Source organism: Pituophis catenifer, unplaced genomic scaffold (genome assembly GCF_029215685.1).
Source record: "Pituophis catenifer annectens isolate HBS135680 unplaced genomic scaffold, rPitCat1.0.hap2 SCAF_2, whole genome shotgun sequence".
Taxonomy (NCBI): domain Eukaryota; kingdom Metazoa; phylum Chordata; class Lepidosauria; order Squamata; family Colubridae; genus Pituophis; species Pituophis catenifer.
In genome coordinates this window covers 260,797,729-260,858,676 of record NW_027256882.1, presented here as the reverse complement: position 1 = coordinate 260,858,676, position 60,948 = coordinate 260,797,729, and the positions used below count along the sequence as shown (strand labels likewise).

The following is a 60,948-nucleotide window of genomic DNA, read 5'->3' as shown; positions in this document are numbered from 1 at the left end:
GGTTAGGGATTGTCTGTGCAAGATCTAGCACTGAAAGGAAATGCCCACGAAATACTCATATTCAGAGCAGGCCTCTTTTCTGTTGTCTTCAAGGCACTTAAAATAATTAGCCTTTGCCATTGTCTTGCTTGGGACTTTGTTTTTCCTGTGTAATAACCATAAAGAAAAACTGAAATCTTAAAATTACGTCCAAAAATAATGCAAAAAGTGAATACTCAGTGATTTCCATCATTTCTACAGCAGTTGTTTTAAAATGTGTTTCCCGAATGTGTATCATAGGATTTTTGTTCTTATTGCTTAGTAAAATGATCAACAGTGATGCACATTGCATAAATCAGTCTTTAGAGACAACTGCTGCTGTTTTAAATCTGACATTTTGATAGCTTGTTTTATGGATACACAGGGAACTGGAGAAAACTACTGTATAACTCTTGTCTCCTGCCCTATTTATTTTCTTTAATACTAATGCTCTTAGTCACCATTTCTGTGGCAGTTGATGTAAAGACTAAGAGATGTATTTAATTTTTTTTTTTTGTTTGAAATTCTAGAAGATAAAGAGTTCACGATTAGTGGGAGAAATAAATTCTACCCTTCCTGTGTAGATAAAGAAGTGTACAGATACAGAAGAGTAGTGCATTCACTCATCTTCTTTCAATATATATATATATTCCTTTAACCTATCAGTTGATTTTTAGATATTTTTAACTTGAAAAGCACACTGTAGATACAACCCTTTCTGCACTGCACTCAGTATTCCGTTCAAATTTTAGATTCATTTCTCTGTAAAAGATACTATACCGAAAACCATGGTTATCATTTATATCATGCTTCTATTTCGCTAGATTCATCTGTTGTCTATTGCTACCCATATCCCATCTGTACAATGCTCTGCCAATTGCCGATCTATTAAACCTTAATAACCTTCCATACGTTTTCATATATCCTGCTACAATTTCCTGTTTAAATTATTCTGATTTCCTTTTACTTAATTGCATCTTTTATTAAGCAAACTAAGAACAAGATTAATAGACATTCCTAGCTCAGATACTTTTTTTTTGATATAGCAAACTTTCAAAATCAGTAATCACATGTCACATATTTAAAAGCCAGCAGAAATCAAGAATGTAGACAAGCATAGAATTAACAGAATAAAAACAACTGGTCTGCTGATACAAAACTTTTAATGTTCAGTATAAGTACATCATAAATATTTTAAAATATTTTTCTATTGCTGTATATATTTTCTATGTCTTCGCACTATTAGCTTTTGTAGCTTGAAACAATATAAAGATCCAAAAACATCTGATATACTAAGTGGTTATTATTTTTATTTGCATTTGTGCATCTCTAGTAATTTTTTCATTTGTAAATAAGTTACAAATGAGAAGATGTGCTTTTATATATCCACTGATTCCCATCTACATGGGTTTTGCAAACTAGACTTCATATTATCCCAATATTCCTGGATGTATGCCTGTTTCAGATTCCATTCCTCTCACCACCCATTAAAAAGATTTAGCCTTATATATCCCAATTTCTAAATAACATCTATTCATCAACCAAGACCATTGGGTCTTGTAAGGACTATTATTTAAGGTACTCTGGATTTTTTTTGGTATTGATTAAAGTATTCAGGAAAGGCATGTTACAGATCTGGTCTATTAAAGAGGGCTATCTGGCAGGACCCAGGTTGCATACACTCTTTGGAACATCATTCCTCCTGATCCTAGATTAGCTCTGACCCTTTTGACTTTAGGAACCCACTGAAGACAAGGCTCTGCCATTGTTCTTGGGGGTCAGGCAATGGTGGAGTTTTTGCAATGGCTATGCTGAATTTGACACAAAGATGATAAGAGCCTTGGTGGCGCAGCAGACTAAAGCACTGTTAAGTAACACCAGCTGCCTGCAATTACTGCAAGTTCAAATCTCACCAGGCTCAAGGTTGACTCAGCCTTCCATCCTTTCGAGGTAGGTAAAATGAGGACCCGGTTTGTGGGGGCAATAAGCTGATTTTGTATAAAAAAGAACACCGCTTTGGGGGGGGGGAAAGCCCTACTAAGCAGGTATATACAAAAGTATGAAGGCTATTGCTTAACGCATTGTAAGCTGCCCTGAGTCTCCGGAAAAGGGCGGCATATAAATGGAACCAATAAACAAACAAACAATAAATACTTTGCCACTGATCATAGTTATTTTAGTTTTAAAGTAATATTGAAGGTTTTACAATTATTTTTTTCTTGTTTTTAACTGCTGTGAACCACTCTAGTTACTTAGGTGGGATGGATGGCCGTACAAATTGAATAAATAAAAAATTAAATTACTACTGCAGTGTATTTTGTATATTTATGAAAGTGGGCTAGGAACACTTAACAGTTTGATAATCAATATTGCCGATGTATTTCTCAGATTCAAACCCAGATGCTAGCTTGGATCTATGCAGCTCTAACATGACTTGGATTGTGTTTCTTTAGGAAGTGCCAAAATGGATATGCAATCTGTGAAGAGCACTTTATAAATTCCAATTTATTACAAAGCCAGACCAGCTAATTCGAGAAATGGAACCTTTTTTGAAATGCCTTTAGAGATCTGTGGAAAGCCAAACTTTGGACATTCTCTCCCTTCTTTTATAACTCAGAATTTTTTAAATTTATATATTTTTTTATTTAAGACAATAAATGTGCAATTCGTCCTTAGTTATCCTAAAGCTTTTATTTTTGCAAGTGTCATTAAATTCAACTATGTTAAAAACCCAGTGAATAGATTTTCTTGAAGTCACTTATCATCCAACAAATGTCTTGATGCCAGATATTAATCATGGCAACATTTCTGTTACAAATATAAATAAAATATATTAATGTAATAATTTAATATTCAGTTGGAAAATAACTGTTCTATCCTAAAATAGAAATTAAATTCATATTAAACTGGGTAAAAGAGGCACATCTCAAAATCTAGTTATTTTGTCTATGTGCTGCTATAGCCAAAGAAAAAAAATATATATTTTTAAATACCGGTATATAAACAGTGATTCTATGTTAATTAAATCTACATGTTTTTTCCTGTTGCCAATAATATCTTCCCAAATATCAAGACAAACTGGAAGCTACATAAATGAATATTCAATTAAAACAAATCAGTTTTCAATGGCTCCTTCTCTTTTCATTAAGAATCAGAGTGCAGCATCTATTTAAACAAATTTTATTAACATAGTCAAGCAGTGATTAACATTCACATCTATTATCACATCATACAAATGTAAATACAAAATTACTACATTACAATATATATTCTCTGCATGATCCAAAATATTTGGTGGCCCCAAAAGTTCTTTAGAATTCAGCAGCTTATCAAAAATTGAAACCATATTGTGTTTAAAATGAAGCTTTGTTGGCAGAGGCAGACAAGAAAAATCAACTTAATGAAGTTTGAGAAGTTGCTGAAGGATATGTTTGAAGGGAATATTCTAACACATATGGAAAACACATCCAATTTAATGCTTTCAAGCAAACTCGTACAACCTAAGTTGTCAGCAGAAAGATCTGACTACTTTATTATTTAATTATTGTTAGTAATCCAATTCAAATAAACAACCTTATGGCAAAGTTGATTAGGAGAAAAAGTGTAGTATCTTTAGGGGAAAGAAGACAAAAATGTGCCATCTAAAATGTTTTAATTGTACATACAAAAGTAGTACTGATTCTAAAATGAACTGTCACAGAAGAATCAAGTTATTAGGTGGGGAAAGTTAAGGAAATACTATATCATCAATGCTACAATTAATTTGAAGTTTAACTATCTTGTTTAAAAGTGCATCTATCCAGCAAAATAAGATCAAATAATTACTTTAATATAACCATTAAAGTTTCTCTATTACGCTTTCACTCAAGTCTTTTAGTGATGAAACTGCACTGTATATGCCCATATTAAAATTTCAGTCAGGACAGCCTAAACACTGATTTGATTTGACAAGCAAGTATAAAGAGTATAACTTTAAATTGCAGACATTTTAAATTAAGAACATCAGAAATTTCCGTGCAGTATTAAACTGTATTAAAATGTCAAGTTGTTAATCTATTTATCACCTCAAAATCAAAATATCCTAAAGAGCCAAATGCTTACCACAGTACATCATTCACATACAAACAGCAATGTTAATTTAAGAGATTACTGCTTGGCATATAGTAGTTTATATCAGAAAAAAGGATAATTTTCATGTTTATTCTCTAGGCATTCATTATTCCAAAAAAGCCTAGGCTACTTAGCTATGAACATATTCCACGTCATAATCTCTTCTGTTTTACATCGGGAACATAACTTTGCACTGCACAATATAAAGTCTCTTTTACTGTGATTATTGGGTACTATTCATACAGATGCATTCATCTCTTAAAAAGAATGTTATACATCCTTATTAATACATTCAATATGAATAAAATAAGTAATTGCTGTCCCATAGTACCTCAATTTAGATATGAAAGTTTAAGACATTAGGCAGTTCTATATGAACAACAAACTGGTACTCTTATGAAATAAGCCTCTATCTAAACAAAAGGGTACAAGATTATTTACCTGAGATAAAACTAGTATGAATATTTCTTATCTAAATAACAGAAATTTCAGCTTTGGAAATCCTCTTACAATAGTATAAATCTAAATTACACAGTATTTATGTAGCTTAAATACTTCAATGCCAATGCTAAAGAAAAAGAAGTATCACAGTGTCAATGTTGTTTATTACAAAAGTAACATTACTTTAAAAAAATCTATTGGCTATGTATTTTATGAAAGTTACCACAATTTCATCTTCAGCATGGCAATAAACCAAGACTACAGTCCTAAGCATACTTACTTGGAAATGTGTCCTCTGAAATGTATAGTACTTCAAATTAAATACCATTAAATACTGAAATCTAGATCAAAGACCTGATTTCTACATACCAGCTTAGAAAAAAATAAGATAAAAATCTTACAAAATGTTATCCATTCCCCTTCAATTTAAAGAAATGCAACAAAGATGTTAGGTAAGACTTTTTCCCTTAATAGTCACAAATTCAACCATCAAAAACTCTTTCTATATTAGCCAAGTTGAACTGCAAAGGAGACATTTTTATTTATATATATTTTTAAATATACTTTCTGTTACCAACTTAGGTTGATCAGCAGCTTTGTTCATTGTTAGAATCCTTCAAAAAGCAAAGGGGCCTTCAACACGAAAACAAAGCCATATATAAAACAGTAAACACTGACCTCCTGAGGTTCCTACAACAAAAATATTCAAGTAGAAAATCTACATCACTTAGCAGCGGCTATTTCTGTAGTTTAGCACACTAAGCACTTAATTCACTGTGTAAGGAGCAGATTTAGTAAGCCGTGCCTGTAGCATGCCAAGAGGCAGAGAACACTGGAATGTAACAAAGACAAACATACAATTCTACAGAACAACATTCAATCAACATTCAAAACTGTCAATACACAAAAAGAATTAAGATGTTTTATATATCCCATGATGCAATATATTTGATTTACAACTTAGTGTTGTATTAGAATTCTCCTTACCTCAAATTCTATACCAAGCAGCTTCTGCAAGTATACTGTAATTTTATTCATTATGAATAGTTTGCTATGAAGCCTTAATTTGTTAATTCTAACTGCAGTATTGCTTTGTTACCTTTCTGTGAGATCAGCTAAATTACAATAAAAGTCACGTCCCTTTATATTAACCCATGTAATAAAATTATCTCTCTATATAAGTAGCTTCTATGCGCTAATCTTTAATGTTATCGCCAACTATCAAATTCAACAACAGAAGGGCCAAAATAAATAAAGTTTTGTCTTTTAGAATTCCATATAGAAATGTAAACTCTTGCCAAAAGGCAAGTTCTGGCTTTAATAAATGTTAAGATTTACTTTCTTTGGAATTCATATCTACTTCCTTGATTGAAAAAGCTAGAGCAAAGATCAGCTGAAAATTCTGGCTTCCAATACAACAAGTTAGTTGAAAGTAGATCACTATATGCAATTTTATTCCAGTGGTTTTAATGGCATAGTAGCATAAACCTGTTCATAAGACGTTTATACAGGACATTTTGTAATAAATCATTTTCAAACATATTTGACCCCAATGAAATTTACAAAGGAAAAAAAGGAATGTATAGGACTTGTGCATGCTCCCATGCATTAAAAAAAAAGCCTGAAATAAGATTTCATAAATTCACACATACAAGGTTGATTTTCAGTGCAATGGCTAAATCATACAATAGACCTTAAAAAGAATCAAAATCATACACTCATTCCCTACAAAATGGTTATCCAGTATGGTTTTTTCAATGCAAAGATGAGAAGCTAAAATGTAAGGCGGTTGTTATGGCTTTTCTTTTCTTTTTTTTGCACAGATTAATTTTGCAGCACTTAAGGGAAAATGGAAAAGTGTGGCTTTATCTCTGACCAGCAGAGTTATTGTCTTTCCATTTTTCCTTTATCATCATGGGATACTCTTTATGCAGTCTAAATTAATCACACTTTCACTTTTATAGTAACACAAAATCAAGTGTACCAGTTAGATTTTCACATTCACAGTACATAAGAAAATACACATGGAAAGAAAAGTAAAAGGTAAACTTAACAAGGATTTATTCACAGAAATACAAGCAAATAGAAAAGGGAAGCAGAAAAGCTAAACAAATGAAATGAAAAGGATCCAAACGAACATTCACTCTGTAGCTTTTAACCTGCACCCTTTTGTGGTCTCTCTAGGACACAATGGGTCCCCAACATGCGCCGACAGTGTAGATACCCTGCTTTACATATACTAACTTATGCATCTCTTCAGATCATGCTTTGTGGAGGAGAGAATAATAAAATATGTTGGGTGTGAATAAACACTGAAATGTAGCAATCATGTCATCAATTTTCTATAATTGTCTTTTAGGCATCAACTAACATTTATGTAACCTTTAACAGGTCTTACCTTATAACTCGTTTTAGAAGATTTGATAAAAATCACTAATAGTATAACCATGCAGAAAGCACATCACACTGACAGCACAGAGGCAATACTTTGCACAGCTATATCTGCTTTCCACATTGTGCAGGTTACAAATTACAATATCAATCATATTCCTAAGAGATCCTAAAAATTATTTTGAGGCCTAATCGTCACTACAGTATTTTATACTTATATCTTAATAAAAATAAAATCCACAGAATTTTAAAGGAATTTTAAATGCAGGGTTATACTGCACGAATTGGTAAACTGCAACACAAAACTGGCGCAAGGTAAGTAATGTTTACCACTCTCACTCCTTGATGCAAGCATGCTAACTTTCCCACTAAAAATATGCTTGATCACTATGACCCAAAATGCATGCCTGAACCTTAAACTGCACATTAAGAATTATGCCTTACTCTAGAAATTAAATCTAATGAAGCACAACCATCAAATCATATCTACTACCCTTTAAATGGAAAATTAAAAAGATTAATCTTTCTTCTGAAATGCCCGTTTTCCCCCCCCCCACTAAAAATGAAAAGGAGTGACTCATTTGGCATCTTGCAGGTTGCTTCATTTGTTTGCTTTAGCCTTTATTACTTCATTATGGGGTTATTTAAATTTGTATACTGCAAGTGCTTACTCCTAATACAGGGAGCAAGCTTCACCTTAACTGTACTAACTTCATTTGTTTAGTTCTTCATCAACATGCAATACTTAGGAATCCCATCAAGATGAAACAATGCAGAAACCCCTTGTTATACCATTAACTGTCTGTAATTGCCATTCTTCTGTTTCCTTTATCACATGAACACAATGTATTTTCTCTTTACATATCCCCTATAGATCTATTTTATAATTTCATTTTGGTACAATTCCCCATAATATTGCAGAATGTGCTGTTGTGAACAAACTTTTTTTGCGCATCTTCACATCCAGTGCAGAATTGTAACAGGAGACAGATTTCCACCCACAAAAGCTCCAGATGTTAAAACATTTCCCAACATCGGCTTAATACAGTGACGGCAACACCTCCCTCCCGCCCCTCCCAGTAGGCTTGGGATTGTACTGTATTCCCTACTGGTTTACCCTTCCCCCCAGTAAAGGGTAACATTTTTCCCTGGGTGCAGAGGCTTCCTCCCAGTCTTCCAGACTGAAGGACCTGAAAGAAACAAATACGAGTTTTTATTTAAAAGCAAATTGTTTAATATTATGATTAATATACGCTTAACATAGGACATACAAATTAATGTTGCTCTGTAGTATGCCGCAAAACAAAGCACCAGTATAGTATTTTCAGAGTGAAGTTAATTGCTATTTCTTGAATTTTTTTGTAATAAATCTTCATCAACAGACCTCATAATATTTCTAGTTCCATTTATACCTGAAATAGTAATTTCAATTAAATCTTACAAATCACTAATGTCTAGGGACAACACTGTGTGGGTAGTTGCATCAACTCTGCTACTGTTTTAAGTTAGTGTTAATTTGAGGAGTTCCAACTGTGATAGTTTATTATTTTTATTTATTTTTTTATTATTTTTATTTTTATTAATCATATTTCTATGCCGCCCACTCTGCAAGGACTCTGGGCAGTTTACAACAATCGACAGTATACTAAATAGCATTGCCCCCAACAATCTGGGTCCTCATTTTACCCACCTCGGAAGGATGGAAGGCTGAGTCAATCTTGAGCCAGTGAGATTTGATCTGCTGAACTAGCAGTCAGCTGAAGTAGCTGCAGTACTGCACTCTAACCACTGCACCACCTCGGCTCATTAAAAGCTTATGTAACATGCACAAAAATTACAATTCAAATATCATTTTTTTATCTCCCAAATTCAGTTCTAGAGAACTACCAGTAATAAAGTACACACAGGGCTGGTTTACATTATGCATGTTCTTTTTTTAAGTGAGAGTGCAAAAATTTGCAGATGTCTTCATAACTGGACTGAAAATAATTGATTTTTTAAAAAGAAAAACTAAGTGTGAAAAAAATAAAAAATGATAGATTATCTGTTTTACTGATTTATTTATTGTTCAGTGTTGAGTACTTAGACACCATTGCATTGATAGATGAAAAGGAATCACATACTAGAACCCAAATCTTAGCATATTCGGGCTGCTTCAATTCAATGTGTACAATGCTTTGCTGTACTGCAGATGGGAGAACCAAAAGCCATTTGGTTAGTCCACTAAATTTCACAGGCGCTGGCAAAGTTCCATGAACAGAAAGGACTGGGTCGGAACAAAAGACTAAGCTACTTAGCTTGTATTTTTGAATATTGTGAGAATCTAATGTTGATTCAGTATGCTGTGTGAAACAAACATTGCATTAAACCATAACAAGGCCTACTGTATAACACATTAGGTACACGTAGTGATTTGAATCTGTTAAAACTAGTTTGAAATTTTATCAGGTTGTCTAAGTAACTAAATGAGGATGTGTCACTGACTCTTAAAAAACAATTGCTGAAGAAACTAGTGCTCACTTGTAGTAGAAAATCCATACAGGTAGTCCTTGACCTACAACCATAATTAGGATTGAAATCTTGGTCACTGAGTGAAGTGGTCGTTAAGTGAAACATCACATGACTGTTTCACTCAACAACTGTTACCCTGACACTTCCAGTTTTGGTTGTTAAATGATATTGTGGTTGTTAAGCAAATAGGTAAGGACAGTAGGGATGCCCCAGTGGGGCAAGAGAGAGGCCCTGGAAGCCTAGCGCAGGCTGTTTGACATCTTTTAGTTCAGGAGCTGATAATCTTCTCTGCCAAAATCCAAGCAGATATTCAGCCTCTCAGCAGAAATATACTTATGTGTGGTCTGCTGTAGGCCCCATCCCCACCCCACCTCTGAGACACCCTGCACTCCATACCTTACTGCACTACCCTCTGCACTGCAGGCTACTTCAGCTGACTGCTAGCTGCAGTTCAAATCTCACCAGCTCAAGGTTGACTCAGCCTTCAATCCTTCAATGAGGACCCAGATTGTTGGGGGCAATATGCTGACTCTAAACTGCTTAGAGAGGGCTGTAAAAGCACTATGAAGCGGTATATAAGTCTAAGTGCTATTGCTATCCTGCACTCCTTTCTTTACTGCGTGCATCTACGGTCAAGAGGCTGAAAATCTTACTTGAGTTTCAACTCCCTCTCAACTCTTGGGGCTGGCTGAAAGAGCTGTGTGCCAAAGGATTTCAATTCTGTGCCCGCGTGGATTTTAACAGGGAACTCTTTCAGCCAGTAACCAGACACGAGTAGGAGTCCTCTTGGCAGGCAGCAGCAGTTTGCAACATTTCTTGCCAGCTCCCCCACTGACTTTTTACGGAGGCTGATAGTGAAGATTGCAAATGGTGATCCCGTTTGCAGGGGACTTGGCAACTGATCATAAATGCGAATGGTTGTCAAAAACCCAAATCACAAACACATGACCACAGGTTGCAATGTTTTGTGACAGTTTAAAAAAGTGTTTTACAGGCCATAAAATATTATTTCTGAGGCCACCATTATTTCAAACCATCATTAAACAAAACAGTTGTAAGTTGAGGACTACCTGTAGTTAAACAGAGTGCCCACTAAAAAGACAACAGAACAATTCATGTATTGGAAAAGTTCTACAGGCAAGCTCATAGATAGTTGAAAGATAAATGATTTACCTCTTATGGTACTGCAGCTTGAATATTTGAGATTAAACTCCATAATAAGCTGCAAGGCGCTCTTTTAGAGGAACAGGAAACTGGTCGGAGAAACGCCTCCAATTTTCATCTCCCACTTGATTTTTAAATCCATGAAGGATCTGAAAATTAAATGAAAGTTAACTTTTTTTCAAAGAGATATTTGCAAAATAGATATTTAATTAGATATGAAATAAAGGCAGAAGTGCCCAAATATTAGGGTCTTGTTAATCTTGGAAGATATATTTTAGAATGCATGATACATTTTAAAGCATAAAATTATTTTTGCAGAACTGCTATAGCTGTTTGGAAGCTGCTCCTAGTTATCCCTGCATATATATGTGAGAGACTTTCTGGACCATCATAAGCCATGACTGTCCCTTAGAAAGAAGAAAGGAAAGGAAAAGACAAGTTGTAAGGAAAAAAATGAAGAGGAATGGAGACAAAAAGTAAACAGTAAAATTTCTCCAAAAGCTCTTACCAAAACTGTTAGCACCAAGGACCTAGTGGGAAATATTGTTTGTTGCCGCCTAGAGCTACAAGAGAAACATTCTTTGGTCCTGCCTACTGGTGCAAGGGGAAAAGTAAGCCAACTGAAGAAATATTTTAGCAACAGGAGGAAAAATGGAACCATCTTTAATTATAGATCCACATTAGAAATGATGTACAGTATTTGCACATTACCAAAATACAGTGGTTTGATACCATACAAAGCACTCTTTACCTCACATTTTAAAAAAATAATATACTCCTTTGAAAAAATTATTACCTTACAGAACATGTCTCGGAGATCATCCTTTGGGCTAATCCATGATGCAACAGCATCACAAAAAAATATAAAGTCCTGCAAATGTTTATAGAAATTGTAAATTAGAAATGTCCATTAACAGAAATGCAATAAATTATTTAAAAAATAAGACTCTTTTCTGCTCCACAATGTCAAATATCAGAAATACATTCCAAATAAATTGCAATTATCTTTCGTATTGATATCTTACATACTTAGCACATTCCCCTTTCAAAACATTAGTCAGCTTATATATATTTATTTCTTTGTTAATCACTCATATTTGATTATTCAAATATTTAAATTCAATTCAATTCCCTTTTTTTCTCCCAAGACCAAAGGAAGACTTACTTGGACTACTCCACTAGGGTTGACGGTAATCATGGTACAAATCCCACGGAATGCTGAATCCTTTTCCTCATTGTCCCTTATGTTTCGTAGAGAGGTGCACCTAATGCAATAAAGAACCTAAGTTTTAGATTTTTGTTTTTAATTTAATTTTAAAATTAAATTTTTAATTTTAATAGTATTTGATGGAATAAGTGTCACAGCTAAAAGACCTTGAAGACTAAGTCACACAAACATCATTAATCTTACATACATTCTACATTCTTTTTTTGTATATTAAGCCCTATTTAATTCTCCAAGGGTTGTCAATATTAAATCAGCTGCTGTTCCACAGCTGATAATGAATGTGACCTGTATTCCATTAAATACTTCTGTTAATATAAATACACACACATATATATTTATATATTTATGTATAGAAATGTCCATCAATAAAAGCAGTATATACTGCAACAATATAAAATTTATGATGTATCATAACATAACATCTTTAACTTGTTACAGCAGCAAGCAAGCAATTTGGTACAAATCTAGAAACATGTATCTCAAACAGCAAGTCAAATTGCAAATGATTTGAAATAATGTAATGCGGTGTTTCATGTTTTATGCTATTTGCATGCATATTATCATTCTGGTGGATTTTAAATGCTTTTAATAATCAAGCTTTGACACATCAAGCATGTGACAATCTTATCCCATGCATCAATTAGTTGTTAGCCACAACATGAAATATATACACAACAGTACTGCTAAAAAACCTCACAAACCTGATAGGACAAGATTAGTCACATGGTTGGCAATGATTAAGAATAGTGATATTTGTAACCAACTGAAAAGTATATCTAGAAGTGAGAATAGAGGAAAGAAAGGAAGAAAGAAAGAAGAAAGTGAAGAAAAATGAATTAAAAAAAGATTGAATAATACACACCAGGGTCTTATAAACTGCTGTAGCATGGGGGCCACCTCTTGAGGACAAACGTAACCAAGACGACCAATTGTTATTGCTAAGGTAACGCAATCACGGTTATACACCACCAAACGCCAACCAAGACATGAGCAAATGAGGGGGGAAGGAGAAAAATAAAGAAAAAACAACAAATAACTCAGAAACAGAAACCAACAGAACCTGTGTATGATAATAAACATAAGATTTCACCAGTGCTGTTCATTACCACCCCTAAAAATAAGGGGCAGCAATATGTGGCATACTATTTGGCGGAGGGCAGGGAAATAAAGGAAAAAGGAATAAAGTGAATGAGAGAACACCAAAATTATGATTAAAATCAAATGAATAGTTTCACTCAATATCTTAATACTGTTTAATTGCAACAGCTATTTCTATTTAGGGAATTTTAAACATTTATTAACATATTAGTATTTTTGTGTAATATTTCAAATTAACATTTAATGGGATAAATATTCATTTGAAAATCCAAACAGAATGATATCTAACGTGATTAGTCATTTCCTAGGGCTATTTTATTATACAAAACTAAATTTAATAGGAAAGAGGATAATATGCACATAGTTCCTCACAATAAAATGTGTTTTATTAGGTTATTGTAGATATTAAGTATTAATAATAATGTAAATAATACATTATTTCTCTCTGTGAAGTGTTTCAAAGCTAAAGATATGACAAACTATAATAAAAGAAACTTGCTTTATCTGAACATTTTCTTGGCTTTAGTATGAACATTTGCCTTGAAAGTGGCCATAAACATGTTTTAATGGTGTTCTCTCAGCTCACATAGCAATTCTTCAGAAAAGGGAAAGTGTGGGTATGTTTAAGGATTATTTGAAGCAAACTACATGAATACTAAAATCCAGCAGATTTGTATGAAGCAGAGAAGCCTATGCTTAAAAGACATTATGCAACACTCCAAAACAGGCATTTGTGTGAACAAATTTCATGAACACATGCAGTAAAGCTGATGATGCTCTTTTTCACTGTAAGGTTTGGTGTAGGATATACCAACATTATAAAAAATGAATTTTCCTATAAGACTATATGGATTAAATTAAATATTCAGCTTTATTTTTAAATCACGCTGATCATGAAACCTTGGTATCAGTAATCAAATTGCTTTTTTATTCAAAAAACCAAACTGGATAAACTTCTTTACAGTAACATTGGTCAAAATTTTTATACTGGCTGAGAAGAAGTATGTACCACTTATATTTAGCAGGTATTTTTACTTTGTGTAATACTGTACTGTGCCAGGATAATTAAGCCTATAAATTCTGAATTGTGATTTCAGGTATTATATTACTTTAGCAGAATATCCCACAACAAATCTAATGTGCAATACATTCAACATTTATTTATAGTATATAGTATGTCTGGGGTATCCATTTTAGAAAATTTAAATTGTAATTTTCAGGAAATTTAATTTCTGCATAGAGAAACTTAGTGCAGCAGTAATGATTTAAAAAGTGTATAGTCTTCATTTCCTGTAATGATTTGGGATTTCTTTCATTGAAAGGGATCATTCCAAGAGATAAAATTATTGACAAGCTCTTCCTGAATACTGCAATGCTGGTATGGTGCCAAATCACAGGTATAATTCATTTCCATTACAGAAATAAATGTACTGCTATACTGCATTTTAACAAACATGCATAGAATGAAACTTGACCTACATCCTTAAAAGTCAGCCAAAATTGGTTTAAACTGAAATTCTGATAACCAGTCATTTCCATAACAGACTATAATTTTAAATATACATTTAGAGTGCCAGTTTGGTTTGGTCCTTAGCCATGAAAGCCAGCTGGGTGACTTTGGGCCACTCATTCTCTCTAGCCCATTCCACCTCACAGGGGTTATGTTGCAGGGAAGCTAGGAGAAGGAAGGTGTATTCTATATGTTCACCACTTTGAGTTAATTATTAAGTTTAAAAAGTGAGGGATAATCTAATAAAAATAAACAAATAAGCAGCTAGAAAGGTAACCAGAATTTTCTAGAAAACTGGAAAGTTTATTAAAAACATGTTCCACAGGGTACAGGACAAGATTCAATTGTAGAGCCTCCTTCAATTCTAATACCATTTTATAGATCAACCAAATTGTATATGTTTGCACAATGTATACTGTCCAGCCACTTAAATTTGTTTGGTTTCATCATGTTGTTGATTACAATTATGAAGACTTCAAGTAAGCTACATACAAAGAACTGATAATTTGTATCATATAAAAAGAAGTCAACTGGATTATTTTAACTATAAATATAATCAAATTTTAATAATTTAGCTAAACATTTTGAGGTCTTATGCACTGTTACAAAACAACCCTACTAGAAATTTTTGGGGAAAAGTATTGATAATTTCATGGCAGCAAGACAAAGAAAAAACAATTTGCTCTTTCTTAACACAAAAATTCCTTCCCATTAGTCTCAATTGTGGGGAATTAATTACCCTAGCTCCAAATTTGCCACAAACCTAATACTCTTTTGGGAGTGCTCTTGAAAAATTATTCATTAATGGAAGATCCCTCTCCTACCAACACAGCTTCAGAATATCTCATTTGCTCAATGATAGAATCCCAACATCAGAGAAGCAAAGGCAACTGAAGCTAATTCATTAATTTGGCAGGAGCTGTTTATAAGGTTGTTGTCAACTTACAACCATAATTGAGCCCAAAATTTCTATTGTTCAGGAACATAGTTATTAAGTGAATTTTGCCCCATTTTATGTTCTTTCTGTCCATAGTTGTTAAGTGAATCACTACAGATGTTAACTTAGTAACAGGTTTGTTATGTTAATCTGGCTTCCTCATTGACTTTGCTTGTCAGAAGATTGCAAAAGATGATCACATGATCTTGGGTCACTGCAACCATAATAAACACAAGCCAGTAGCCAAGCTACCAAATTTTGATCATGTGACCATGGGGATACTGCAATGGTTGTAAGATTGAAAAAAGGTGATAAGTAACTTTTTTCAGTGCCGTTGTAACTTCAAATAGTTGTAAATTGAGGACTACCTTTATTAAACTAACTGGATTGACAAGCATCTAAAATTCATCTTGTTTTTAACACTGATGGAGTTTTTCTACAATTTTGTGTAATACATTTTAAAAATCACTGCAAACAGATCAGTTGTAGGGTACCTGTGTTTTCTAACAAAGTCTTTGGTGTGTTGGGTCTGTTAATGATTTCTACAAGCTGGTGCAAAACCATTGGGACGTAAGGCTGCATCTCTATACCTAGAAAAAAACAATACACAAGCAATATATTAAAAATCACTTTTCATTATAGGCACATTAACACAGCTGACAAAATTTATAAGTGGTTACAACACCAAAGAAAAATCTACACAATTGAAAATTCAAACTAGCATTTAAAAAAAAAAAAAAACAATCTCACCCATCTGAATAGAAATTTCTCCAATTGCCCATGTGGCATTGTTACACACAGAAATGAACTCGGGGTTTAGGTTTGTTCCTAAAATTGGCATGAAATCAGCTGAAAAATAAATAAATAAAATTTATGTCATTAAAATTTATCCTTTGCTAGAATAATAGCATAAAACTTCAGCGTAATATAATTTTAGCAGAAAATTCTTTGACATTTTAACCCCCCAATATTTCTAAAACCATTCCAACAAAAAAGTTCAGATTCCAAATAGGAAAGTCCATTATAAACATACCAATGTATTAATCTCTCTTCCAGATAAGATGCATATGGATACATTTGTCATAGGAACCTGTTTTTTTTGTTTTTGTTTTAAATATGCAATAGCCGTTTCTGAAGTGGAGCAAGCATAGTATTTATTAGGATCCAGCCAGAAGATAGTAGATGAAAATTCTAAATCTGATCAAACAGGCATTTACAATCTACTACACAGCAATCCAAAATACGTGTATGGAAATAAGAGAACAGGGTAAAAATTGAGATTTAAATATTAGTCACTAATGGCAATAAGATATTTTCTTTAAAATCTGAACAGGAGAAGGCAAAATGGGGCTTACAACAGAGAATCATTTTCTAAAATGGACAGAAGGTATCTTGGAAACTGAGCTGCTCCTCCCATTTGTCCAATAGGCAGGACTAACAAAATTTTGTAACAATACCTAGAGCGACAGAGAAAAAGTTTCTCCGTTGGGTAAAGATGTATTGGAAAATGACACCAATATAAAGAAAACCAGTGAGAGAGAGTCCTGCTAGTGACTGGATCCTTGGTGGCAGAGAACAGATCATTTGGTTGTTAAGGATTCCTGTGATTACAAGAAGAGAGAACTAACACTCAGAATGTTCGCACCAGCTGGAACTCTTGCCATCAGCTGCAGCCTTCCCTCCCCTTCACAACTGACTGTTTTCTCCTTCCATTTAAAATCTCAAAATACAAAGGAAAAAAAGCTTAATCTTCTCAAGGTCCTTGTGACAAGATGTGCTGTCCAATTATGACAGTATTGTAATTTGTCTGAAGATGGAGTTTTGTCTTTTTGCCAAATGCACTAGAAGTGCCCTGTAGATGTTTAGGACATTCTTGGTGTAATTGGAATACCTGTGAGTAATCACATCTAACTTGAGGTGGAGCAAGATTTCTATGAAGGGATTGTCAAGGAAAGCAGATTTTTAAAAATACTTTCTGCTGTGTGATTCTGAATCAACTGGGGGTATGATACATGCTTTCAAGAAACAGGGTGGCTGCAGTTACCAAGAAAGAAAGGAGGATCACTAGAGGGGAAGAAACAGAATTGATGATCCAACTGATGCATACAGAATCAGGAAGGAAGAATTGCAGAGCACACTAGTTGGTAAAAAAAATTGAGCAACAGAGAAAAGAAGCTAGCATGACTATAGCAAGTGTGGCTTTCCAAGAAGGCTTGGCAAAGAGTTATTTTTGTCTCTTCCTCACCTCTCCTCTAATTTAGGAAAGATTAGAAACTGGGGAAAAAATTAAAGCAAACTATTTAGAGGAATTAACATAACAAAGTTCAGTGATCAGGTCTCAAAACTGTGTAGATAAGGGATGGATCAAGTGAAAGTTATGTGATTACTATAAAGAAAACATTAAAATAAATAAACAAAATTGTATGTTGTTCTTTAAACCAGGGGTGAAGTTTAGCAGGTTCTGGAGAACCAGTAGCGGAAATTTTGAGTAGTTCGGAGAACTGGCAAATACTACCTCTGGCTGGCCACAGAGTGGGGTGGGAATGGAGATTTTGCAATATCCTTCCCCCAGGAGTGGGGAGGGAATGGGGATTTTGGGGTATCCTTCCCCTGGAGTGCGGTGGGAATGGAGATTTTGCAGTATCCTTCCCCTGCCATGCCCACCAAGCCACACCCACAGAACAGGTAGTAAAAGAATTTGAATTTCATCACTGATCCACACCCATTAAAGAGATAACAGGACAGTAAACTGGAATTATAAGTACTAATTATTTATTTTGTTTTGTGCAATAAACAACACTACATATGGAAGAAGTACACTGTGTTTATGTTTGGATTTATTCCTATTCTTTTCTCAGTATTCAGCAGTCCTGGGCATTGGAACGTGGCAGAAATTTAACTGGAAGGAGAAGTTGGTTCTATCTCATTTATCAACTGTTACCATCTCTTACTAATACCTACTAGAACAAGTAAGAGAAGCAACTCTGCTTTTAGGATACCTTCCTCCATTGAAAGAAAAAATTAACTGTTGAACTAAATGACGTGAAGTTCTCAGTTAAACTATCTAACATGTGACAATTCACATAGCCCATGCTTCACTCTTCTACTGCCAAGAAATAACTGTTACCAAAATGATACTCCATCTCTATCAGAAATCTCTCTGAAAACAACCCATATACAGTTGTAACAGAAAGCTGGTGGACCCTTAAAAACTAGTTATAAACATGCATGTAATCCTTAAGAACTGTGTGTAATCCTGCTTGTAATCAGTATTGTGACCTGCACTGCACCAAGACGTAAGAGATTTTGATTAACATACAACCATACAAAATAATACCATGCCTTTATTGAACACACTGAGCTAATATTCATCGTTTACATGGAGAAAAAGATGTGAAATCCCATTAAGTAAATTGAGTTGTATGTACAAGTCAATCAGATGATAATCCAGGTCTCCTCATTAAATACACACATATTGAATTCCACTACTGGAACCTGCTCGTCACAACGCATTTTAGCCCAGTAAGAGAGAACTCTGTGGTGTCAAAATATACAACACTATGAGAGATTCCCACCCCAAATCCCAGGATTATCGCAAAGGACCGGCAGACCAATTTTGTATTGTCAGATGTCAGACTTTATGTCAACTGTTCATAAATGCTAGGGAAACACTGAATAAAAGTTGTGTGACTGGGAATATATCTGGGAGGAAAGAATATTCTCTAGAAAACTGTCACTTACAGTATCTCAGCCAATTTATACCTGGATTATCTAATAGGTTACTGGAACAATAATTTATGAATAGATGAGAAAGGTAGATGAGATAGATATTCAAAATGGAATATTTGGACATGAATGGTGAAATTATGTCTGGAGAAAATGAAACAGTGTTACACTGAAATGGTCTCATCTCAATCACATAATAGTATGCTAGAAATGTGATAGTTTGGGGCTGCTTTGTAGCCTCATAATCCAAATGGCTCATGAAGACTGAAGGGACAATGGATTCTGGATTGTACCAACAAATACTACAAGAGCACATCAGGATATGTCTATGAATTGAAGTTTAAATGAATGGGAGTGATACAATAAAAGAGTGATTCTATATACAAAAATAAACCAGAATACTAAAGGCAGAAGAAAGATTACATTTGAAAATATCCAAGCAAATGCATCAACCACATCCCAATTACAACATTGTAGCAAATTCAAAAGCAAGCAGTTCATTCAAGGCTGGCTTTAGACTTGGGTTGAGGGTGCACTGTCCTAGGGGTCAAAACTTAAGGCACGTACACTGAGCTAGTTTGGTGTAGTAGTTAAGGTGCTAGCCTAGAAATCAGTAGACTGTGAGTCCTACTCCTACTTTAGCATGAAAGCCAGCTGGGTAACTTTGTAGCAGTTACTCTCATTCAGCCCAGCCCATGTCACAGGGTTATTTTGGGGAAAATAGGACAAGGAAGGAGTATTACCACCTTGTTCACCAGCTTGCATTATTTATAAGAAAAACAAATAAAGATAGGAAATAAATAAATCTTTGAATTAGCTCTGAATTTATGCAAGGCAACCTAAAACAGCAATGAGTGAAAGAAGTTTTTAAAAAGAAAAAGAAGAGCGTGTAAAGCATCCAGCCCATGGGCCGGGAGTTTGACAGCCCTGCCCTAATCCATATGATGATTGTCCATCCTGCAGTACTGTGGCTTACAGTGTGATATGAGGTTCATCTGCATCCTGCTAACAAATAAATTCTGATAAAACAAATAATACACAAGGTGTTCTATATGTGTGTGTTTATTGAATATGTAATATTCACTATCTTTGTTAGAAAACCTTTGTGAAGTTTTAGTTTATTAACCGGATTGCCTCCTTTAGCAGCAGTGATTTCAGCCAAATGTTTTCTATACATTACCTGTTGAGCACTCTCACACATTGGCCTCATGGTATTCAGCCAAACTCCTTGAACTCGCGAGAAAGTTTTTTCTACAACGTGTCTCCCTGGACAGAAAGGCGAGGAACGTGATGGTGCTGGAAAGGTAAGTCGCACAACTTGGGGCCCAATGCGTCCCACCCCAATGGCAACAGCAGCCTGGATGCTTCCCTTCCCCACCATCTCTTTATTGAGAGGGGTGGCAGGTAGGGCGGGGGAGAAGCGAGACACTTCTCACCCACCCCAGCTGCCACCCCCCAAATTGCATCCTAAGGGGGGTGGGTGGGGGCGGGTGGCTAAGCAAGGGGCAGGAGCCCTGTCACGCCCGGCGGGGGGAGTGGGGCATGTAGTGGGGGGGGCTTATTTTGCGGGGGTGTCTTATATTATCACATGTCCTGAAAAGCCCGATTAGCCTTATTTTCAGGATATGTCTTATTTTCGGGAAAACACAGTAGATTTCTTTAAGCCAAGAAAGACTGAAGCAAACGAATAGGAACCAAGCACCTCTTTCCCATCATTCTAGATAAGAAATTATTAATTGAAATAATCCACAAAATATTTCTCCCCAACATGGCATATTGGTAATAAAAGCTCTATAAACAGGTCCAAGCCATAAATGTATACATATATTTATGGCAATTTTCTATTACTACAGCCATCATTATCAATTTATAGTATAAAGGACTTTTAATATCAAATTAAAAAACACAATGAGTATGAGTTGGCAGTTCAAAATATACATGATAACAGCTTGTGGTATTAAGTTACCTACCAATACAGGGCTTCACATGCTGAAAACATGCCTTGGTCAAATCCCCTAGCAAGGCAAAAGAACTCTGTCGTACCTCAGGCATTTTATCCTAAGAGAAAAGAAATAAGCTTTTGTTTTTAATTAGAAAATAAAAACAGCACCAAGGCAAAAGAATGTGATTATTTATCTCACCTGCATACACTGGTACATCAGTGTCAGAATATTGCTCCGAGCCACTAGTTGTTCAATGTTGCCTCCAAGTCCTTCAGCTAAACCACTTAGTAAATCAAGAGCCACAATCATGAAATCTTTATCTGGAGCTTCATACTGATCTGGTTGAGCATTATGCAACTAAGAAAAAAACAATTGTTGTTTAAAAGATTTAAGTATGCAATATTACAGTGTATAATTTTCATTACTTTTTATTCCCAAATTGATCAAAGAATTTTATAAACAATCAGGGAGTTTAAATTCCACTGACGCTACATTTTCTAATGCTATGAAAACAGGTAACAGAAAATACCATGGCTTGTGCAAGAGTCTTTTGTACCAGATTCACACAGCGCTGGTAGACAGGTTCACAGTATGGAAGGAAGCCAGATTGCAAGGCAGTGGCAACCGAAGACAGGCACTGAAATACAGGAACATGTGTACCAATTACATAGTATGTTAAAGATATTTACTACATTAATTCTGTTTAAAAGGGAAACTTTTGAAAGATAAAATAAATTCATGTATTCAGATTAAGAAATGGTACGATCATAATGCTTGAACACACAAGACCAGATGAACTCTCCATTGATTCTTTGCAGTTTAATCCTATAATTCCTTCTATAACACATTCTTACAAGTTCCCAGAAAGCTAATTCCTAGAAAATCCTCAGAACTGCCACATTATGGTGCAATCATATCAGATCTTGTCCAAAGATCTTCATGAAGCTAATGGGGCTTAGTCCTAATTATATGGATGCAGAATTAGGATACCTCAATTCCCCCGTTAAAAGCTGGCATCATAAGGAAGAAAATGTAAACAGTGATGATTTATAAAGGTCAAAGAACTATTTATAACAACAGCATGAATTACCTCTAATAAAGGGAAAAGATCTTTATCTTCATCCTTTAACATGTTCCATTTTTGGATTAATGGAGGCATAAGCATCTGGATGTATTCCTGCAGATGATGAAAATTTCACAGAATTTATGCTCTACAAAACTTTATTTAGTTTTTTTAAGCATTTATGTAAATTCCCTTGAATTAACAGCAGTTGAGTGCCCACTCCCCAACAATATTGTTAGCAATTTAGACTGTAGAATTCTTCTTCCACTCCCAAATTAACATATAGTTGACAGTCACTTGTTGGCCCTGGGCAGGAAAGGTATGTTTACAAAATGGTCCTATCTATTCCAGGAATGACTGGAACAGGAGTCACCAGGAATCACTGGTTCCTGCCTTGCTGCTTTCTTTCTTGTAGTTATGACAAAATAATGGAGATATTATCATTGAAGGATTTCAACAATTATAAGGAAAACATCTAGGCATACATTTTAAAGCTTTAGGTATGTAGCATTTTATTCATGAATGTTCAAGTCAGATTTTATAATGTTTCTTAAGAGCCTAATATAAAGCAAAAAAATTGGAATATTCATAAATAAAGCAGTGAATAACTTGGGCACAAAATCTCCAAAAACACTTATCTAGAATGAATGCTTGATAAAGAAATGAATAAAAAGTCAAGTTTTTTTGAAGAATAGAGAGATACAATTTATTTATTTATAACATTTATAGGATGCCCATCTTACCTCAAGGTAACTCTGGGCGATACTTACTGGTTTGTTTAGATGATGGCCTACAGAATCTGCTAAAGTTCCTATGGCATCATAAAGAATGAGCAGATTCTTATGTTGGTATTTACTAAATGCAAATACCAAAGTATCAAGTATATAAGCAAGATAAGGAACAAGCTCTGTACAAGCCTCCTCTTCTAGAGTAGCAAAGGCACTAAAAGGCAAAAGAAAACATTAGTCTACAGAATGAAGGAATGTACTTTCCCTCTTACATAAAATAATAAATCCCTTAAAAAATCTATTAACGGTATATAGGGAATCGAAAGTTTTATATTTAACAAAAACAAAGTTATAATTTCCTTAGAAAACAAATATAACATAGCTGTTACAAGCAAATATAATTGCAGGAGAATGGCTAAAAATGGTCTCAAATGGCTTTTCCAGTCAACTAGAAAGGAGCTACTCAACAAAAATAAATAAAACAATACTGTAGACTACAGAATTTACCTTGAGAGCCATGGCTACCATTACTGTGACCTACCTGCAGGCAGCTTCTTGTACTCTCTTGTTACTATCAAGGATACGCTTTAGCAACTCAGTCATTAATGGCTTCAAGTATGTGTCTGGGGGCTGACTGACTACCCAATGTGCATAGCGACTAAGAGTCCAGCAAGTAATGGAGCGCACAAGAGCCTTTTTATCAGACAGGCACTGAATAAGGTGAGGAATTAGCTCGGGAAGATATGGAATCATACCCTGCATACAACCTGTAGCAATATGAAACGAAATAAGAAAGAAATAAGAAATAGTTTATCAATCTGGTAATTATATAGTGTTGCTATTACTACTAATATTATAGGTAGTCCTTGATATACCAACTTAGTACAATTGCTGCACATCTCACTGCAAGGCAGCTCTGGGAAGCTTATAACATTAAAATATATAATGAAATGTATTATTATAAAATGTATTAAACATTATCAAATGTATTGATATTAAACCAAAACAGATTAGTAAAATAACAAGTTTGTATATTATTAAGTACCTCAATACCAATTTCATACTTCAAACATATGACACATACTATTTTGAATTATATTTCATTGTGAATAACAAATGTCAAAAATCAACAGATAAAGATGACAAATTTAATACGATTCTGAACAGATCAAGATACAATTTTTTGTAGTAACTGAAGCCCATAGTAATTCACATAATAGAAATGCAAGAAGTCCATATTTAAAAATTTGTTTCAAAATTTCAATTCAATCAGATCAGATGCCTCTTCGGCATCCAACAATCCTACCAATGCTGATTTAAGTTATTCTGAATGTATATCCAGAATGTCAGTTAGTAATCTAAATAGAGCTGGCTAGGGAATAAAAGATAATTGTCTGTAAGGGGTCACTGTTCACATTTTTGCATCATCAGTTAGAAAGTAAGTTGGTTGTTAGCTTGCAGAGTTGCAAATTCTAATCCCAGTTTAAGAACAAAAACCAGCTGGGTAATCTTAGCCTAGTCATTTTCTCTCAGCCCTAGGAAAGGAGCAATGATAAATCACTTCTGAAAAAGCCTGCCAAGAAAATTGCAGGGACCTGTCCATGCTGTGTCTGAGAATCAGACATGACTGAACAGAATGAAAAAAATATATTAACCCATATTAATCCATTACAATTATATTTATTAATACCTTCAACAAAGGATCAAGATACTGAAAAATAACCTAGTTGAAAACAATTCTGATGTGGAATTGGAAAGAAACAAAATTACTTCCCCTATTTTTTTCCTGCTTCTAGACTTTAGAATGCACACAGTATTTAGAGAAATGAGTCTTAACTTCTCTTGCTAGATTAAACTAAGTGGGGACTCATCTTTTGACTAAGGTGGGTACACAAGGGACCATGGAGAACATCATTATTAAAGAGCCCTTCCTTGTCAGGAAGAGCTGGCAATAAGCAGTCTGGAGGAGGCCTATATTATTTCTCGAGTTTTTTTGCACATTCCTGAGCAAAAGATAAGGACAGGAACACCAGTACTGATGAGGAAAATGCCAAAACCATCCTTTTTCTCTCTCATCGTAACTCATTCCCTTCTCACTTACACATCACTTTGCACATTCACTCAAATCTAAATAAACACGCATGTATCAATTCAACCATCAGAGAATTTGCCTCCTTCTCTTTTGTACTCAACTGGCAGCAAACAAAAGCAGCCAAACTGCAGCCAAGAGCCACAATAACCCAGGTATATTTGGTTGTCCTTCTCCAACACTTATTGTTTTCACCAAGGTATCTGGGATGGAGGCAATGGCGCATGTGCGTAGGGGAGTGTAATTTAAAATACATTCCATGTACCTAAGAAGCTCTATAACTGTACAAACTGGTATTTTAGAATGAGTCTAGTCATCCACAATAACTTTTTCAAATTTCTTCCAGGTAGATTTAGAATTATCTCTCTAGTATCTCACTAAAGTGTTATTAAATTTTATGTATTACATATAAATGAAGCCATCACATCACTTATTCTTGCAGGTCTCATTCTCATATTTCTTGCAGCAGGAATATGTTCTGTGTGATGCATCATGTTTAGATTTATCATAGTTTCTTTCACACTATGAATAGTAACGAAGTACAACATGAACCTCAAACATCATTTACCTTCAGCAATTGCTCCTAGAACAAGGATGCCTGATTCTTTCACCACCCATTCTGGATGAAAAAGCAATTCTTTTAGAAGGGGCAAAATATGTGGCAGCAGGTCATCGCGGAATACATTGGCAAGAACATCAAGGGCAGCAGCTGAACATTTCCCTAAAGAAAAGTAACATATATTTTTGTATGATCTATTAATGCTTTCAAAACCTCCCTCCACTTCATTTTGCAGTATTAGCAAATTTGCTATTTGTTGAAAATTATGAAGAAATTGTAACAAAGAATAAAATACGAAGGACTTAAAATCAATCTACTATTCTAAACACTGTATGAGGAAGTATGTTTGTCTATGCTGGCAAAACATTCAGAAGGAGTCTGGTAGCCCATTTTCAAACTACCACATTTTATTAAATGACAAGAAAAAAGTGCATAAGCACATGTCTTTTAAATATTGTAGTTGGGAAAAGTGCTCCAGATTTTTTTGTTAAGAGAGTTTAAACCCTTATAACTTTGCAATCAATATTTTGTTTATTTATCGATCAGTTACCGATCTCACTAATATAAATCTAGGCAGTATATAATGCAAGCAACAATTACAACTCTGTAATCCCTTAATTCGGGGAAGAGTCGGGGCATTAAATATAAACAAAATCATGGCACCCAAATCTCATATACAATGCAACCATGTAACATAGTTAACTTCTGAACAATTCTTAATATGATACACAGATATATTCATAAGTTTTACATTATTTCAGCTGGAAAAGTGGCATACTTAAATTCCAGTCAGAAATAGTGTCATCATCATCAAGCTCATCTTCCTCGTCTTCCTCTTCTTCAATACCATCTTCTTCATGTTGCTGAGCTACTGTTCGTGAACGGTGAAACCGAGGCCTTATATCTTGTTCACTATCTGGAATTGCTTCATCTTCCTCAACATCTCCCTATTATCAAACCAAAGAGCAAAATATAAAGAGAAAGAGATGTTTCAGCAATACCCTGGCCCTTTCTATGCTATATCAAACTTTAAAAAAAAAAACTTTGATATGCTCAGTTAAAACACCAAATGTATGTTTAAATTTGTAATGGTTAAGAAGTAGAAAGTAGCAAATAACTTACCAAAATGTTACTAAAAAACCACTAATAATTATTAATAATACAATTCTACACTTAGTTATAGGCAAAAATTTGGATAACCTGGTCAGATTATATACTTTTGATAATCTCTAAATGAATCAAAATTGGCACAACCTGTACATAGTATATAATTTTGTATTTTGTATTTGTAAGAAACTGTAACTAAAAAACAAATATGCAATCAAATTGACAGATATTGGTTTAACTTTTTATCACAAAGAAGCTATCTCAGCTTTGGTTCACTTAGAAAATCACAGAATCATGTATTTTGTTCAGAAGTTATTAACTTCTAAGTACAACAATATCTTTTCAGAAGATATTGTTTTATTGGGTATATATAGGTGCTAATTTCAAAGAAAATGGATATAGCTCTGTACTGAAACATGCATTTTGCTTGATGTACAGAAATTTCAAAAAATCATGGGTATTGGAGGCAAAGTATAGTTATTCCTACCTTCAGCAGAATGATATCTATTTCTGAATATTTCATACCATTTACAAGGACAGGTATCAACCTACATAAAAAAATAATTAAATAATGGAATATCAATTCCTAAAGCTGTATAAGCAGGAATTCACATTCTTTAAAATTTTCAAATACCAATCAAACCCATGAAAATTATTTAAGAGAAAATGCTGAGATAATGTCTGCTCACTTTAATAGTCAAAGATTTGAGACCGGATTTCTAAAAGACATGGGTTTATTTTAAATCAAATTAAAATTAGCATGTTTTAAAATCATGAGCTATCAATTTTAGAATATTTGAAATGTAAAATATTCCACTGGATGCCATTTCAGGATACTAAAATGTTTCTTATACATATGCATAGATACACATACATACATACATACATACATATCACAGTCAAGTGGACTATACCTAGTGCGCAATAGCAATCATAGTAATTTAGCTGCATGTTGCAGGCCCTGTATTTGCTTCTAATTAGTTGATAGATGCAATTCAAAGTGCTAGTTTTAATTTATATATCCATGTAAAGCTTGGCTATCAGTTGTTTTCAGGATAATTTCTTTCAAATTAATCTTTCTAATATACTTCTTGCTACATAAATTATTAATGAATCCACCATTTTAGAAAAGTAGGGTGCAGCAACAGGAGTTTCAGTGATGGCCCCCATCTCTTCCTGGGGCCAGCTATCATGTATTCTATCCAATGGTTTTCCAAGAACTAATAAAGATGGAATTGTCCTGGAGAGCTTTCAGAGAAAGAAGGAAATGGATACTTTGGCTTTATTGTATTTCCTGTTATGTTTGATTGAGAATTTATTTATACTGTTAACCACCAGGAATCACACATTTGCTAAATAAATGGTAAAAGAAAATTTGACTCCCTTACAAATAGGTCTTCTTTCCCTGGACAAAAGAAGCAATTACATTCAGTTTATAAAACAGACATTTTAAAACAAACAAGGGTTAAATGGTCTGCAGTTGTGTTATACAGTATGGAAAAAGCATGAAGTATTTTCATGGAGAAACAGACATTCCCCTGATTGTGCCACATGAAAGTTCTCACTGATATTACTGGCTTTTCCAACTTTCATAAAAACTATTAGCATGCAAAAATATGTGTGAAGTTATTATGTGTCCATGGATAAGTACATAGGTACAATTACCATCTCAATTTAAATGTTCCAAATAATGACTACACAAGATTCATGAAACAATTTTAAGAGTTTTTAAAGACATAATGAGATAAACGTGCACATATATTTCAAATAAGCCAATATAATATTAAGAGGAAAATAAACTTACTTTGTAAGATGCCGATACAATACATCTTTACAAATTGGCTGTTCAGCCAAAGTCAGCCAGAATTCACAAGCTTCCAAAGCCACATTTTCATCTTGGTCCTGAGTTCTTTGCAGCATGTACTACATATTATGGCAAGAAAGTAAAAAGAAACAGAAACTGGGTACATTTGAAAATACAGTGTAATTAAAATCCTTTCATATAACATTCTATTATCATAGGGATAATTTGAAAAATGGGTTTTTAATATATGAATAACTATAGATCACAAATATTTTTCTCTATATTCTGGCTGCTTAAAATACAACTCTTTTGCCTTATGCAGATTTGTCTTAGTAGAATAATATTTTGGCATTCACTCTCCAATTCCTCAATATTTAATAAAATGTTTTTTTTCAGAATTCTGCCAATTCTCCTAGAAACAGCAATCAGTATTGTTTGTTGTTTTCCTAGACTCCCACATTTTATTATTGAATAAATACCACACGTGCCCTGTACTTTATTGGTAATTTTTAAATATTTAGTATATTAAAAACTGATTTTCTTGACTGCCTGCTATTATTACATTATGAAGTTTGAAAAGTGGAGTGTTTTGTACTGGTTCTCATATAGGTCAGTATTTGTTTCCTCAGCTTTTCACTTTTTAAACTCAAGTAGAATTTGTCCAATTTCCAACTAAGAATAGTTTTTAAAATTTGCAAGAAAAATTGTGTTTTGTCACAAACATTGTTTTTATGCACATTTTATATAAAATTGCAAAGCATGCCCATTTGTTGCAAATAATTTTATTAATATAATGCTATTTGTACAGTATTTGATGTAATGTTTTCTTTACAGTTCTCCAAAAGATAGTTTTAATTTTTGACAGTAGAACCTCACTGTACGATCAGATAAACCCACATACTGAAATGTAAATGGATTTTTAGTTGTATTTCAATATAGCAAGTTAGGAATGTTTATCTTAAAACACACAAATTAAATGAATTTTTCATCAACCTTAATATAAAGCAGCCATCTATTTTCAGAATGTTGCCACTAATAATTAAAAACCTAATTGCTGTGGTTACAGAAATGATTGCTGATCACTGCAGGCTATAACTAACTATGGCTTAGCTCACAACAAGGTTTTTCGCTGCAATCTAATATGTTAAAAATAAAGCATGAGACAACGTGCAGGCAGTATTTAAATCTGCGTATTCACAGAAACAACATGTAATGTTGAAGGGGGATAGGATAGAATAGGCTTCTGTGGGGCAAGGCTGAGGAAGAGAAGGGGAGAGGAGAGGCTGATCTTAACTACTCATTAATTTTCAAGCTGTGTCGATTTATCAAGCCCAATCACATAGTTTCGTAATGGAGCACGGGTATTCAGCTAGTTATAAATAAATGTACACATACTCTTCGAATTACGACCATAATGGAACTATTAGTCTTAAGTAGTGACAGTGGTAGATCAGGTTAGTCACCTGACTCACCTGATTTTGCAACATTTTCAGCAATGGTCATTAAGCAAACCAATGATTTGGTATGGACCAGTTTTGCCAAAAACAGGAAGTAAATTCCAGTTTGTAGCAAATCTGCCGTAAAACATGGGCACATAACCACGGGATGCTGCAAATGACTGTGTGTGTGTATATATGTGTGTCTGGCCATCGTAATTTCAAATCTTGACTTAAGTACCTCCAGCGAAGTCCGTTGTAACTTTGAACAGTCACTAGTTATAAGTAGAGGATTACAACTAGGCATAAGAATTGTTTTTATTGCAATTGATGTAGCATCTAATTGAAATTGATTCCCTATCAGTTTGCATTCCCATTCTGTAGAAAGACTTTGTCTTATTCTTAGATGTTTGTGAAGTACAGGATCATGTTCTGCGTTGAACTTGGAAAGTAGTTTGGGAACAGAATGTAAAAAGAGAGAAAGAATTTTCCGAATCTGCCTCAGAAAATGAGTTCAGTAGGGGAACTTATTTAGTAAAACTCATTTGGTATTTAACCAAAAGGGGGGAAATCTTTTTCTTCTTGTATTACTATTCTTATTGTTTATTCTTGGATTCCAGGATGAAATGTTTTGATGCAGAAGCTGTATAAATTTTACTATTTTGGAATCATTTGAAATAATGACATAGGTCTTATCCAATGTTTTATTTTTTTATTTTCTAGACGGAGATGAGTCACCTTTGCTTTGGAGATAGTTCCTACTCGGTATTTTCATTCTATGTAATTATTGGAAGACACTGAAAATAGAGGATCTGATGTCCTAATAACAATATTCTCTTTTCCTATTTCTTTTTTTGGGGTTCTTTACAGCTTTTTTGTGTGTGTGTGTGTGTGCATGTGATTTCAGAATTCTGACATGAAAATTCTCTTTTTCCACAAAATACAGCAAGTTAGTTTTTTACATGCAGATTTTTTTCAGATATCATACTTAGGGTCCTTCCAAGAGGAAACAATATTTATTAAACTGACAGTATAAACCTGATGCTATATCTTTAACAAGAAACTCATTTTTACTCAATACATTTCCTTTTTTCTTCAAATTTGTTTGCCGTTGGGAGTGGGAGCAGGATTAAAATGTATTGCTAAAGTGTACAAAATTATCTGCAAATATTTGAAATAAATTATATAAATACTGCATTTTGAGCATTTTGAGTATTGATTACGGATTTTAAAGAATATGGCATATACTTATAATGAATTTAAGATGAACTTTAGTTAACAAAATATATTTATTGGACATCTCAGAAAATGTCTGAAGCAGTCAACTTCGTTATACTGGAAGAAGAAAATGATGGACACGTCACTTGCTATGGGACTGCTTCACTATCATCTTATTTTGGTTTCTTATTTTTTATTTCCATGTGGTTCTTATTTTTATTTCCATGTGGTTTTGGGAAGAAAAAGATATGAATGTGATTTTGAATGATGTAGTAGAAAGAATCAGTAGGAAGAACTATGGATTTACTTATTACAGGTTATAGCAAATAATTCTCTTATGATGGAAAGATAAGGGCAATTTGGATTTACAATATTAGATTAGTAATAGTAATTAGTAATTACTAGTAATTAGATATATTACTGTCTGCTTATGAAATGACTTTGTGATTAACACTATTTGAAAAATGACTGATTTTATATTCTTTTTATATACTTTTGTGCTGTATACTAAAGCAATACACAACAGATACATTTATGTGCTCTTAAGAGAAAATAGACTAATAGGCAAATGTAAGTAGGACATTAAGAAATAATTCTGAATTACAAATTTGGTTTTCAAGCATTTTGATATATTTAATAATGGAAAAGTTGCATCTGCCAAAAATCTCTAATTCAAAGAATGTTATTATCCTAAAACATTTTATAAAATACATGCAAAATGTTACCTCAACAATACTAATCATATGAGGAAGTAAACGGTCCATTCTAACTTCCAGAAGCATTACCAGAGCCCGACAAACATTTTTACGTACTTCTGGCTCCTCATCCCCAGCCAATGCAAACAGATTCTGTTAAAGGGGAATCAAAAAAACAAGAACAGAAGGGTTTAATGGACAAATGGAAGGACGGGCAGGTGGATAGATGGAGAGACAGAGGGAGGGAGGGAGGGAGAGACAGGGAGAGAAAGAGAAAGAGAAAGAGAAAGAGAAAGAGAAAGAGAAAGAGAAAGAGAAAGAGAAAGAGAAAGAGAAAGAGAAAGAGAAAGAGAAAGAGAGAAAGATAAACGAACTATGAACTAAAATTCATATTACCAACATGATTCTTTCAGTGGTCTATGTTATTTGGAAAAAATGATGGACTTAAGAGTTTTCTAGACCTCACTGTTGCAGACCAATATTTATTCTTTTAATTCAACAATGCAGACATTTTTATTGCATTATAAACATAATAAAATCTAAACCATGACTAAAGCTTTCTCAGGTTAGATACTTTTAGATGAGACAGAACTGTATTAATTTATATAGGAAGCTTTGTCTCTTCTAATGTTTAACATCATTCAGATCAGCTAATTACAAATAAAAGTGGTTGTTATGTATTGCAGACACATTTATTTACAAGCAAACAGCTATACCAATCAATCCTGCCAGGACAGAGAATAGGAAGTTTAAAACTAGACAAAATGATGTTACCTTTATTACCCTCATCAACCAGACACCAGCATAGCTGGAAGTCAGAGAAATGGATACTATTTAGGCCATTTGTTTGGCTAGACATTAATAAAAAGTCAGAAAAGTTGGGCCCTAGAAATATCTGAAAAACAACTCAATTATTAACTGAAAGAAAATTCTCAATTTTTATAGTTATTGGCTCAGGTTTTTTAAGTAGGTTTTTTTGTAATTGTTGCCACACTTTATCAAGGAAAAAAAAAAAAGAAATATTATTGTCCACTTGCCTTCAATCCAAATGGGACTATTTTGAAGCAATGGAAAATGGCATTCAGAAAAAGAGAAATTCATCATAAATATCCGCAAGAGGTACAAATATGTTTCAAATATGAATCACCCACCTCAATAAATCCATCAATGTGCAGCATAAGGGCTTGAGTTCTACTGATGATAAACTGATTGACACAAGCAACCGCATGGGACCTATAAACATGTTAAAAAAAATTATACATTACTGTAAAAAGTTGAAGAAATAAATTTACCATTACTTAGAATTAAACTCAACATCAATCTCTTTGCAAAGGGAAAAATAACTTGCTATTTAATATTATGAATGAAGCATGTGGGTATATTGCATATCTGGAAGTTTCAGAAATGTCAAAAACAGTCTTATTAGTTATATAGGTAGTTTTCACTTAACGGTCATTTGTTCAGTGGCCAAACTTACGGTAGCGCTGAATGAGGGAGTTACAACCAGTCCCTGAAGTTACAACCATTGCAGCAACCTGTGGCCATGTGATCAAAATTTGGGCACTTGGTAGCCTGCCCACACTTAGGTCCCCTTAAACTTCCCCACCCCCCTATCTTCTTGCTCTATTTAGGCTCTTTCGGTACCCTGCACTTCATGGCCCCTGCCACCCTAGCTGATCTTCACAGTCTTCTTGCTCCTATTGCTGACAAGCATGCCTAGCCTGGCCCTTCATAAAGGAGCTGCTGCCTCACAAAGGGCCAGGGCAAGCATGCCTTGTCAGCAGAGGCATTGGGCTGTGGCTGCAGCTCTGCACTACTTTGCTGGGACAGGCTGGGGCTTCCTAAAGTAGCTGCACAAACCATGCTATTGGGCCGGGCTGAGGCAGGTGACGCTTCCAGGGATGGCTGTGGCTTTGTACTGTGGCTCAGGAGTTTTTTGCAGCCCCAGAACTGCAGTGAGCCAAGAAGCCTGAGTTGCAGAGTGGCAAACATAACCACAGCCATTAAATTCTGGTGCTGTTTGCTGCCCTGTAAGGCAAGGTGCAGGGCAGCCAAAAATGCATAGATGGGGGAAATAGGCAGTTAAGGCGAGTGGAAGGCAAGGCAATCCTTATCCTGGAAAAAACTGAAGCTCAGGCCTTGGGAGGGACTAAGCGTGAAAAAGCTTGGATTCTGGTTTGTCCTTGGGTAATGACCAATGAAATTCAACTAACAACAGCAATGAAAATTCCTGGAATTGTGGTTGCTAAGTGAAGCAACCATCATATGTCATACTTCTTTGCATCTTATTTCTGTATTAAATTTATATGCTTAACGATGGAAATACCAAGCCTAATTACTGTTGTAATTCAAGGACTACTTGTAGTATAGCCATACTGTTATTAGGAGAACACCTCTATGATATTAGACTTCCTTAGTAGAACAAACTCTGGTTGGATACCTTCCCTTTTATCAAGTATTTATTGATCTCTAAGGGCTAGTAAAATGGTAAGTGGTGTCATCTAAAGTTCAAAATATTACTGACTGATAATATCCAGAATGCAAAATTTAGACACCTTTCAGGTAAACAGTTCAATATCACATGTCACAAGAATAACTTGTGACACACGAACTGTCTTAAAGACAATAAAGAAATGACTTTTCCAGTTCAGAAAAAAATATCTACAGTTAAGTCAATAGAAAGGGATTTTTTCACAATGTGTCAAGATCTGAAAAGTAAAAGCAAAGAATTATATTCAAGGCCACAAACCTAGATTAAAGTAAGTCAGATTATGCAAAGAAAATAAATCTTGCTAGGAAAAATGTATAGGTTATTACTGGGTTTCTGAGTGCAATTCAAAGTGCTGATTACCATCTAAAAAGCTCTGCACGACACAGGGCATGGATATTTCAAGATCACCTGTCTCCAATTGTCTCTGCCCATTTGGTAAGATCCAACAGGGTAGGCATTAAGATCCCATCTATTTTAAAAATGTCATCTACACATGAGGATGCTTTTTCTGTTGTGGAGACTGCCCTCCAAGGTCTACGTAGCCTTGTGCCGGTCTGCCTTCAAAAGAGCCTTGAAGACCCTGCTTATTCCATAGGCCTTTCAGCCCACTACTTGGTTTGCTTGGCCTGGCCATATCTATTTGTGCTTTAATTGATTCCTATTATTTTTTCAACCTTTGTAAACAACCCAGAGTTGTGCGTAAATGGATGATTGCAGAAACTAAAATAAATAAATTTCAACAGTACTCTCATGTTAGCTATCTTTAAAATGCTTCCCTGAAAGCTTTTCAAAGAATTGACTAGAGAACTTTATTTCTTACCTTATTTTTGGACTGCTATGTTTGAAGAATTGTAGAAACTTAGGGATCATGATATTAAGGGGACGATCTAAAGCATCACTGTCTAAGATTTCAGCTGAATCTTCACAGATCTTCTGAAGAGCTCCAAATGCACCCTACAAGATATTTTTTTTCTTTTTTGATATTCATATAATGATATCAGACGCATCATCACTTTTAAATTTTACCTCCTTTTCCCACTGCAGGCTGAATTCCAAATACAGCTGACATCTTATTTACTTAAAAGATCTCTATGGCTACCCCTCTTAGAACAGAATTCTAAACAGGTCAAAACAACAATAAAAGAAACAATAAAAACCAAAAGAAACAATAAAACTATAAAAAGTATAAAACCAAAAGAAAAAGGCACTTAGCCATCTCACTTGGATGCCTCCAACAAAATCATCCACAGGCTCCCATTTTACCTGATCCCAATCCCTGGGGGAAGAACAAACCCTCTTCAGACTTCCAAAAGACTAAAAGGGTGAGGATTGCCAGATCCCCAGCAGAAGAATGATCCACAGAACAGGGAAAAGACAGAAAGACATGCTAAGCCCTATTAGATGGTGACATTTAAGTGAAGGACCTGAAGGACACCCACCCTATCAGACAGAGCGAGGCCAGCACACACTCTCAGGGAAGAGCAGTCTTGCCAATAACCTGGCCTCATATCATGTAGGGCAGGGATCTCCAACCCCTGGTCTGCAGCCCACTACCAGGACTTGAGCCTTTTGGAACTGTGCACGCACATACTTGCCCATCCATTGCACAAAACCATCCCATGTCGTCCCGTCCCCCCCCCCCCCAAAAAAAAAAGCTGGTCTGCAAAACCGGAAAAGATTGGGTAACTCTGATGTAGTCTTTTAAAGTGACAAGCAGCTCCTGGAAAGAAATTGGGAGCTAGTGAAGCTCGTGTTATGTTGACAGTGTGTATGGCAGTGTGTATGTCATCATATGGTGAACAAATGTAACTTTACAAATGTACATTTGTACAAATGTACAAATGTAACTTTCAAGTGACCTTCAAGGGCAGAATGTGTTGCATTTACTGAACAACTTATAAAAAAGTACTTGATCAGAAAGATCAAACAAGACATTTTTAACGTAAAGGAAGAATAGATAAATAGGAATGAAGTAGAAATGAAGTTTCTAATCCAGTCTCTAGCCGAGTACGTTTATTTTTACAACAATATGCTTTCTTTAGTTAATCACTAAGATCTCCCCTAACTGCAGAAAATGTATGTATGTATATAGTACTGTTACTTTTATGGAGATTTTTAGGACTTTGGGGAGCTTTTTTTCTTCTTGTTTTGAAGCCTCTCTGGTATTGGAACATGGTGCTAGGCCCTAATCTAGCTGGGCTCTTCTTGCGAATGCAACTTATTTCTTTCTTTTCTTTTCTTTTCTTTTTTTAAAAAAATGTAATTTTATTATAACACATATATGACATTTACACAACATACAACATATAGATATCTTATCATTTTTAAGCATTGTTTCATCGTGGTCTTCCATCTGTTATTTTGTTTTTCTTCCCCTATGTCTTCATTTCTTACTTCTTCTTTTTCCCATTATAGAAAAAAAAAGCAACTTATTTCTTTCAATAAGTATTGTTAGAAAGTTAACCAAAAAGTCAAAAATAGATTAATAATATATGGAACACTATGACCATTTGGGGAGAAGCTGCCTATGATTTAATTCCTATCATACATTTCCATTAACAGGTGGAAAAAAAGAGTATACCTCTTCTTTTCAAAGAAGAGTAGCACTGTTGCTGGAGAAAAAAAAATAGAAATGAAAATCTTCCCATATCTGCTCTAAAAGATCACTGAGAGCCAGGTTGATTTAGTTGATAAGGCACCAGGCTAGAAACTGGGAAACAGTGAGTTCTAGTTCTGCCTCTAGCATGAAAGCTGGCTGGGTGACTTTGATACAGTCACTCTTTCTCAGCTCAACCCACCTCACAGTTTCAGGTAGAAAAAAAATAAAAGTAGTAAAAGTAATAATTACCACACAGTTGACCGATTCCAAATAAAAAGACATATTTAATTAGAAAAAGCAAACTCTCACCTCACAAGTATTGTAGTCTTCAGAATCAAGCAGGCTACAAAGCTTTGGTAAAAGTTCAGGCCAGTTCTGCAATTCTCCTTTTGAGGCAATGGTTGTAATCAAAATACCTTGAATTTGTTTGAAGAAATTTAAAAAAGTTATTGATAATAAGTTGCTTTAATGTAACAATATTATTATTATTATTATTATTATTATTATTATTATTATTATTATTATTATTATTTAAATTTAAATTTATATACCGCCCTACTCCCAAAGGACTCACGGCGGTGAACAGCCAAAAGATAAAATACACATAGTATAAACGTTAAAAAAATATAAAAAATTAATACATAAATCAGAATGGCCAACAGAAAATATTTAAAAACTTATCTCTTTAAGTGACTACATAAAACATGTCTGTGTTTGTAAAGATGTATATACACATATACATTTTAGACATAAATATGGACTGATATTCAAGCTGAGTAGAAAGCTAATCTGCAAAAAAATGTCCTTGTACTGTTCTCAGATTTCTTGAAGCCATAAAACATTACCTTAACGGTAGACAAGTCAATGACATATGCAATTCTACTTACAGGGGTGTCAAACTCAAGGCCTGGGGGTCAGATCCGGCCCACGAGGCTGCCCTGGAAACAGCAAAGGACTGACCCATGGGGCCTCTGCCAGTGAAAACGGAGCTCACTGTTTTCTGTTTTCACTGGCAGAGAGTTGCAGGAAGCTGTCGCAGGTGAAAACAAAGCTCAGGAGCCCATTTTTGCTGGCAGAGCCCTTGGGCCACAGGCGCCCCTGACATGAGTGATGTCGAGCTAGCCATGCCCCCCTGGACCCACACAAGGTCAAACACAACCCTGATGTGACCCTCAATGAAATCGAGTTTGATACCCTTGGGTTAGAATATACTTAAGGAAGCAATATTGGGAATGGGAAAATCTGCTCAATGGCTGAAGCTAACAACCAAAGGCAGTTCTTTGGTGATCAACTTTCACCCTTCAAATATATCTCCAATTCTACTATTGCTAATAGAGCTGATTTAATACAACAACATCTGAATGGTCAACAGTTGCCTTTCTCATCTACTGATAAGCAGAGATACTCAAAGTCTATATTCTGGAGGTAGAAACCATTATGGCAATGAAATAAGCATATAAAGTAATTTCTGTTCGTGCAACAGGGTTTTTCTTGTTGTTATTCCCACATGCTTATCCAAATTTGCTCCAAAATACCTCTCACTTTCCCCAAAGATTTGGGAATTTGTAGAATGTTTAGGAGGATCTGCTGACACAAATACACAGGAATACTGTTGCTCATTTAGGACAAGAATGGAGAACATATGGTTTCATGTCGGGCCCTGAAAACCCATTTATTTCAACTAGCTGGGCTGGCTTGAGTCAAATTTTAAATTGATTTTAAATTGGAACAGTTTTAATTATGGCCAAGATATTTAATTATTTTAATCAGTTTTTTAGATTTTGTATGTTTTGTATGTATGTCTTGTTTTTACTTTGGCTGTTCACCGCCCTGAGCCCTGAGTCCTATATTGGAGAAGGGCGGTATAGAAATTTAAACAAACAAATAAATAAATAAATGTATTGCAAACTAAAACTTCCTTATTATAAATGAGACTGGAAGACACCAAGTTGAAATATTATAAAGGAAAAAAATAAGAATTTTGCATGAAAACCATAGCATAAATCCCAAGGTAACAACATTAAAGCTAATCTTTGGATCTATGTTTGTAACAAGTCCTTTCCTATGTTTTCATATATTTCTTTCAAGGTTCTTCTATGTTCAAATCATATTCCCTGAAACAGAACAGTGATCCTATATCAAATAAAAGCAACTTTTTATACTGAAGATATTTTAAGATTAAAAATATTCTTTCTGATAATATGCATGAGGAATTTGTATTTTCATGTTATTCTACATCTAAAGGAGCTAAAATAATTGTCTACATTTTTTATCATGAAACAAATAAAAAGCAGAAGATTCGGAATACATTTGTTGGAAATAAATATCAAATAAATAATGATTATAATAGTATAATAGCCATCTAACATACCTATATCTGAATCAATCTATTACCCACACAATTATTTTTGAACAAAAGAAAAAGACCCAGTCCTTTAGAACACATTTAAAAACTGTTTGTTACCATTTGTATTTTAACATTTGTTTGTTTAGCATAAAGAAACAGAATATAAATAAATATTCATGACTCACCTACAGTGGCTCTGATTAGTGGAGAGGAATCACCAATATTGTTTAAGCACTCACTTTTAATGAAGTCAGTTACTCCATTAGGAAAGTTGTGAAAGTGAGCTTTGACATTATTCTTCAAAATAAGACCACTTAGTGATCTTGTTGGTTCATCTGTAATAAGTTTTAAAGAAAAGTCATTTAGGCTACCAGTATATATTCCATATACCTACTTAGGAGCAAGCACAATTGAAATCATGAAATGCTTGATTTCATGAAGTGCAAGCACACACAAATATGCACTATTTAATATTACAATATAATATTAAATTGTATGACTCCATAGATATATTAAAGTTTGCCAGTATTTCCCAAGATTATGTCTATGGAGATTCTCAGTTATCCAGGTCATGGTTGTCCCAAAGGTGCTTTTTCAAGAGGCAAGTGGACTTTCTGGTTTTTCTTTGAAGACGTTTCGCTTCTCATCCAAGCTTCTTGGATGAGAAACGAAATGTTTTCAAAGAAAAATCAGAAAGTCCAGTTGCCACTTGAAAAAGCACCTTTGGGATTCCTAAGATTATGTTAATAGAGGAACCTGATAGGAAAATCTATGACCTGTGAGATTATTATACCAAAAATAGCAAGTTAGAAAATTTATTTTTATAAAATAGAACAAAATAGGTATTCTGTGACAGCATATATACTACCAAGCATATACATCCAGTTTCTGTGGCAGTTTTCACAAAAGAATGGATATACTTTTACTACAGTATCTCCTGAAAAACAATGCTCTATTTAGAATTTGAGACATAGATAACATTTCAAGCTTGAAATGGATTGTTCCACTCGTCAGGATTGTTCAAAATTATATTCCAACCTACAGTTGAAGCTCCAAATGTTTCCAGAATGGTTGCAATAGAATCAGTACTTCCAGTAAAGTCAAGAGCTATTTTAAGCTCCAATTCAAAATCAAAACATTATGCATACTTCAATTTCAATTTACCAGATCTTGATGGACTATCTTCAAATGGAATGGATTATTTTTTCACTATTTAATTCATTTTTATTTTTTATTACTGTATCATTATACAAATTATTTCATAGATTCATTACACAAATTATGTAAAATGACACAAATGACATTTTTATGATGGCATTATCAAATGATATGAATTGTAGCATTTAGGTTCAATGTTATTTTATTGTATAACAGGAACAATATGGTTTTGGATTACATCCAGGGTTTTAGAACACCTGGTAATGGAAAGATATTTTAGCACAATTTTAACAATTATTAGAATTCAGGATGGTACTGTCCAATACATGTATTATATTATTCAAAACAGATTTATTTGAAAATAAATTCCATTTATTTCTAAGCAATTGTTCTTGTTCACAGAATAAAAAAAAATATTTTAGTGGAATCTAGTATGGTGAACTGAACAATCAATGAAGTCTTGGTGAATAAAGTACTTAGAGACCTTTGAAATTCTGGCCTAATTTGTCTAGTTATGTAATTACTGGGTAAAATTAACAAAACTCACCTTCAGTTTTTAGCTTTGTGAGAACAAATATCAGGTAGTTGTTGAAGTCTGGATACTGATTGAGTTGTTCCAGTTTCTAAAGTTTTGTTAAAGGTATTTCATGTAAGATATGAAACACTGCAAAATTGTATTAAATATGAGTGAAACTAATTTAAATTGTTGTTTTTTTTCAAAACACCACTACTGGAAATGCAACAATCTAATTACCAAATTTAATCAGGACCAGAACTGCCTATAGAAAGCTAATTCAAAATAGATCTCATATATTCTTACTTGCTAATGACTGGCATTTTTTATCCCAAAACTATTAGTAACACTAGAAATGGCAAAGTTCCAAACAGAATGCAAAAATGATTCTGCGTCTTTTTTCCTATGAAGAATTAATTAATAATAGCAATAGCACTTATATACTGTTCCGTAGTTCTTTACAGTACTCTCTGAGCAGTTTACAAATGTCAGCATATTATCCCCAACAATTTGGGTCCTCATTTTACCGATCTGGGAAGGATGGAAGGCTGAATCAACCTAAAGCCAGTCAGGATCGAACTTCAGGTTGTAGGCAGAGTTAGCCTGTAATACTACATTGTAACCCACTTTGCCTTCAGGAATTCAACAAAATATATGTAACTCTTTCTCCCACTGTGCAATAATAATCCTCTGAATAGATTAGGTTGAGAGTGTGTGACTAATCCAAAAACATGCAATACAGCTTTCATGGGTCAGACTTAAGACTAGAACCAGGGTCTCCCCACTGACAATCCTATGCCTTAACACTACAGCACAGCAGCTGTTTAGTATAGCACTGTTCTCTATTGGATGCACATAAAATTCTTCTCAATTACTTCTCCTATTTAAGATGGCAGATATATTCAGAGAACTTTCAAGCAGAATGAATTTAATATAAATAATATCAATCTATCTCCTGTAATACATTATTTTCAAATGTTAGTAATAAAGTATAACAAACTGATTCTTAATTGCCTCCTGGTACAGACACTCTGTACCAGGAGGAACTCTGTAAATGTTAATAAAGTTTACATTTTGTTTACATTCCATGATGTTCATATACTGAATTATCATATAACTCTATGCTGCAATCTACTTATATTATCATAGCTGTATTCAGCAAGGCTAAGTAAATATCTAAAATTACTATCTGAAATTCAAAAATAAAGCAAGCTAGTCTTTTACATAAAGTCTAACTTGATAAAATGCTGTGCTAACTTAAATGCTGTGATTCTATACAGCCTTACAAAGGTGAGAATTCAAATGAAGTTACTTTGGAGCAGACATCAATGTGTGTATTTATAACATACATATAGATTACAGTATTTTCTGAACCATGACACCAGAAAGAAAAGGCATTGCAACTTTCTCTTATACAATAGCATATCAAACATCTCTTTAAAAACATAGATTGGGTTTAAATACTGAACTAGCTTGGTTTTATTCAACTACAAATAACTGATATATATCTATTGGATTACAAAATATAATAGACAAGATTCCATTAATATGCTAAACCCAAACCAAGCAAATCACACTATGACTTACAATAGTGGTATAAATCCAGCATGTGGATAAAAAACAGGTAGAGCATGTCTTCTATGACAGTAAGCTGCAGACAATAAAGTGTAATTTTTCAATTGATAAGCAACTCAAAATACAGAAATAAGCTGTTCTAAATCAAAGGAGAAAAGCAGTCTAACAAATAGGTTGGATTCAAGACAAGTCTACTATAAAATATTTGAGGTCTGGGTTTTAGTAACAAAGTATCCTGACAGAAGATTGCTTGAGAGCATAGTCTGCTATATGGCCTACCAGGCCCTCGCTATGTTAAATAATCAAGGGGTAGAATATGCTTTGTCAACATATCTGACAGTCATATTTTTTTTTTAAACGGGGCATATTACATGTAACACATTCCAAGCTATTTCTAGAATACAGATATAGTCCTGAACTTAAAGACTGTAATGAAAACCAGAATTATCATCGTTAAGTTATGGTTTTTAAGTTGAGGCACCCACGCAACTGACCCAATTTTTATTACCTTTTTTGAAGCAATCCTTAAGCAAACCTGTGGTCGTTATGCGAACACTGCAGTCCTTCAATGAATAAATGCATTGTTATGGGCATGTGACAACAGGCTCCATTTCCCCTCCCCCATTCTCTGCTTCCTATTCATTCACCTTTTTTATTAACTATATTGATGTATTTTCTTTATTTTCTTTTTATTTATTATTCTATTAATTTACTTTCACTTTCTTTAAATTTCCTTTTTATTATTTTGTGTTTTTATTGCTGTAAGCCACCTAGAGTAGTCTTAAGGTGACATAGGTGGCAATTTAATATTATAATAATAAAATATCCATTTAAACAAAATTTAGCTATGTAGGTAATTTTCTTCTTACAACCACAATTGGAACCAGAATTTCCACTGTTAGGCAAGATGGTTTTAAGTGAGTCACGTCCGATTTTTCAAATTTTTGCCATAGTTATTAAGCAAATCACTGTAGTTATTAAGTGAAACATTCAGTTGTTAAATGATTCTTGTTTCCCCCATTGTATTTGCTTGTCTGAAGCCAGGTGGGAAGGTTACAAATGATGATCTAATGATCTCATGACAAAGCGGTATGTACGTCTAAGTCTAATTGTTATCCTGGGATAGTGCAACTGTCATAAGCATCATTATCATAAGCAAAATTTGTTGCCAAGCATCCAAATTTTGATCACATGACCATGCGGATGATGCAATGGTCATAAATGTGAAAACTGATGGTTTTTTTCAATGCCAATGTAACTTTGAATGGTCACCAAACAAATGGTTTTAAGTTGAGCACTACTTATATAAATAAATATAAAACTGCTAAGAAAGATTCTTTTTCAAGATATATGCTGGGATGATAAAATTAAAAAGTAAAAAACAGTACTTTACCCAACAGTAAAATCAACTATCTATATTGTACTTTACATAAAGTAAGACAAATGTATCATTTAGGAAACCTAAAAAAAATGTATGGTCATCCACCAAATTCAAAAGAAATGACACAGGAGTGCAAATAAATTGCTTTTCTTTGGATCTTTAAAGCAGCCATGTCTTTTGCAAAGTTGTTTTAACAGCTCTTCCAGCTTTCCTCATATGGTTATGCAAGCACAAGCATTTTAATAAGCATACTCTTCTGAATCTTTGCAAAATCCTATTAATTTTGTATTCCCATCAACAGCCTAAGGAATACATGCTAGAAAAAGAAAAATGGTAAATAAGTCATACCATATGATATGGGAGAATGACTAGATGGTATTTTTATATTTTGTATTTTCCTATGTATTCATTATCTCATATTTACATTTAAATTTCATTTTAAACTACTTCTTTAGGATGTGAGACTATTCAAATGGAATTTCATTTAGCAGGAGTAAAAACTAAAAATTCAAAGATGCCCTAATTAGCATTTAAATCTTTTTTTTAAATTAAACTACCTGGCTTTAAAAAATGCACACACAAACAAATGCACAGTATAATTACTGATACAGCAGAGGCATTTACATCTAGTTTGTACCAAAATCTACCTCACGGAGCAGCAAAAACAATTTAGAACCTAAAATTCTACATACACACGCACATTCATGATAGCACTCACCAACGTGTAAAAACTACAAGTCTGAAACAAATAACAGCAAGCTTTTTTGATGTGAATAGTTTCAGCATTTACCAAAAGCTAGGCAGAGTTTACAACTATTTTCTATATACAGAAACTTAACACTTCACTCACTTCTCTATTGCCTTCAGACTCAATGCACCAAAAGAAAACAATTTAAAAAGCCTAAAAATTCGTTTATTATTTTCCTTATCCTGAATATGATCCAGTATGAAATTGAAGGGCCAACCATAAGAACCTCACAGATGGCCAAGAATGATATACGTTAAAACGTCTCAAAAGAAAGAGATAGCTAAGGGTACAAAAGACTTATTCTGCCAGGTTTCTAAACGATCGACAAGGATCATTCGAGAGAAAAGGAGCCAGTTGGGATTTTCCGAAAGGAATTCAATGGCACAGATGGCCGGATCTACCGCTCCACTAAGGCCAGCCTGAGACACAGGCCCAGGGATAATGGTCGAGAGCGAGCCTGCGAAAGCGACCGACACCGGAGCTGCTAAAGGCGGGCCAAGCCTTGGAAAGGAAAACGGGGTTTGGCGCCAGACTCGCAACAGGTGCCGGGCCTGGGCGCAGGGAGGGGGAGGCAGAGCGAAGGCTTTACCGCTGCCGCCGCCGCCGCCGCCTACAGGCTTCCTTCGCGATTCAAAGCCCGCGCCAGGCCAGGCGGAGGCTGGGCCTGGATTACCGCTACGGTCGGTCGCCTTAGCGGAGGCCCAGAGGCGTTATCCTCTCCAGGGCTTTAACCCTCCTCTCCCTCACCCCGAAACGACAAAGCGGAGCCGACCGCTTTGCCGTCTTAAGCTCTTCCTTCCCCGCCTCCTGCGGGGTCGGAGTCATGCGGCAAACCGACCCAGGCGCTGGGCCTCGCTCTCTCTCCGGTGCCGCCCGCCCGCTCGCTCATTCGCCCTGCCCGGCTCTCTTGTGCAGGATACTTGTTGCACGGCTCTCTGCGTTGTAGTGTCCGGGGACTGCGATTCTTTGAGCAGCTGCAGAATCTGCTGAAGCCCCTGCTCGTCGGGTTTCCACTCGTACTCCATCTTGGCGCTCTGCAAAGACAACAGGAGGCAGGAGCCGCCGTTAGCGGCAGTCGCGGCGGGTGACGCTAGGCCCAAGCTAGAAGGGAAGCGCGGCGCCCGGTCCTTCCGGTCCTCTTCGTTACCCACGCCCAGCCGCCGCCGCCCCCCCCTCCCCTCCTCTTAAGATCGACCCGTTGTTCCCGCGAGCCGGACGGACCTGCTGTTCCGTAGTCTCCGCTTCGGCTGCCGCTGCCGCCTACTATGCGCTGCGCGGAGCCGACTGAGTCACGGAGAAGAATTTGCAATCTGGCTCCCAGAGCCCGGCTGCCCGTGTTCCCCTGGGTCCTAGAGCCCTTCTTACCACCCAAGGTTGTTCGTCGCCAGGGCGGCCTGGCTAAGGCAGCTCAGGGAGGGAAAAAGCGTCGAAGCCGAAGAGAGGCGATTGAATAACGCGCGCGCATCTCTTCCTTAACAGCCGAGGGAGGAAGTCTCTTAAGTCGTTTGAACGAATGGCACCTACGTATGCCATTAGCCGTATGCCATTAGCCTTAGCCGTGGGACTCGAACGCTTGGGGCAGCCTCGATGGAAGAGAAAGCATCCCCCCCCCGCCTTTCACACCAGCTCTTCCGTCTTCTCCAGCAAAGCCTTTCATTTTATTGTGAAATTAGTAATTCAATCCCAATAGGAAAAAAAACCGCTTTTCTTTAATAGAGCACTGAGGTTTTTAACTCTTTCCTGTGCAATGCGGTTGTCTGCTCTGTGGGCCACATTGTGCTTGTTCTGTGTGACCTGCTTTCAAGGAAGATCATCATAATAAGCTTATTAAATTTATATGCCACCCGACTCCCAGACACTCTGGATGGTTTACAATTGCTAAAAATATTTAAAACAAAACAGCAATACGAAAACAAAAAACAAGACGCAGGATTTCAGCTTTTTTTCCCCTAGAGGTTTGGGGGAAATGGTCACAGAGCTTGGGCCTTTCAGGTTACTGAAAACTATCCCTGAAGTAAAGTGCTTTTCTCTGGCTACAGTCACACAATGTCTGTCTGTAGTCTATTTAACCATAGTCTATTCAACTCTAAATTCTCCATTTAAATAACACTTTGAAGTAGGAGCCAAGCATACTGGCTGAGTTCAGCAACACAATGTGATATGTACAGATAGTCCTCCTTTACCTACAATTGGGACTGAAAACTAGGTCATTTAGATGAAGCAATTCTACTTGAAACCTGCCTGTGCTTATGATCTTACTTCAGCTTTCCTTTGCTTTTCAGATCTACAAAGATCATAAAGGCAAAATTGGTCATAAAAGTTTTTCATTACAGTTTTCACTGAATGCTTGCTAAGCAAGGACTACCTATAGTAATACATTTTACTTTATTTTGGATTGCATTTTATAATTATTGTAATCTATTTTTAATAGTATTTTACATATACTATTCTGTATTTTTATTAGCTTGTTAATTTATATCCCACCTTTCCTTCAGGAGTCAAAGTGGCATAGCACTCGTCCCATTTTCCATTTTACCTCACAACCTGGTAAATTAGTTTCCCAGTTAACTTGCAAATTGCCAAAGTGAATTTGAACCCGAGCATCCCCAGTGCCAGTCCACACACCCAAACTAGGGTTGGTTAATTAGCTCAACAAAATTTGAAAATTCTACCTTTCAAATCTGGGGAGCCAAAACTTGTTCAACCAAGATACCTCAAATGAGCTAACTTGCCAAATGTGTCCAAAAATCAAGAATCATGACTGCCATGAAATTGAAATTTGGCAAATTTTATAAAATATGATCTAAAATTATTATAAAAGTTTATGATATAATACAAATTGTGATTAAACTTTCTTGTGGTCAACTGATATTCTACAGTCCAACAGGGACCACTTTCAAGGCAGATACATCTCTGAATATCTCCCTAAATTTTTAAGAACTTTTCAACTACATTAGAAGCTCTGCCATTATTGAAGGCATTGAAGAATCTGGTAAGGAAATATATGAAATGATGACTCAGTGAATCATGGGTTGTCTAGTAACAATTATAAGGCAAGAACCTGAATCTATGATATAGCTTAACTTTTACAAATGTAATTCATTCCATAGTATTTTTGGAGTATCTGGAGTATTCACATTTAAAAATGTTTTAGAGTGGTGTTGGCGAACCTTTTAGGCACCGAATGCCAAAATGGGAGCGTGCTGAAACCGGAAGAGCAACTCCTTGGTGTGCACGCGCGGGAGCGCGGAAAACCAGAAAACCAGTTCCCGTGCGCGCATGGAAGTTGAGCTTCCAGTTTCCGGCGTGCTGGTCACCTGGTCTTCCAGTTTCGGGCACACCTGCCTATGCTCCTTGGTAAATAGTCTGTCAACATAGCTGCATGAAGGAAGGGCATGATTGATTGTCATTTTTGTGGTCATTGTATAGTGTGTAGTATAGTAGTGTAGTGTAGTGTAGTCTAGCCTAGCCTAGCCTTTATTGTCATTGTACAGTATATCATATATACAATAAAATTGGTTTAGCCTCTGGTGCAATCCATAACAGAAAATACAAAACAACATAAATAGTATAGAGAATAATCCCTATACATGTAATTCGGGGGGAAAAGTCTAGTCATACGTTTCCATGTGTGTGTGGAGTGATTGTGATTGTGTTTAAGAGTCTGGCAGCCCATGGGTAGAAGCTGTTTTTAAACCTGTTTGTCCGGCTGGCTATGCTTCGATATCTTCTGCCCAATGGTAAAAGCGAAAAGAGACACTGGCCAGGGTGTGAATCATCCCTAAGTATCTTCCTTACTCCGCTGAAACAGTGAGACCTGGCAATGTCATCTAATGGTGTTAGACGGCAACCAATGGTTTCTTGTGCCAAATTGATCACTCTCTGTAGTGCCTTCCTGTCCGCAGCTATTAGACCAGCATACCATATTGTTATACATTATGTGAGGACACTTTCTATCGTAGACCGATAGAAAGACGTCATTAGCCATTGTTCCACCTGATTTTTCTGCGGGACTCTAAGGAAATGAAGTCTCTGTCTTACTAACTATCAGGGATGTGTGGCTTTTCCAGGTGAGAGCTTGACTAATGAGCACTCCCAATAATTTAAAAGAGGAAACCCTCTCCACACACACACCCTCAATATACAGTGGGGCAGGTTCCTCTGTGCTTCCAGAAATCTAGCACCATCTCCTTTGTCTTGCAACTTACATTTAGATGTAAGTTGTTTTTGAACACCATATGGATACCTTCTGGACTTCTTCCCCATATGCTGATTCATCCCCTCCAGTTATAAACCCCAATACTGTTGTGTCGTCTGCAAACTTTATTATGGTGTTAGATGGATTTGAGGATATGCAGTCATATGTATACAGTGAGTACAGGAAAGGGCTGAGCACGCAGCCCTGTGGGGAGCCTGTGCTGAGCTTCAGGGTGGAAGATGTCAGAGACTCAACCCTTACTGTTTGTGGATGGTCCATCAGGAAGTCTTTGACCCAGTCACAAATGAAGAGAGGGAAATTCAGGTCAGTCTGCTTTTCAATGAGAATGCCTGGTAAGATGATATTCTATAAAGAGCATTCTGACAGTTCCCAGATTTCTTGAGGTGTCTCAATGCAGTATGTAAACCAGTGGCGATGGAGTCTTCTGTCGATCTGTTGCTTCTATAAGCAAACTGGTGTTGAACAAAATTTAGTGGAAGACCTCTACCTGAGGTGTTGTAGAACCAGTGTCTCAAAGCACTTCATCACTAGAGATGTCAGTGCAATGGGTCTATAATCATCCAGGCTGTTTATGGCTGCTTTCTTCAGAACTGGAATGATTGTTCGCTTGGCTGCTTTCAAGCAAGATGGAACTCTAGGCAATTGCAGAGAGATGTTTAAAATCCTTGTCAGGACCCCTGTTAATTGGTCAGCTCAGGTTTTTACCACTTTCCCCAGCACTCCGTCTGGACCTGCACCTTTGTTGGGATTTACCGCCTTTAGCATAGCTCTCACTTGATGTTCACGCAGGGTGAGTGGCTGGAGATTAGAGGGCCTTTGACCTAGAGCCATGGAGACAGTTCTCTTAACCTCAAAGCAAGCGAAGAAGCTATTCAGCTCCTCCACCAGTAGGGCATCAGTGTTGGCTGTTTTCATCGTATTTCCCTTATAATTGGTTAGATGTTGCAATCCCTGCCACACCTGTCTTGGGTTATTATCTGCCAGATGCTTCTCTACTTTTTGTTTGTATTCCTGTTTAGCTGCCTTAATGCCTGTCCTCAAGTTTGCCCTGGCCTTGTTGTATTTGTCTTTATTTCCTGCCTTGAAGGTGGAGTTTCGGGCTCTTAGAAGTGATTGTACCTCTGATGACATCCAGGGTTTATGATTACTGTAAACTCTAATGCATTTATTCACTGTTACATTGTCTGTGCATGTTTTAATGTACGAGAGTACAGCATTAGTGAATTCTTGCAGCCCCAAATGTTCAAATATACTCCACTCAGTAGTCTCAAAGCAGTCCTGCAACTGGCAGAGTACTCCCTCTGGCTAGATTTTAACAGTTTACCTGACTGCCCGTATCCTTTTCCTAAGGGGGATATACTTTGGACACAATAGCAGAGAGATGTGGTCAGATGTACCCAGATGGGAGAGGGGGATTGCTGTATATGCCTGTCTTAAGTTTGAATACATATGGTCTAAAGTGTTCTTATCTCTAGTGGTACACTGCACATACTGCACAAACTTAGAAAGAACAGACTATAGGCAGGCTTGATTAAAATCCCCAGCCATGACAAAAGCGCCTTCAGGGTAAGTTTGCTGCTGCCTCTCAATGGCGTCATGTAACTTAGAGAACACTGTGCTAATATTTGTATCAGGTGGAATATAGACAGCGGTGATAACTACAACAGAAACCTCTCTAGGTAAATGGAGAACAGTGTGTATAAGTAACTCTACTGTTAGTACACCACTCATTATGTGTGAAAATACAAAGTCTTCCACTTTTGCTTTTACCGGAGTTGCCATTTCTGTTGAAGTGGTGTGTGGTGCAGTTAGTTAGCTCCACTGACGCATCCGGTACAAGTGGATGAAGCCAGGTCTCCATAATATTCATCACACAACAGTCGCGAATAATCTATTCGCAGCCATCCATAGCTGTAGTTCATCAGTTTTGTTGACAAAGGATCTAGCGTTGGTTAGAAAAATACTTGGTAATGCTGGTCTCCGAGGTTGCTTCCGCAAACCAGCTCTGCATCCCCATTGCTGCTTCCTCTCTCTTCACTGTCGACATCGCCTCCCAGACCCAACAACAATCCATGGAGAGCCTGGCAGTCTTACTATATCACTTGGTATATTACGAGACCGTTGGAAGTCACTGGTAATATTTAGTCGACTAGAAAATCCAATCTTTAATAACTCCCCGCAGGTATAGACTAGTTTTTGCCCACTCACTCCACTATAACACCAGGAGCTCAAAGCTGTAGCGTCTACGCGCGCCGCCATCTTGGATGTATCCAGGGCTTATAGTTCAGGTTGAATCAATTCCACTATTCCAGCTATATAGCTAATGTCTGAATTGCTTGGCTATTAACCATGATCTTCTTCACTTTCTGGATGTATTCATTTCTAGCCTTCTTTTTGACTTCGATGTACTTGATGTTGATAACATGAAGGATGCCCAGGAATTTGTTAAGATCTTTTTCACCTCAGATTTCTTTTTCACTCAGATTCCTGATTCCTGCTATTTCTGTAGGGCATCCATTCCTTCAGTTTTCACTATTTTTCCTCTGTTGCTGGTAAAAATGGCAGATTTGTCCAGTTCAAATTCCATTGCAATATCTTGGCTATATATTGTATATGGACAGTATTTTTTCGTTTGTTGATTTTGCATGCAAAATCTTCGGTTACAACAAAATCTTCAGTTATAACAACTGCAGTTATGCTGTAGTTGATTTTTCTCTTGCAATGAGCTGGTGCTTATATTTAATATTACAATATTGGCATTTTTTAATACTTGTGCTAGGTGTTTCTTTGGAGCAACTTCAATGCAGGCAACCTTATTTTGTTGTTTTTGTGCTGTTCCAGTGCTCATTTTTTATTTCAGTTCCTTCTGTTTCTCAGAGAAAGGACTTTGTTCTTTCTGAGGCAAAAGTAGATGAGCGGATGCCTGGTTTGAGGGAGAAAATGATTTAATAAAGATGTGTAAGAGTAGAACAGGCAGAGCTGGGGATGGAAGTCACTTCAAGTTCATGTTGGCATTTTACCCACCAGACAGATGCTTTTCTTTATGTCAAAAGTATTGTCACAAAATTTAAGCTGTTTAATTATAATTTTAAAACTATTATTAGTTTTCAACACAGAAAGCTTTTATATGTTTATTTACTTTATACTGAAGTTTGCCATTACATTTCTGCTCCGTTTATGTATTTCAAGCTAAGCAAGTTTTAATTTTATTTGAAATGGTAAGGTATTTATTACTTTATTACATTTATAATTCAAATATGTATCATAAAATTTATATAATACATAAGATTTAAAAATTATTGGACATAAACAACTAAACCTTTGATTATTCCAACCTCAATCACCTGTGATACATCAGATTCCTTCTGTTTAAAAGGAAAAAAATCAGTTTTTATCAGGTGTTGAAAAGCAACATTAGATTTCTAATAACAGAAGAACAATATTATTCAAATAATAATGTGTACATTCAATAACACAATTGTGTTCAGTTTCTCATTGATTAATCCATTTCTAATACTAGAGGCCAAATAATATTGGCAATACTGACAGGAATGTTTTACTAACGAACATATTGCTTAATTTATATTCTTTTCACATTGACAAGCACTTTTACTTTGATGAAGTATTTGAATAACTTCTTTTTAATCAATTACATTTTTTCTGCAGTAGAACTGACTAAAATATAAATTAAGCACTCAGTGCTTCCAATAAAAAAATACTTCTGAGACTAAATCTATGAGCAACTTTTGAGACTCACTCTTGGTTGGGACTTGTCTGCTCAGGAGGCTGTGCTCCATCTGTTTTGGACAAAGTTGCTCCCCCCCCCATTATAATTCTCCAACTATATAGAACATGAAATGAAATGTAACATGAAAATACTTTATAACATAAAACATACTTTATCAGTTTAGTCTACATCCAAAGCTATATATTATTTTGGAGACTCCCTTGTCAACTAGCATCTAACATTTTAGTATTGGTTTCTTTACTCTGAACAATTTGACCAGGATGCTAAATTTTTGCATATAGCTGTACTATATACCCTAGAACAGGGATTCCCAAACCTTTTTGTCACCAAGGGCTGGTTTCATGGAAGACAATTTTCCCACGGACTGGGGGAGCGGGAGGGAGAGCACACAACCTAGATCTCTCGCATGTATATTTTACAGTAGGGCTTGCGCTATGAGAATATAATGCCTAATGACCTGAGGTGGAGCTGAGGTGGTGATGCTAGTCATGGGGACCAGCTGCAAATACAGATGAAGGTTCGCTCACTTGCCCACTACTCAACTCCAGCTCTGCAGCCCGGTTCCTAACAGGCCACGTACTGGTACCGGTTGGGGACCCCTGCCCTAGAAGACATGAAGAGGACTGCAAGTTTAACCTTCCTTTAGATACAATATTAAAATTTACCAATATAGTGTTACATATCTGTATTTATAAGGCACAATGTATAAGATGGATAGATAAAGCTTCCAGGCTAACAGTGCTTATTTTCATTGCTCTCTTCTTTCAGCAGATTTCAAAAGATAGTAAGGAAGCACGGTGTTAAAACTCTCACATTTCCAGTAACACACTGTTGCCTAAATCTTCTGGACATATGCAGCTAATGACAACTGCAACAGTTTATATGCACTTATGCTTTTAACAGGACATTTCCATTACCAGATATGTAAGGTTAAATATTGACTTTAGAGCCCCAATACTACAGTGCTACTATTGTATTTTTGCATTCAGTACCAAAGTGTAAAAAAAAAAATATCATCAGCATATATACATGTATTCTTCAGTTTGACCTGTTACTGAACGTTTCTGAATAATCCTATTAGCTTAATAAGCTTTCACATGTACAGCAATCTGCATTAGATGACAATATTGAGTGAGTCCAGGTCTATCACACTGCTGCAGATATGATCTGGAATGAACCTGCTGCTCAGAGAACTGGGGTGGCCTCATCTTTTAAAATCTTTGTGCAGGGTTGTTCCCTTTCTTTCTATATGTCAGAAATTCTACCTTTTATCACCAGTTAATATTTTCCTGTCTTGATTGAATTACTGATACATTCTTTTCCTTTTTAATATACAACCCTTTTGGTCCTTAGCATCATTTATCAACTTCACTGCTTCTCAGCTTTTAATTTTTCTATCATTTCTATAATTCCAAGCTTCTTTTGAGGCATTTCTAGGTCATAAAGAAAACATGATTTCTTGGTGATTTGTCCTTCTTTCCACCTATGTACTTTTGGTTTTCAAATCTTAATTATACAGCCATGTGGGCATTCGTTTTTTCTCATTGGTATCTTTGCAGTTGTACTTTTAATGCTTACTTTTGGGAACTCTCATCCATCTTGATATCCTTCTATTAATTTTTATTGGAGCTGACTTAATTAAAATCCATCTTCTTGAAATTCTAGATAAGCATTTCACTAGAATCACCTTGTTTCTCTTAAAATCAATAATTCTAGCATTATATTCCTTTAAGTTACAGCTACTTCCCCTTCATAGGCTTTTTTCCTGTTGGTGAATATGTCAAAAGTAGCCAATCCTCTTTTACCTTCCCCATTCAGGAGAAAATTATACAGAGTTTCTCTTTAGTATGTTGGTGCATTATTCTCTTCATTGTAAATGTGTATCTGTCTGTTTCTTACAAACATGCAAACATGAAAACCCCCCACATTTTTAAGAGTTACATATTGTACTTTCCTTTATAATAAAATTAAAAACATTATATTACAGTACATGCAAATAATACACTTATAATTATATGAATAAAGTACAATTTTAGTATTATAGTTCAAACATAGTTTTTATTAGACCAAACCTTTATTAGAGACCAAACCTTACATTATATTTTATAACGTAACAAAATGAATATACATACTTCTGTTAATGGTGCCAAAATTAAATATCAATTATAGTTTATATTTTCCTTATATTTGTTTGTTTTTCTCTGAAACTGAAAAAAAATCTTGCTCCAAAATTTCTGTCAAAATCTCTATCAATTTATGTCATTAGGCTTATGAACCATCAAATGTAATTTTTCCCCCTAAAGTACAATAGGATTTTATGTACTTTATACAACTTCCACTGTTAAATGTTTTGTAATGTTTTTTTCATTATCATAATATCCTGACCACATATTTTATGAATAGACTAGCAAATCTTTAAGAATTCGACCATAATTTGATAATTCTGAAGTTAAAATGATTTATGAAGACTTGAGATATTAAAAAGCAATTTCTAAAATGTGACTCCTTGTTCAGAAAAGCTGATTTAATAATACAAACCTTCATACAGCACATAAACATCATTGAACTCTATGGGATTTCAATGGAGCTGCAAAAAGTTGCCTGTGACATGCTAATCTTAGTTAACTATTCACTAAATTATCATATATGGGTTCTCACAACACACTAACAACTATGAAGGTAGCTACATTTAACTTATCCATATGGGAACACAGACATGGGTGGCATTGAAAATATCAAATACCCATTCTTAGATGATAAACTTAGTCACATCTTTTTTATTTGCCAATTTCCATAGCAAAGTTTTCTGCAAACAAAAATTTATTCTTCCAAAATTTCCATCATGTTCTCCATGATGAAGCTATTGTAAAGACTATGCAGTAAGTTGGTTGAAATATGTCGTGCTTGGTAAAACACTAGTAAAAACACTAGAGGATAACTAAGAAAAATGCTGTACCATATTTGGCATGATTAATATATTAATGTTAATAAATTATACAGTCATCTGCGAAGTATTCAAATTACATCTTGTAACATTAGAGGCCAGTCTATAAATTGGAAAGATGGTACTCCAGAGAAATTTTTTTTTTATCAAAGACAGAAACACCATCAGTTCATGAAAACCATCTTGAGGATATTTATATGTTTAAAAGCAAGGCAGAAAGCAAAATATACTGCTCAAAAAAATAAAGGGAACACAAGTAGAAGACATCCGAGATCTGAATGAATGAAATAGCCTTATTAAATACTTGTTCGTTACATACAGTAGTTTATACACTGCTCAAACAACTAAAGGGAACACAAAACTATTGTATGTAACGAACTTGTGTTCTGCTTGTGTTCCCTTTATTTTTTTGAGCAGTGCATAATTCAAAAAGTCTAGTTTTGAGATTCCAATTGTGAAGCTGTCGTATTATCCCTGCACTCAGTTTTAATCCTGATTGAGGTTTACCTCCAGACATAAAGTAACTAATTGATACATGACATATCTATTCCATTTTATCATGAATAAGATAATTTTCTCTGAAAAAAAAGAAACGATCTGGAAAAAAACATCCAGGGTTACAGAAGGAAGATGGATAGATACATATACAATCTACTATGGAAATACCCAATTTTCTCTCCTGGTAAGGCATTTTGAAAAGTCCACCTGCTAAACCCAAGGCTGTCAAGCTTCCTTATTATACCTTTGGGCATGACTGCTGGATTATACACGATCAGGGCTGCTTCAGCACATCTTCAGCAATCCAAATACTGGAAAATAATACAGGCCAAAAAGGAAATGCTTGGGCCGCGTGGGATGATCCTTTTCTTGTTCAACTGATACTTTGGACTGGGAGATCCTCCCAAAACTTTGCCCTATCGAGCCCAACCGGAGCTGAACCGGAGCGTCACTGAAGGCGTCGGCGAGCTCGTGTTTAATTCGATGGATTCATGTTTAAGGACAACGAAAGTCTGTACGTCGCCTGCAGAAGAGAGGCTCAGCTGAAGGGGTAACAGAAGGCGGCTCATCAGAGAACTAACGCCCGATCTGCTGGGAAAGGATCGGGAGGCATGCAGCCGTTCTCGAGAATCCCCAGGCAGCCTCGTCAGAAATTAACCCCGAAACACGAGCCAGTCTCCGCCCTCTCCCATGGCCTCCGCCTGACCTCCTGCGCTTCTCCAACCCACGCCGCGCCAATCTGCCCCAACAGCTGGGGAAGAGATCGGCCCGCTCGCGGCGTCGCCCCTTTTCGCCCTAGCGCCTCACGGAACCTCAGGAGAAAGAAAGAAAAAATGAAAGAGTTCCGGCGTCCGTTTTTAGTCGGAAAGCGTGGTGGAAGCGTCCGGCCTGCTTGCGGGGGTTTTGCTGAGGCTTGTAACCTTAGAAACGGCGGGCTGCTTCCTCGAACTAAGTAGACGCCGAAGTCAGAAGAAAGAAATCTCGGTCGCGCCACATGAACGTTTAAAAAGTGAATCCGAGGAACCCTGTGAGAAAATTAATGCTTTTTTTTTTTTAAAAAATAGTAGCTTTACTTGTTCAGTGTTTGCTGAGATTAAAGCAGAACCACTGTCTAATTCACATTATTTAATCCAGTGTTTTTTAAACTTGGCCACTTTTAAGATTTGTGGAGTTCAACTCCCAGAATTCCCCAGCCCTCTCCAGAAGTCCACACATCTTAAAGCATTGATTTAATATTACCCAGTACGTTACTATCTCATAAACTGTGGGTTTTTTTAAGTTTCCATATTTGGTGGCATCTTCATTCCCTTGTACCTTCTAACATTCCAACATATTATAAATTAATCTGAGCCTAGTGATATTTTCAAAATTAAATATCTGCACCCAGCATAATAACAAAGTGTAGCCATGATTTATCGAATAAGCCATCATTTGCTGACTTTACACCAGCCACATAAACCATGATTTGCAAGTCACTGTAGGAAAGTTCATACAGTATGCCACAAGCCACATTTAAACTGGATATTTTCTGAATATCAGAAAAAATAGCCGTTTGCTGTTTTTTTCTGAGCTGTCTTTATGGCTATTCTGTTAGAAAATGAGCAACAAACATTTCAGATCACATTCTAAAGATTGCTTTTGCTTTCTGTACAATTCCTTCTGACTGAGGTGAGTGGACATGGAGAACACAGGAACAAATTCCTACAGAAATATTCAAAATCAGGAGTCTCCCAAATATTCTTGCCTTGAACATTTTTATTCTCAAAACAGAAATCATTTAACTGTGGAGTGTAGTCATCAAATTGTATAGAGTAGGGGTGTCAAACTCGATTTCTTTGAGGGCCGCAACAGGGTTGCATTTGACCTGGGTATGTGTGGCTAGGGTGGGTGTAGACAGCAATACATCATTTGTGTCAGGGATGCCTGAGTGCTCTGCCAGCGAAAACAGGCTCCCGAGCTCTGTTTTTGGCTGCGACGGCTTCCTGCAACCCTCTGCCAGTGAAAACGGAGCTCGGGAGGGCCGCGGGTTCCATTTTCGCTGACAGAGGCACTTCGCTGTTTCCAGGGCAGTCTCGCGGGCTGCACCCCATGGCTTGCGGGTAGAGAAATAATCTTCAAAGTGTATTTGCTGTAAACAGAATTTAAACCATAATATTAGCCTCTCAATATTGAGCAAGACAGTGGACACTAATTGTACTGTCATGTTCAATATCGAGAGGCTAATATGGTACCTTATCAGAAGTGAAAACAGTGCATATTACCCTTTACTATACTTAGCTTAATTCTAAACAATTTGTGCCGCTGAAAAATGCAAGAAATGTATTCCTGCCTTACTGTACAGAGAGTTCACTAGGCTCCGAAAACAAGTGTTTTCTCTGTGCCAGAGAACTGGGTGTGGTCCTGTGCCTCTGCACCAGAGAAAATAGTCCAATTTGGATTTGCATATTTTACACTCTTTACACAGCTGGGTTTAGTTATGTTGTTCCAGTGCTTCACATCTGAGTAAATTCCTTCCCTCTTTTTTCTTTGTTTACTGTTGTTTTATTTTCTTAAACTATTATCCAATAATTTTACTAATACTTATGAAGCAGAGTAGACCTGTTGCTGCCTAGTTAAGGGAAGTAACTGGCAGTTGCCAGGTAAGATAAGGAGTCACAGATATCACTGCCATTCTGTGTGTGTGTGTGTGTGTGTGTGTGTGTGTGTGTGTGTGTGTGAAGAATCTGGCAGAGAGTGAAACTTTGGGAATTGTAAAAATTGCTTTCTTAACTTTTACACAGATTTGATATCTGAGAAGCTTGAACAAATGGTAAAATGAGTGGCCAAAATATTCTTCCTTTTTGTTCGGAATAAATATTGTAATTGAGTCATGCCTTAGAGTCTTCTACCAAGTTTACACCATTTGTTGAATAAGGGATTAAAGGTCTGGACAACAGAGATTTACTGCCTTCTGTTTTATGAAGACAGTATGTTTTATGAAACAGTTTTTCTATAGATGCATAACTTCTTCCAAGTAAGAGTTCTCCACCAACCAGTATTAGAGGAATGAGCACTCAATGGCAGATACTTTGGAACTCTCTAATCTGGAGGTCTGCAATGCCCTCTTTCACGGGATTTGAAAAAGCAACCAAAATGGCCCTATATTCCCATTTCTATCCCTAGGTTTTTACAAGAAATATCTGTATTGAGGGAAATACTTAAAATTCATAAGTTGTTTGTATTCTTTTATAGCTTTCTCTTTTGTAACCCATCCAAAATATTTTGATTGGTGTGGTTTGTAAAAGCTTTAAAAGAATAAATGAATAAATAAATGTAAAGGGCACATTTCAAGAAGCATGATGGGGGGTGGGTTTCATGAGTTTTAAGCATTTGCACAATTTAAGGAATGACTATGTCCTTTATATTCCTTTCACTAACCTCCGCCGTCCAGCAAAAAAATTAGTAAGATATTTTGATCCCACATGGAAGGGCAGAAAAAGGATGCTATCAGGCCATATTTTTGCATGCAGGATTAATCTTTCTGGCTATCTTGCTATCAAAAGATAGTGTCATGAAATTAGTAAACTATCAATAAAAGGGCATGCCTGAAGCTCAGGATTCAACTGTGGAGTCCTTGGTGTTCTCTGAATTTGGTTGTTTGTTTGCATGTTTCATTAACGTTTGTAAGGACTGCAACTTTCACTACATAGGACAGACAAGCATCAGACTAGCAGAGGTTATTCATGAATACCAACTAGCAGTCAGAAGACATGATGAAAATTCCTTAATCTCACAACACATGGACAGACAACCATAGTTTCCACAGGGAAACTGAACATTGTAGACCAAATTAAATCCAAAAATACTAGGGCATTCCTGGAAGCTAGGCACTTAGAAAAATAAGCCCTGAAGAAACACAGAGATAGATCATATTTATACACCACTCAAAAGAGACAAAAAGCTAAGAACAAACAAAAAAAATCCCACACTTTCTTTACACAAACAAGCAGAACACAATATCTTAATCAAGGAAGTAGCATTACCACCAACATGGCAGGGCAAACCACAGTATATAATCACAGAACAAACTCCACACTCACCAGTGGTGATGATGTTACCTAATCAGGCAATGAAATATCTGCAAACAACCAAGCTCAGTGAACACCAATTTAGCAAGCTGCCTTCTCTTCTGTAGCACTTTAGTTTTTAATTAAATATTTAAATGTTTCATCACAAATGAAAAATAAATTTATTTACTTTTATTTATTCAGTTTCAAGGCTACTCAACTCCTTAACAATTCTGGGCAGCTTACAGATAAAAAGAAAAGCAAGAGGAAAGATACTACAGCAGAGTAGGATCTTCCTTGGTCTTGTAAAATGACATTATGTAATTGAGAGAACCTGGAGTACTCAGTTTGATCATAACAGATGAGAAGAAGCAATTGAAAGTAAGCAATCCCTCAGATGGTTGGGCCATAACCATATGTCATGAAGAGCTGGTACCCAAAAGAAATGATTATTTACCAGCAAGATAGTAGTGATTTTCTGTAATACTTGTACCTTTCTTTAAAAATGGACATGCAGTTGTGAACACAAAAATCAATCTGTTTCAACTGAAATCTATGCAGAGAGTCCTTGACTTATGACCACAATAGAGCCCAACATTTCCATTGCTAAGCAAGACAGTTAAGTGAATTTTGCCCCATTTTACAATCTTTCTTGCCACAATGAATCATTCAGTTGTTAAGTGATTCTGGCTTCCCCCATTGACTTTGCTTGTCGGAAGCCGGCTGGTTACACATGATGATCCCAGGAATCTGTGACAGTGCAATTGTCATAAATACATGCTGGTTGCCTAGCATCCAAATTTTTATCACATGACCATGGGGAGCTGCAACAATTGTAAGTGTGGAAACCAGTCATAAGTCATTTTTTTCAATGCCGTTGTAACTTTGAACAGTCACTAAATTA

The 60,948-nt window shown here is 35.7% G+C and overlaps 1 protein-coding gene across 1 annotated transcript; it reads right to left on the bottom strand.

Annotated features, from left to right (window-relative positions):
- Positions 1–3,182: 3,182 nt before the first annotated feature.
- Positions 3,183–45,873, bottom strand: TNPO1 (transportin 1). The gene is made up of 25 exons (XM_070938808.1): positions 45,811–45,873; positions 45,510–45,623; positions 40,919–40,994; positions 39,399–39,548; positions 37,176–37,282; positions 35,088–35,221; positions 32,928–33,009; positions 31,807–31,929; positions 28,428–28,546; positions 27,111–27,171; positions 26,295–26,463; positions 25,526–25,678; positions 23,410–23,635; positions 22,911–23,082; positions 22,168–22,254; positions 21,607–21,714; positions 21,276–21,434; positions 21,105–21,192; positions 16,159–16,257; positions 15,903–15,998; positions 12,726–12,801; positions 11,801–11,900; positions 11,432–11,506; positions 10,645–10,784; positions 3,183–8,150 (listed from the first exon to the last, which is right to left on the bottom strand). Exons 2-24 carry the CDS (start codon positions 45,612–45,614, stop codon positions 10,677–10,679), a joined length of 2,673 nt encoding a protein of 890 aa, XP_070794909.1. The 5' UTR covers positions 45,615–45,623; positions 45,811–45,873; the 3' UTR covers positions 3,183–8,150; positions 10,645–10,676.
- Between the last annotated feature and the right edge of the window lie 15,075 nt (positions 45,874–60,948).

What these genes read in the sequence shown, in the direction of transcription:
- TNPO1 (XM_070938808.1), bottom strand. Translation starts at nt 45,614, where the DNA reads ATGGAGTACGAGTGGAAACCCGACGAGCAGGGGCTTCAGCAGATTCTG. An exon ending in TTGTATCGGCATCTTACAAA is followed by an intron (nt 27,172 to 28,427) that starts GTAAGTTTATTT and finishes TTTTTTATGTAG; the next exon opens with GTTGATACCTGTCCTTGTAA. An exon ending in ATCTTTTCCCTTTATTAGAG is followed by an intron (nt 21,715 to 22,167) that starts GTAATTCATGCT and finishes CCTGTATTTCAG; the next exon opens with TGCCTGTCTTCGGTTGCCAC.